The sequence below is a fragment of the Pinus tabuliformis genome, chromosome X, assembly GCF_031772625.1.
Source record: "Pinus tabuliformis cultivar Carrire ecotype Pingquan chromosome X, CPIR1, whole genome shotgun sequence".
Classification (NCBI taxonomy): Eukaryota; Viridiplantae; Streptophyta; class Pinopsida; order Pinales; family Pinaceae; genus Pinus; species Pinus tabuliformis.
The window spans coordinates 239,958,458-240,030,546 of NC_142308.1; the positions used below are offsets into that span (position 1 = coordinate 239,958,458).

A 72,089-nucleotide genomic window follows, 5' to 3' on the forward strand; every position below is an offset into this window, starting at 1 on the left:
ATATATATATATATATATATATATATTCAAACACAACATTTTAAATTTGAGTAAGATGGTTTCAATTATATTTAATAATTTTATATACTTATCAGTGTTTAATTATGTAACATTTTCCCATCGGTTTAATTTCACCCGTCACTCTAGCATTGCCGCAACAGTCTGCAGTGCTCACTATTGCCAACAGCAAGCCCTATTTCCACCTCTATAGACCCATCAATACACCCTCTAAGGACATCGGTACACGAGAAGACTCTGACATCTATTTACCAGTCAATCCATATACATAATTTTCAGGCGAACACCTTTTGGTTAATAGTGATGAAGTTGTTCATGATATGATCATCCATCTCACTATTTGTATTGATGGTCATTGAAACGCGGAGACATGCGTAAGATAGGCCCATCCATTCTTCTGATATTGATGGCCATTAAATGTCTTCATAAGAAACACAAGACGCGAGCTCAATTGATGATAAATACTGTATACAAAATGATGTATCAAGTGGAATTAGTACTGTATGCATTAATACCATTTATTTATATTCAAATTCAAATTTGAAATTTGAACTTTGAACTTTGAACTTGTAAACCCACCCCGCCCAAATTCGAAATTTGAACTTGTAAACCAGTAGCGACGACAAAGATGGGTTAGAGGCATTCATGCCTTTCTGGGACCTTCAACGCACCCCCCGGTTTCCTTTTCTATAAGGGGGAGCATGAGGGGGGAAAGGTTTAGTAGCTTTATCTTTTACAAAAAAGGGCGTTGCACAGGTTGTGATTCTCCTTCTAGTTGAGCTTTTGGGATGTTCCTTTTTCCACTACATTTAGTCTCACTGTCCTCAATGTCCTCTCGACGTCGAAGCCTCTCAAGATGACTTCAATTGAGTCGATTTACAGCGGGTATGCAATTTTGGTATTGTTTTTCTGTTTCAGTATTGGTTCTCTGTTATTGGGTAGGATCAAGAATGGTGAATAAGGATTGAGCAGTCAGACTTTATGCAGAGGAATTGGCTGGGACTGGTTTTATATTTTTCAATCGCTACCATTGTATTTTTTTAGGTGGTTATTGTATTTTTAGTAGGCACATGTATATGGGATTTGAGCTTTGAATTTCTTTTCACATAACAAATTATTTTTATAGCCATGAGATTTGAACTCTTCTCACACATAACGTATTATTTTTATAGCTATAGAGATTTGATCAAAATTTGAACTTTAAACTTTTAGCCATAGAAATTTGAATCTTGAATCTCCTCTTACATATCATATCATTTTTATAGCCATAATCAATTAAGCTACCCAAAGACTACCGTGAAACTGCTATTAATTCAAGTACTGTAAATAATTTTAATGGCGGATTTGTGGGTTTGAAGCGAACGGGAAGATTCCATGGAATCTTGCTTTGGCACGGCTGAAGTAGGTATTTGATTGCCTGGAATCTTGCTATGACACGGTTGAGGTAGGGATTTGATTGTATTGTTTGAGAATATTGGAATGCCTGGCAGAGCTGCAGAATGGGTTTTACAGACTAGCCTCGTTTCAGTATCTACCCTGCGATTTTTGCGTGCGTTTTACTGTATGGATTGCAGAGCTGGTTCTGCTCACTTGAAGGCTTGGCGCATTTAAGAAAGTACAGTTTTCGATGTATTTTTTGGGGTTAATTTAATTGAGAGTTACCAATGCCCCGCTTCTATTTTTTGGTGAAGGGTTCGGATTGGGAAATTTAGAAACGGATGGATCTCAGTTACTTTTTCTGGAAAGATAAATTGATTATGCCTTATTGGCTCTTGGTACCAAATTGTGTGAACGTCTGGTAATTTTCGTTTAAAAAAATGTGTAGATTTAAATAATTGGTTTTTTTTTTATTTTTGAATAATTATTACTGAAATTTGGTATAATTATCGATCAAAGTGTAATTTTTTATACGAATAGCTGATCGTCTAACTATTTTTCACATTTTGGAAATTTTTGGCATATTTTCTAAGCCATTGTATTTGAAATCTAGAAAATATTTTTTTAATTACAAGTTTGAGTCATAATTTTTATGATACAGGTGTTCCAAAAAAATATTAAATCTATTTAGGTAATGAAAAATATATTTTAAATGATAAAAAATCACAATCCACTCATAATTATAAATAAAATTTAAATTTAAATCAGGCAAAAAATAATTTAATTATATAATTTTAATAATTACTATTTACCATTTTTTAATTTAAAAATATTATATCTCTCTCTCTCTCTATATATATATATTTTAATAAATATTTTCTATTAAAAAATATTTTATTTTACATTATATTTTTGTATTAAGTTTCTAATTCATAATGAATTAAGTAAAGTGTTTTGGTAGAAATTACATAAGAGAAATTTTTGGCGCGTTTCGAACTAATAAGTGTGGTTTATCAATGATGAACCACCACACTTGTTAGTTGGAAACGCGTTAGCCAAAAATTTCTCTTATGTGATTTTTACCGAAAAACATTACTTAATTTATTACATTACATTTTTAAACAAAACAATTAAATCTTTATGAACTAGATTGCAAATTCCTATCTATATCATCTTTAATTCCATTAAATTTCTTTTACAAAATAAATATGCAACTATGTCTCACCTGAAACAATCTTGTAAAATAGCACTCCTTAATAATTGTGTGCTAAAAAATGGAACTGTTTTGTTATTTCAGTATATACTAACACAATATACTTTACCTAGATTATGTATTTTTACTTTGATTATGTATTTTGTTCATGATAAGTATTGTTCTTGAAATCAAAATAAGTAGGACAAAATGAAGGGTATTCCAAAAAAAATTTCCTCCATGTGAAACTCTCATAAATTGTTAAATTGTTATTATTATATTTGAAATCCAATGATCAATTGGTATCTAGTATTTATAATGAGAATTTATATGGAATTTCTTAAAAGATTCAATATTCTCTTACTTTAGGGGTTAATAAAAAGAACCCAATTATTTATTTCTTTATTTTCAAACCCACTTTTCGTGAGAAATTAGGGTATTCAATATGAGGCATTTTGCAAGGTGCTCACCACAAATACTCTTTTGGAAAATTTCATAGACTAGATTTACAAATAGAAAATTTCAAAGGCTAGATTTACAACTAATCCCTTCTTTATGTGGATAAAGAAATGCAAATAAGTATCTTTAACAAAGTTTATATGTAATTTCGAGAGATGAGTAATGGATAAGAACTCATCATTTTCAACTTCAATATTAACTAAACTTGAAATATTTGTTTTCAAGCATGTTTTAGATTTTATGAAGGATAAGTGTTTATGAGTATATGATGATCATAGGAATGTTTTAAATTTTATGAAAGTTTAATGATTGTAAGTATGAAATTTAGGTTTAATAAAAAATTATTAAAAATATGTATTATGATTTGTTTTTAAAATAATAGTGTAAAATTATTTTACCTCTATTTTTCTCTTAACAAGGTAAAGAAAAGCAAAAGAAATACAAATCTCTCTTTATGTGAAAGATCAATTTTAACATTTTATGTGAAGGAAATTATCAAAGAATTAAAGATGTGTAAGTGGATATATATTTAAAATCTCAAGGAAATTATATATATATATATATATATATATATATATATATATATATATATATATATATATATATATATATATATATATATATATATATATATATATATATATATATATATATATGGGGTTTTATAAAATACGATAGTCGTGTATTAATATTCAAGTGGTTTCATCAAATATGTTGTTCATGTACCAAAAGTGTACTATGAAACATTGCAACCATAAATTAAAATCCATAAAAGATCACAGTTTTGTTATTATTTCTCCTAACAAAGTATTAAGATTCAAGAAATGGTTGGACTTCAAATGTGGAATATCATGTGTATACTAGTGGTCTCCACGGAGACCATGAGTTGGTCAGACTGACCCCAGATGGATTCTAGACAAGTGGCTCTTGTGGTGGGCAAGTAGCTTTGCCAATAGACAATAGCCACAAATAAAAATTACTCTTTTAACACAATGAAACAAAATTAGCAAGCTAATAAACATAGATAGTGCCTTAGTGACCTTAATGAATGGAGGTACTCATTTACATACTCTAGATTTATTTTTTATCACATATCATAGTTCACAATGCACTTGGTTTCACTGGAAATATTTTGTTATTCATTCTTAGTATTTTCAGTTTTTTTGAAGATCCCTTTCCAACAGAGCCCTTTATTCTGCTATGATATCAACAAAAAAATGAACTACCACAAAGATTATGTCAAGCTAAAGCCTAAAACTAAAAAAAATATGAAAACTAACATAATTTATGAAGGCAAACATACTGATTCAATGATTAGAAAAGAAAAATGAACATGACAAACTCTCACAAATTAAATTGTGAGACTAAAAAGTGGAAGATGAAAAACCCCCAAGGCATAGTGAGTAAATATAACATGTAAAATATATGCAACCTGAACAAGGCAAAGGATGGCCAATTTGTAATCCTAATGTGCCCTTTTTGGAACAATACCTTTTACAATTTCCAAATGCACATCAATAATGATCCATCAATTAATATTACTTAGGTTTGAATTAAACTGGACAGTTGAACAATATGGATGATGATATCCTGGTTAGTCTCAACTTCACTAGAAATTTGAACTATAGCATAACTGAAACCAACTCACTCAAACCAAATCATGATACTAAAATTTTAATTACCTCCAAGGCCTAGTGAAGTAATAGAATGTGTAGAATGTGCAACAAAAACAATACTAAGGGTGGTCAACATGAAATTCTAATGTATCCTCTCTAAAATGATGCTTGTGACAATTTCCAAATGCACATTAATACCTATACAAGAACTACTATTGAGTGATATTGGATCATCTTGACCACATTGGATGATTCAAGTTGGTGCCTCAACTATACTTGATGTGAATGTGAGGAGAATATGACTAACAGACCATTTAAAAATATATATTACACAATTTTGTTCACTGATGATGGAGATATGCATATATATATATATATATATATATATATATATATATATATATATATATATATATGTATGTATGTATGTATGTATGTATATATATATATATATGTATGTATGTATGTATGTATGTATGTATGTATGTATGTATGTATGTATGTATGTATATACACACACACACACAAGCCCCAACGGCTAGCTCAGTTGGTCAAAATTAGGGCCTTGCTAGTGGGCTGCGGGGCTAGATTCGCTTCGGGGTCGATCAACCCATATTTTTCCATGGACGTAGCACCACCCAATGACCAGGGTGTCTGTGAACCACAACAATATATATATATATATATACACAATACTTTTTTGAAGACTATAAGAATGCCATCACACATAGCATCCTTTATTGTTGATCACCCAAAGTTGAAGCTAGAGGATATTGTGGCTTATAGAGTTATGGTTATCAACAATAATCAGAAGAGAGAGTATTTTGTGTGATGGACCTATAGGGGTGGAAATAAGGCTCGCTGATGGGGACGCCTGAAGTAAGGCCAATGCGACATGGCGACGACAAGCCTTATTTCCACCCCTATAGGATATTTATTACAGCTTAAGAGTATGAGAGACAGTACCCTGACAGTGGGTTTTGGCCTCCTCGATATGGGGACTCCCATCTCCTCGGTTTCTTGGCAACAAATAATGCGATTATTTCCAGCGACTGCTCCATGACCATACAATATCGACGAGAATGCGCTTCATGGACATAGCATACATGATAGTACGTAATCCAATCCGTCAACATTAATACTCATCTACCCATTTGATTTGAATTCAAATTTGAATTTCAAAGCATGTTATTTTATTTATTTCAATGCAGTTAAATGGATTTCAGTGATTCACCAGGTTCCATTGACAAACCTCACCATGTGTTGCCTCTTCGTTACTCCTTCAGGCCTGTCGTTCTGGTATGGAAGGCAAGTCGAGGATGACAACCAACTAGCATACTTTGGAGACTGCATAAGGCTCACCCACAAAGCTTGAATCTGTGCCATTGTTGGTTTGGAATTTGAAATTGAATCGATGATCCTCAACTAAACATGGTTGTGAACTAGTGCGCAGTGACTCATTTACTAACAATGAAACCAGAAGCCTATATTTCATAGCTAATCTCCCCTGGGCCTTACCACTACTAGAATATGGAGAAAGATATTGACTCTCCTTGTGCAGAGCTTTCACAGGTGAAGAGGTAAAAGATAAAGTTCGCGACCACATTCTCGCATAACCTGTACCAAGTTCGTTTTGCTCTCACAATTTTGGTGATTATTCTCAAAACTTCACTCTAATGATGGTTCGTAGATTTATCCTTCCTTTTACAATCATTAATCCTCGGATCCTCCTCTTCTATATCAATACACAGCTTAGACTCTAAAACAAAGGTTTTTGTGTGGCTTATTGCATGCGTATCATGCACTATATTATTAAATTGGAGAATCAGATCCTGCTGTGTGTGCTGAAGGGAGTTTTTGACTACATGATAGAGACAAGAGACACTCAAATCTTTCCATTCAATCATCTATTGTTAGATATGTGCCAAGAGGTTTCTCCTTTCCCATGTGACATTTTGTGCGTTGTTATAGCTAAGCATGAGCTTAATATATTGATTTATGAAAGGGCAAATGAGGTGCATCCTCTGGGCTGCATCCATACATCCCTTTCTAAAGCACTGCTGATGCAATCTGGTAATGAAAGCCAACAAAGGTGAATGGGAATACCATCGAATGAGTTTAATGACATCCTCGACAAGTTTGTTATATGATCTAGCATTGTCTCTCCATTGTTCGAGGATTGGGGATGTTATTGCAAATATGTAACGACGCCATTCAACAATAGCTTTTTATTTACAAGAGAGCCCCAAATGGTGATTCACTAACAACGACTCTATCTTTCTTTTCCTCTCGAATTTTGTCTCTGTTAATGATTATAAATATGGAATTTTTTCCTTTTCTTCCCTAAGTTAAGGCCTTGGTTGTCCTCTCCAAAAACAGTATGTGGTAATTTTTTAAATGTGACAATTAACAATCTTTAGTTCAATGAAACATTTTCTGTATTTTAACAATAAATTCGATGGTCTACATTATATATCTATCAAACTTTATCATAATGAAATTTCCACTGAAATTTCAATGGTCTACATTATATATCTATCCGAGGAGTCTTTTCCAATTTATTTTTATTTATATTTTGAAAATCTTCTAATTAGCTTTTTAACTTACATAGTGCTAAGTTTTTGAGAAGAAAATTACTTCTTTTTTTTTAATATCAAAATTATATATTTTGAAACGAATATTGCATATAAAATATTTCAAAAATTTAAAGTTTGAGTAAAAATGTTTTCAAAACTTTGAAAAAAAAAAACATTTCTAATAAACATTAGAAATTTAATGGCATTTTTATAAATAGCTTACATGTTTTAATTTAACAGTTTAATTGTGGTTTTTTTCATGTTAATAACTTAATCATTAATGAATACTTTTAAAAAATTATTAAAATTTTCTGTTTTAAAAGAAAATATTTCAAAAATTCAAAGTGTGGTTAAAAATGTTTTCAAAATTCAAAATTTGGTTTAAAATATTTTTAAAAATTTTCATAAAAAATAAACATTTTTGATAATATATTCAACATTTAGTGTTATTTTTATTTATAATATATATTTGTTAATTTATCATGTTAGTTTTTCTTTTAATGAACATTTTTATTAGTGTTAATGAATATATAGATTTTTAAATATTTTTTAATTAATATAATTAAATTAGTTTTTAAATTTGTGATATATAATTTTAAAATAAAAACTAACTATTTTATAACTATTATTCTTATTTTATATATTTAAATTATAAATATATTAAATAATTAATTTAAATTCTCTGACAAATAAGGAAAGAAAAGAAAAGATTATTCAAACCAGCTTTGTATGGCATTCTATTTTTCATGGTCTCAAAGGACTTGTTGAATTTTTTTTTTAATAGTTTATTATTTTACTCAAGGACAAGTAACAAATATCCAATTTCAAATTATTCATGACAATGTATATATTATTTATACAATAAAATGGAGATATATATAATTTAATGTATATGTACAAATATTGATGGCCCACATATTATTATAGACATTGAAAAAATGTTTATTACCATTTTGTTTAATGGAAAATAATAAAATATGAGTGAAATATATATGTGTGTGTACAAATACATAGTAGTATATAGTTTTTGTCCTTCTAATTATAATTTTACTATGATCAACAAAAATTACATATATGAGATTTAATATTTATAAAAGAGTCTCAATGACACTATAATTTTTTATTTTTTTATTTTTTAATGAATACTTCATTCTAGTTTAATAGAACATGAAAAACTACAACCATTATATTCCTTATACAAACATATAGCTAATATATTATCTTATTATCCCAAACAAAAACACTTATAGCCTTGACATAAACACTATCTAGATGCACATATACATAAATTACATATACTAAAGTTGCACATACATGGAGGTTATGCGTATATACAAAACTTGCACATATACCTGGAAGATATGTGCATCTAGAGAAGTATCTCATATACGGAAGATATGCGCATATCTTCCATATATGTACAATTTCCATATATGGAAATTGTGCATATACGGTAGATGCAAGATGTGCATATACGGAAGATATGCACATATAAGAAAGTGTTGCATATCTTCAACTCTCAGACTCGATGGGTTGAATGTGTTAGTCATGTAGGCATGTCAATTGCATGTGTATCTCTTACACTTATATACTTGTTGCATTCAATTGATGATGTATTAGGGTTGTAGTATGGTTATCATGGAGAATTTGATGTTGATGTCATGAAGAGTATTTTTCATGAGCATGTGACAGGTTACATATGGTTACATGTCACTTACATGTTGCTTTTATGTCGCCTACTTATATCCTTGTATGCTAGTTTACCTTTGAATATTTTGATTACATGTATTAGTCTTGTAGGTTGATTGCAAGAACTGATCGACTATGTTCAGCTACATGCGTTTATGAATATTTGTAGTTGGTTAGGCATTGCTTATGCATATTGTCAATTGCATGTAGTAATGTGTACAATGGAGTAATGGTTGTTGTCATGCATGAGGTCATAGCATATTGTTGATATGGCCTTGCATTAAAGTTTCACATACATGGAGGTTATGTGTATATACGGAAGTTGCACATATACCTAGAAGATATGTGCATATAGAAAAGTTTCGCATATACAGAAGATATGTGCATATCTTCCGTATATGCACAATTTCCGTATATGCAAAATTTCCATATATGGAAGTTGCACATGTACGATAGATGCACATACATAAAAGACATACATATATGGAAGATATGCACATATAAGAAAGTTACGCATATATGGAAGATATGCGCATATCTTTCGTATATGCACATTTTTTGTATATGGAAGTTGCGCATATACAGTAGATGCACATATATAAAAGACATGCATATATGGAAAATATGCACATATAAGAAATTTATGCATATACAAAATATATGCGCATATATGGAAGTTTCGTATATACGATATATGCACATATACAAAAGATGCACATATACAAAAAATATGTGCATATATTGCATATATGCACAATTTCCGTATATGCGCAATTTCTGTATATGGAATTTACATATATACAAGAGATGCACATACATAAAAGACGTGGATATATGAAAGGTATGCACATATAAGAAAGTTATATATATACAGAAGATATGCACATATCTTCCGTATATGCACATATCTTCCGTATATGCACAATTTCCGTATATGTGAAATTTCTATATATGGAATTTGCGCATATACAATGAACATACATAAACGACATGCATATATAGAAGATATGCACATATAAGAAAGTTAGGGATATACCGAAGATATGCACATATCTTCCGTATATGCACAATTTCCGTATATGGAAATTGCGCATATATGGAAATTGTACATATATGGAAATTGTGCATATACGGAAGATATGTGCATATCTTCCGTATATACATAATTTTCTTATATGTGCACATTTCCGTATACGTGCAATTTCTGTATATGGAAGTTGCGCATATACTGTAGATTCACATATATAAAAGACATGCATATACGGAAGATATACACATATAAGTAAGTTACGCATATACAGAAGTTGCGCATATACGGTTGATGCACATATACAAAAGATGCACATATATGGAAGTTATATATATTAAAGTTTGACATACATGGAGGTTATGTGTATATACAGAAGTTGTACATATACCTAGAAGATATGTGCATATCTTCCGTATATGCATAATTTCTGTGTATGCAAAATTTCCATATATGGAAGTTGTACATGTACGGTAGATGCACATACATAAAAGACGTACATATATGGAAGATATTCACATATAAGAAAGTTACGCATATATATGCACAATTTTTATATATGGAAGTTGCACATATAAAAGACGTGCATATACGGAAGATATGGACATATCATAAATTTACGCATATATGGAATATATGCGCATAAATGGAAGTTGCACATATAGGGTAGATACACATATACAAAAGATGGGCATATATGAAAAATATGCGCATATATTGCGTATACACACAATTTCCGCATATGGAATTTGCGTATATATGGTAGATGCACATACATAAAAGACGTGAATATACAGAAGATATGCATAAATAAGAAAGTTATGTATATACGGAAGATATGCACATATCTTCCGTATATGCACAATTTTCATATATGCACAATTTCTGTATATGGAATTTGTGCATATACGAAATTTATGTATATACGGAAGATATGCACATATCTTTCGTATATGCACAATTTCCATATATGTGCAATTTCCGTATATGGAATTTGCATATATACCTGGAAAATATGTGCATATAGAAAAATTTCGCATATATAAAATATATGCGCATATTTTCCGTATATGCACAATTTCCGTATATGCACAATTTCCGTATATGAAAAATTTCCATATATGGAAGTTGCACATGTACGGTAGATGCACATACATAAAATATGTACATATATGGAAGATATGCATATATAAGAAAGTTATGCATATACAGAAGATATGCACATATCTTCCGTATATGCACAATTTCCATATATGCGCAATTTTTGTATATGGAAGTTGTGCATATACAGTAGATGCACATATATAAAAGACGTGCATACACAAAAGATATGCACATATAAGAAATTTACGCATATACGGAAGATATGTGCATATACGGAAGTTGTGCATATACGGTAGATGCACATATATGAAAGATATGCACATATATTGCGTATATGCACAATTTCCATATATGCGCAATTTCTATATATGGAATTTGCGCATATACGAAATTTATGTATATACGGAAGAGATGCACATATCTTCCGTATATGCACAATTTCCATATATGCACAATTTTTGTATATGGAATTTGTGCATATATGATGCAGATACATAAACGACATGCATATACGGAAGATATGCACATATAAGAAAGTTATGGATATACCGAAGATATGCGCATATCTTCCGTATATGCACAATTTCTATATATGGAATTTGCACATATATGATGCAGATACATAAAAGATGTGTATATACAAAAGATATGCACATATAAGAAAGTCACAGATATATAGAAGATATGCGCATATCTTCCATATATGCACAATTTCCATATATGCACAAAAATGCAGTCTCTATATAGGCGCAACCTTTGTATATACACATCTTCTATATATACGCAACTTCCGTACCCAAAGGCATTATCTGCTAATTTTAATAATATTTCAAGCCCACTAAGTCGAGTTTTACGAAGTTTTACTCTGTTAAAATATGTTTGTAATATTAAATGAAAATCAACCCCCTAACTGCCACGGCCTCTCCTACGCCGATACGATTGCGATTTGGTCTCGATTCCTTTGCGATCCTTTTCTAAATTCAAAGCTCATGTAATCCCTGTATATCCGATATGAAGCTCTGTCCTCCCTATTCGGTCTCCCCACACCTGATCACTCCTACGTTCCTTTAATCCTCTGCTCTGTCTCCAATTTTCAAATTTTTCCCCTGTTCATTCTGTAGCATAAATACAACAGCAAGACATGGATGTGACAACAAGTCAGAAAACGACGCAACAGGAAGGAAACAAAATACTTATGGCTAGCTCAAACTTTTCCAGAATAACATGCAAGGCTTTAATCTCTCAAATTTTCAATTCTCCAAAGAGCATATTATTGTCCACAAATTGCTGGTGTGTCACCGAGAGATCAGTTTTAGGGATCTTTTTCCTTTTATGTGACCCTCTCACTTTGCCTCTTGAAGAAAAAGGACCAAGTCTTCTATTGTGATAATAAGTAAGAATGGGGATAAGGAAGCACCTTACCTCAAGCCTTGGATGGAGTGGAATTTCCTTGAGGAAGATCTGTTGAGAATAATAAAAAAAAGGGGTTATTACCATGGATCTAGTCCATCATATCTACCCTTAAGAAAATACAATGATTGCGAGCATCTGAAAGAGGAATTGCTAATTTAAGTGATCATATGTTTTAGATAAGTCCAATTTCATCAACATCCCTAGCCTTCGTCAAGATTTCAAAGAGTGAGGTATTTCATGAGCCGAGATTATGCCATCAAGGATTTGTTGCCCCACAATAAAGTTTGTTTGTTTAGACCTAATTATGATGGATGGATCTACAAAGTGGTTGGTTCCAGATGGATCTACAAAGTGAATGTAACAACCTTGGTGAAAATTCCATGTAATAAATGCTAAAAACAATAGCCACGGATGAATGGAACACTTATTCCAAGATGAATGTTGGGAAAGACATCCTATGGGTGTTCATTTCGTTGTTGATAGCTAGGGAAATTGTTAAAGGAAGTGACATGAGAAAACAATGGTTCATGGCGATTCTCAGATAAGTAAGATATCCCTACACTTAACTTTGTTGTTTACACCTGTAGGTTACATGTCGATGATATGTTTTATGAAATTCCTGTCATGGTTAGTAGGGGTATGGTTAAGGCATTGATCAAATATTTACTTTTACATCATTGTTTCCCTATACTTTACCTAATTATGAGCTTTCATTCCATTCTGGGAAGTGGCATGGGCTTTGGGCCTAAAAAAGTGGTTCAAATCTCGGAGTTGCTAGCACATAATTGGTCAGTTTCATCCATGGTTGCTGGCATGCAGGCCTATGAGAGTGACTGTAGGTCTCTAGCCGCTCCCTTGCCCATAGCATGAGAGCGACTGAACCTTAAATTATCAAGAACAACAGTGGGACCTTGGAACAAGTTGTCTGAGTGGTTGACTTGTCTCTCGAGGGTTCTGTTGATGGTGTTGGATGGCTATGTGTGATATTCTGTTGATTCCACTTCCTTAAGGTCACCTAGGAGATTGAATCTAATCATAGTAGCCTCTCATCTCATGTTTACCCTGGATGGCACAATAACTTGGGTGGATGTGGGAGGAGGGTTTTACAGTGAAGCATGCAGCTCATGGGAGCATCAAAAAGTACAAGGCTAGATTTGTGGCCAAAGGATTCTCTCAGTTAGAGGGAGTGGACTATGAAGAAAAATTTTCTCCAATTGCAAGATATTCCTCCATCAAAACCATTCTAACATTGGATGCGCAAATGAGCTACAAGATCCATTATATGGATGTGAAAACCACCTTTCTCAATGGTGTTGTTGAGGAAGAAATTTAGATATAGTAGCCAAAGGGATTTGAGACATATGACCAGGAGACACATGTGTAGACTCAGGAGAGCCTTGTATGGTATCAAACGGGCACCTCGAGCATGGTACACTCAGATCGACACACATCCCAATGGATTGGGCTTCACCAAAAGTATGTCAAACATCAATTACAAAGACCTCTTATTGGAACTTCTGACCCACAAATAGCAAAGTATTTCATTCAGATCAGAGATTTGAATCTGAAAACTATATAAAGCTAAACATTCAGAAATCCAATTATTAATTATGCTTATAACTATAAAAAAAAATTGGTGAATAATTGGTTGTTGTGAATAGGATGAAGTGGCTTAGAATTGTAGAAAAATATCTTTTAATGCCAATATTTGAAGAGGGAAAGTTCTTCACTGGATTTTTTGATATTATTGGGGATGATCTCATTAAAGTAGTTAAGGGATATATACAATTCAATAAGATGTATAATGCATTTAAATCCATCTTTATAGCTTTGGTTCCCAAGATTTATTCCCCCCACTCTTTTGATGAACTAAAGTCAATTTCTTTATGTAATAGTATATTAAAAAAAATTACAAAACACATTCCTAATAGACAGAAGTTGGTTCTATCCCAACATATTTCAAAGGTGAAATTTTCTTTCTTGGAAGGAAGGCAGGTCCATGAGGCCATAGGGGTAGTGCATGAGGGCCTCCATATTCTTAAAAATAAGAAGCTAAAAGGAATGGTCCTCAAAATCGACTTATATAAGGCATATGATAGGGTTAGTTGGGTTTACATCAGAATGCTTCTAATACATATGGGTTTTGAGGTAAGGTTCATCAATTGGATCATGTGTTGTATAACCTCAAATTCCTTTATGGTGCTTATCAATATATTCACCTTTGATTTTTTTTCATGCTGAAAGAGGTCTCTGTCGAGGTTGTCAGTTGTCTCCTTAATTATTTCTTCTGGTTGTGGAAGGACTAAGTAGATTATTAGTTGAGGTGAAGAGGAGTGGATAGCTAAAATGTGTTTTAGTAACAGAGATCTGACCATTACGCATTTATTTTTTGTTGACAACATTCTATTGTTCAACAATGGATCAAGGAGGGATCTAGCCTTGATAAAATCAGCTATATCTCTGTATGAAAAAGCAACATGTATATTGGTAAATTTGCAGAAATCATCCTTCTCTACAGTGGGTCTATCCATAGATGAGCTTTCCAATTCCCAAAATCTCTTCCCTTTTTAATCAAATATCATTGAAGGAGGGCTCAAATATTTGGGTTTTTATCTAAAAACCAACAGCTATAGAAAGGTCTATTAGCATTGTTTGTTAGCAAATATTGGAAAAAGGCTCAAGGTGTGGAGCTTCATGTGGTTGTCTAAAGCAGAAAGTTTGGTGCTTATCAAATCTGTCTTAGAAGCGATATCGGTTTTCTAGATATCTTTAGCATGGATTCCAAAATTAATCCTAATTTATATTTGCAAAGCTTGTTGTAGGTTTCTATGGTTGGGTTCAAAATATAGCAAAGTTGTCCAATGGGTTAAATGGGAGAAAAAATAAATTCCAAAGAAACGAGGCCACTGGGATCTAAAAAATATGGTGTCTTTTTCCAAAGAATTAGACGCCAAGGTAGGATGGATATTGATATCCAAGGAAATTTTATGGACTGATGTGGTCTAAGGAAAGTAAACATTCCCTTTTTCCATCTAAGATTGGATCAAATCCATAAACAAACACAAGCCAAATGTTTCACTTGTGTGGAAAGTTTTTATTGAGTCTTTTGGTGTGATTGAACATGGTTTAACATGGAAGGTTAGCTTGGGTGAACAAGTTAGAATTGGTCAAGATGCTTGGGTCAGTTGTGGGAGAATTTCATGCTACCACAATAGTTAGTAGCTTTCCTAAATAAAAATGGACATATAACTATAAATCAAGGGCGGACTCGAACATAATGTCTATTTGAGCATAGGCTTGGATGGACACAAATCAATTAAATTTTCCACTTGTTTGGATTAGGTTGTGGTAAAATTACGCTACTTCTTTGAATGCATCCCATGTTAAATTAAGCGCTAGGGAAGATATTTTTCATTGGGTCCATTCTTTCCAAGGGGAATATACAACCAACAAAGATTATCTTTATATTATGGAAGACAAAGAGCTTGATGAGTTAGCTTGGCAGTGGAAGAAGTTATGGAGGCTCACTTTTATGGTGAAATCATGACTCTTTCAATGATGTATTCTTGAAAAGAAACTCCCCACAGGTGAATAAGAATAAATTAATTATCCCACCAATATGAATTCATTCTTGGTTCTAAACTCAAGCCAAGACCCGCTAGTGAAAGACACTAATAATGTCCCATAATGCTTAAATATATGATGGCAACACAACATTTGTTATGGTAAGAACATATTTATATACAATATAGCAATTCCTTGATCTAGGTGGATAGAGATTTTTGTAGTCACTGCGGAGTGTGAAGGAGGTGATTGATAGTTTACATGGAAACCCCTTTATCTTTCCCTAATTTCATCCATGTCATTCTTGCACCACTGGAACATTATAATCCTTAGCTTATATATGGTATCGATAAACATCTATATGAGAACACATTACCACTAACTCTAAGGAAGCAATATGATTAAGAAAAAATGATTATTTATAGAAACTTGGACAAACCTAGGAAATTCGAGGAAGAGGGCTTCCTTGGGGAATCTTATCATGATACATGGTTGTGTCGGCCAGGAAAATGAAGAGTACAAGCAAAGTGTTAATGGTGGATATATTGAATCACCATTGCCAACTGGGGTCCTCACTAGGTCTTCTACTTCTTGGTCATTTCCACTATTCACCTTACTAAGTTTGATTTTATTTCTAAGAGGCCTTCAAGAAATTTCTAATGAAGTTTACATATTCATGGCATATCTTACACTTGAATGGGAATTAGTCATAGTCTACCTCTTAAATACAACTCCAATTGTTAAGACTGGGTTGGATTGTCTTTGATAAAAAAAATTCAAGGTCCACTTCTTCACATAGTCTTACACAAGAAAGCATCCCTTCTTTCAATTCTTACTTATCAATGCATTTCCTTAAGGTATTTACAATTTTTAAAGTTTCATCATTCAAACAATGAAGAAGGAGATGTAGGAGATTAACCCATACAGGAACAACAAAAGAAATACCGTTTTCTAGGCTAAAATTAGGGATTCATTTATTCAAATAGAGCATCAAAAGTATACAACATGGGTAATCCTTGGATGAAGAATTAAATTATGCATCCAATGAGTGATCCTACTCAAAATTTGAGTAAAATCATAGGGAGATAAGTTTAAAATACAAGTTGAAAAAGTAGCTTTTTTATTTTTCCCTCTAAAATTTTGATGATGTAATCTAATCTTATTTTATTATTTCCATTATTATTTTATAACATTTCTTAGGAGGTCTATTTTAAGCCTCAAAATTTCTCTAATGAACTCATCAAGTATAACACCTCCATATTCAATACTTTTATTTCTATGGGGGAACATATTTAACATATCTCTCCTTCATATATGTTTGATACGAACAAAGTTCATTATCACACATATTCAAAATATCTAAAATACGAGAATATCCATCATAGGATAAGTAATATTTATAAATCAATGCTTTGAGTACAAAAGTGATATGGTTGAATAAAATGATGGACCTCATATAAATATTAGATGGAAGTGCCCTTTCATAAAGAGTTTTATCTTTTGAGACATGCCCTTTCATAGTTATGAATTATTATTATTATTATTATTTATATTATTTATTATTTGAATTATTCCATATTCATGTTCATAACATTTCCTTCCCCTTGAGAAATGCTTTGTCTTCAAACCTTACAGATGGAAAGGTGTGTTATCTTTTTCTTTGTCTTGTAACATATTTGCATATTTCCGAATTCTTAGAGATTTCATCTTCGATGATACAAGATAATATGAAATTCTAATCATGGTACATAATTTTCATACTATGAAATGGTATAACCATCCAAAATCAATCTTTTGTGCAACGTTGCACTTATAGGCTTCCAAAGATGGATTGTCATCATAACACTTAATTGTGTTGACATTGCTATTCTTAGAAATGTAACTCAATTGTTTTTGTCTTGAGTGTTATGGATTTGTTGAATGGTTGAGATATTTTCTCTTTTTTTTGGGTGTCAATAAGGATTTCTTGTGTCCTGATTTTATTTTATTGTACTTGTGGAATTTTCCTTACTTTTTTGGCATATGATCTTCTTTGTATATTTATGTTGCTAGTTTGATTACTAGATCTTCTCTTAGAATTTATGTAGTTTGAACTACAACATCCAAGTATGAATTGACTACAATTGGATTCAAATTTAATTGAGATATGAAATTAATAACATCTATATTTGTTCCCTTTTCTTCAACTTGAATTTCCACATCTGAATATTTTGATACTTCCTTCTTGATAAATTGTTGTCCTTTGTTTTCCAACAACTTAATTTTCATAAGTAATTTTTCACTGTGATCCTTGAAGCAAGAAATTTCTTTATTTTTCTCCATGATAATTTTTTCAACCTATTTTTGCACATTTTGCATTGATCTTTCATTTCTTAAAGAATTACTTTCGAGATATTTTTTGTGTCTTCTATTGTTACTAAATCTAGCTCTAATGTAATGTCATGTAGTATTGTCCATGGGGGCTTAGATAGACGATGATAGAGTGCACTGTTAAGGCACTCCTAGATGTTAAATCATTGGTTCAATTCCCCGCCCTATTTGGGTGTTATTCTTGGACATGTCTATGATGTAGGCTCACCAATGCCAAACTTACAAAAAAAAATTGTCGTGTAGTGTTATTTTTTTCTTTTTGTAGAAAAATGTCAAAAAATTCTTCTTCATATTTAAGATGAAGGACTTTAGTAATTCCATCCAGGGTGAACAAAGAATAATGTCACCTTGATCACTTCATAGGGATCTAATAGTGATTTGCAATATAAATTTATATCCCCAATGTTTAATTATAAATAAATTATGTTTTCCTAGTGATCTAATTTTTCAATTATATTTGACTCTGGAATCACCAATTGTTTAGCGAATATGGGGCTTCTATAATTATTATTTTTAGCCAGATCCATAGAAATAATAATATATTTTCTTGCAAGAGTCACCTTAATTCTAAATAGCATTGAAGCATAGCAATATGAAGTTTTTGAAAATCTTCCTTATAGACTCCAATTCAAATGGTGCTCTAGATATGAAGTTTATGTATTCTTTCGTAATGAATGAATGTAAAAAGTGTGAAAGACTTTCTTCTCCAATATTCCTTTTAATTTAAACTTAATTTATTCCAATATCACAATACAATGGTCTGATAATTTCACAGAAGGGTCTTATTCAATTGGCATCTGATATTTCACAAAAAATTATAGTGATTTTCTGAAACAATGATCATATTTATTGTGATGTTGGCAGGGCTAAATGCATTTCTTACAGTCTTAAGGGGATATCTCCAATATGAGGTCCCAATTATTCTTCACATCATTTGGGATGAGTCTCGTAAGGTTTCTTGGCCTGCCTGCCATCTTATGCTTTTGTGAATGTTCAATTTTGGACAGATGAGATACGAAAGGGAAACACAAACTAATTTCCTTGATGGAATGTAATAAAAATAAACTTTAATGATTATACTTTAAATGAATTTGTACAAATAATTCTACAACAAATTTATAATAAGCGTGAATTTTGAAGAAAGAGTGATGGAAACCTCTTATTAAGACACATGACAGCTAAAATATACTAAATATTAATTTTGAAACAATTTACAATCAACAACCATCATAAACAAATACAAAAATCAACAAGAAGTTCTTGGAATATTAAGAGCTTACAACTAACGAAATAGTTCATGAACCAACCACAAATATACAACAATCATATATTATCAAACATAAATGAAGAAAAGTCTTATAGCAATACATAACACAAGATAGAAAATCATTGCCATGCCCCTTCAAGCTTCTAATTATTAGAGATGAACTTTCAATGCCATGTCACAAACTATCTTCAAGAATCCCAATAGTGGGAGTGCATAAAGTTGAAACTAGTCCTCAAGGTTATTACAAGCTTCTCCCTTTAAAAAAAAATTACACAAAGAGCCTCAAAAACTAAGAACCCCATCTCCTTACTAGAGGTTTATATTTATATAAAATGAGGTGATTGTTCACGTTCCATGACTTCTCACCTTTCCTCTTGTCTAATTTCTAATTTACTTTATGTTCTAATTTTGTTTCATTAAAATTCCAAAATAATCTTTTGAATGAAATAAACACCTAACATGAGATCGACCCCGAAATTAGCAAGGCTTATAATCCTTGGGTCATATGAGTGTGCCAAGCCTTATAATCTACTGCAATATATAAAAAAAATCTTGAAATTAAACCTTGATTGATGACTTTGTAGTCACACGTATTAGGCACCATTGTCTTTAGGTCAGCTTAGATTCTATGAAAGAATGAAGTGAGAATTGTGTGCAGCTTAATGGGCTCCACCAGGTGTTGTTCAAATGCCTCTTTGGTCAGCTTTGTAAATGTTTCGATGAGTGTTGATCGTTGTGTGATAATCATTTCATATATTTCTTGTTCTATATCTTGCTCAAACCTCACCTCTCCTTAGGATCTGATGGATACTAACTTGTGATATTTTATTAGCTTTCTCATCATGATGTGATATTGTTGGTAGTATTCATAGTTTTCATCACATCTTTTTCAAGCTTCTCTTGAGCTAGGATGGAAAGCCTGAGTTTAGCTTAATCTCTTTCCCAACTTAGTTCATCTTTTCTTGACATTGCCTCTAGTGAATTAGGGTTTTTTTAATCCATGCATGCATTATATAAATGGCTAAAAAAATTTCCTTGAGCTGCACACATTTTGAATCAAGATGAGTATGACAGCCATATTTTGGAGTTTCCCAAGCTCCTCATATAGTTTCTTCACTATGTCTTCTAATGATTGTGCTCTTACAATATTTGTTGTAAGAGATTGAGGTAGATAAAGCTTGATTTTCTTTCCATAACTTTTTGATTTCATGATGTTCTTTATTCAAGGTCTTATCTTGTTATTTTACCTTTTCCATTAAATATTCAATATTTCTTTTTGTTGTTGAGGAAAAGGTTGTCCTAGCTGAGACTATGGCCAAGGAATTTTCTAAAATGTTAGACACTATGTTTCTCTCCATGGTTATTGAGATGGGTTTTGTTAGCTCTCAAGCTAAATACTTCTCCTTTCATGGAAAATCCGATTGGTTTTCATGTCAAAGCATAAAATTACCAAGTTCATAACCTGATTATCATCACTTATAGTGATTTCCATCTCCCTAATCAAAAAATGGCCTCTTATTAATGGTGTGTCATTTGAGGTTGTCAGATCAATATTCATTCTAGGTAAACCAATAGTTCTTGTGTTTTGAGCCTATTATTCTTGTTGCTCTTTTAACCTTGCCTCATTTAGGCTTTTTTTTCCATTATTTCACTTTAAAGACACTCTTATTGCTTTTGTTTCTTTTCTTTTTCCTCCTTTTGTAATCTTTCTCTTTTTTCCCTTACCTTTTGTTTTTCCTCCTCCTCCTCTTTTTTTATCTCTTTATTTATTTAACTTTAGATCTTCTTTTAATGTTTTTCCTTTTCTTTCTTAACAAATTCTTTTTTTCTACCCTTTTTATGTATCTTTCTTATCCTCCACATCCTTTCCTTTAGAAGATTCTCCTGTTGTAGGATTGGATCCATTCATGTTTCTCAGGGATTCTACAACATTGTAGTAGTTTTTTATTCGTTCTTTGTCTTTCTTGGTTTTTGACTAGTAATACCATTCACATTTACATTTGGAACAATGTGTTAATACCATTCCCCTTGGGTCATATCTATGGAAGTCCAGTCTCCAAACTTGAATAAATCTAGGTTAGTAGCTTATGCCTGTGTTTCCTTATAGTTTTTATACTGTACATCCCTACCTAAAAGGGATATGTAGGCCATGGTTCCTTTTTCAATCATGTCAGCATACCATTGACACCTATAGCCATTTGACATGCAATTTCTTGTAAAATTATCTTGTCGATCATGAATAATGGGAGATGGTGTGGAGGTTTCCATAACCCAAAAACTCTAATATGCATCGACTCTAGTGGGGTGAACAATTCATCAACTTCATGTAATACTTCCTTAGCATAATCTCACATACATGGTGAATCATAATCAAATAGGATATGGATAGTGAGAATTTCAAGGATGGAAATTTAACTTGAAGTTTAAAAACTTTGGAAAATCTTACTAGTCCTTGATATATAAACTATAAAATGTTTGGCGATATTTTTGTAAAATAATTGAATTTCTAATGATTTTATATAGTCTCTAAAAAAACATTCCAATTTTTACTGTAGATTCCTATTTTATAATATAAGATTTGGGCAAAATAATATTTAAAAAAAATGGACATTGGTGAATCTTTTTTTTTTTTAATAAACATGGAAAATTAGCCCACGTGCCAATATTAGCCCCTAAAATTTTCCTAGATATGTAACAATGGTGAATGAAGCCCTCCACCATATTTGTATATGATGTTGTATGCTAGCTATCCCATAACTCCTTGTAGTAAATATGCACAAGTCGAATGTCTGAAGTGAGAGCCCATCCCCACCCTATCACCTCAAACTCACAACTAACACATATGCCATCAAGTAGGTAGGAAGCTACGTGGAATTTTGGTTGCTTCCCTTCTACTATATTTTGAACATTTATTACATTGGATTAGATGGATGTGGAAATAATCTCATCCTAATTGAAGTTGGCCCCATCATCTGAGCATGTATACACAAGTGGAACCAAGCTCTCCTCGAAGAAATTTGTTGTTGCCACACCATTTAGTCTACAACACATAACCATGATCATCTGATATGCTCTTCTAAGTGACTTTGTTTTACATATCATGTTTTGTCTACTTCTAAACTTGTTGGGGTATTACCACCAAATCCTTCAGATATCTTTGTTGTTTACATTAAACTTGTTGTAACTAGCTACTAAGAATGTGATTGGGTGTTTTGGCAACTTGTAGTATTCATCTATCCAAGGATAAGTAAGTGCAACAAATTCATTTCCATGACTACCTATGATGGTCATCTATTTAATATCAATGCACTTGCCTATCCACTCTATAGTCTCACCACATGGAAACGTTGTTGGGTGAGAAGCCACTTTATATAAACATGATTTTATGACATTTTGAGACACATTGATGTCCTCCTCCCCATTGGGATATTATCTCCTAGTAAACAGTTTATAGAATTCATACCATTCTAGAGAAATGGATTTATCAATATAGCACTTTTGTATCAGCATAAGTGGGCACTAATGTGATGGGACTTTCTTCGAAATCTACCTGAATAGGTTCTTTTATAGGTCTTCTCTTGGGAGTAGTCATCTCTTCAGATGATGATATAATGAAGAACTACAAATCAATTGAACCTAGAAGATCAAAGATATTCATTAGAACAGATGAACTAGAAAGCTCTGTTTTCTACGTTTGCTGCAGCTCCGTGCTATGGCCCAAGAGTCGCCCTGCACTTCACCCAATTTCAGACTTTGTGTGCAATGTAAAAAAGAAGTATAGTCTGAGGCTAAGAGATGTGTTTTTGCACTAATCAATATTGCGATTTGATATGACTTAGTAATGTGCCATAGTGTCGATGTATGGCAACTCAACTATGAAATACATCACAAAATAATATCACATGCAAAGCGAAACAATTGTGTCATAGAGAAACACTTAAGCCTAGACTAACAAACCAATATGTTATGTGATGCAGGGATGGATTATGGTGTGATTGTGTATCACATTGCAAAATTTCATGGCATGATGAGTAAAGGGTTTTCACTGTAGCGCAATATTAAAAATTAGATTGATAAACAAAATTGTGATGCGACATGCAAAGAGGTGTGACACTTCAATATGAAACGTGATGTGTGCTACACAAAATGGTAATGCAACGATGTGATGTGAAATCACAATGCGCCAACAAGGGGAAATAAAAAGTGGCTACATGTTGGAGATTGTAATAATATTGATTTATATATGTATATATGTGGAAGGTGAAGGTTGGACATACGAATGATCACATGAAAATAGGGTAACACTTATGGTTTACTAACAAAACATATGCAAGAGAAGCATGTGCAATACCTACTTGCAACATGGCATGGGTGGGTATGATTGTTAAAACTCCAAGTGATGCAACACAAGATGGAACGGCAAGGATATGCTACCAATCGACATGGTGCAAGAGAGAAAGGAAGGATTAAAATGACATAACATGGTGAAAATGAAATGGAAGGGGGTGATATACGTTGTTATTCCACTATGGAAAGTGCATGGAAGGGGGTGGTATACAAAATGAATTGCAACAAAAAATTGTGATGCATGATTGTGATGTGATGGAATGCACGATTGCGATGTGCCATTCAATTTTTCAAATTTTCTATGTTAACACCTTCCCATTTATTATAGCTCAAGGGTATGAAGAATGGTATTAGGGTCTAGGTTACATAAATTTCTTATATTTTTGGATGAGGCGACCCTAAATTTGGCTCTTGTAAAAAAAAATATAGCCTGGTTGTTATAGCTACTACAACACCTTCTTGATGAATTTTTGTCCTTTGTTTCCAACAACTTATTTTCATTATTAATTTACATGAGTAATTTTTCACTGTGGTCCCTGAAGTAAGAAATATCTTTATTTTTGTCTGCGATAGTTTTTCCAACTTCTTTTTGCATATTTTGCATTAATTTTTTGTTTTCTTGAAGAGTTACTTTTGAGATATTTTTTATGTCCTCTAGTGTTATTGAATGTAGCTCTAATGTAATGTCCATGGGGGCTTCACTATGGGAGAAATACCATACCACATGCATACATATTGGGGATATATATTGAGGAAAAAATGACATAATATATTGGGGGATATATAAAGGTAAAGGATTTTTATATTAGCAAGCATAAAAAAGGGAGCTCAAAGTTAAGGAAAAATTATAAAGGGGTATAAAAAATGTTAACGAAAAAATGCATACCTACAATATCTAGTGAAAATAGTGGTTTTTTTAGTTTGGGAAGGTGTATTGGTTTTGTATTGGTAGGGGGTTAAATAATGTGATTTTTAGAGGTATTTTCCAATATGTAGTCAAATTAAGGGTATTTCTTAGTATGCCACGAACGCACGTGATCTGTCAAAGGCTCATTCAATGAAGCCCCCGTGGTAATGTGTTGTAGTTTTATTTTATTTTTCTTTTTGTAGAAAAATCTAAAAAACTTCTTCATATTTAAGATGGACTCTAGTGATTCCATTGAGGGTGAACCCAAAATAATGTCTCCCTGATTGTTTATAGGGATCTAATAGAAATTTTTGATAAAAATGTATAATGCCTAATGTTTAATTGCAAATCAATTATCTCATATTGTTTTGTGTCCTAGTGATCTATTTTTTCAATTATATTTGACTTGGGAATCACCAATTATTTAGTGAATTCAAGGCTTATATAATTATTATTTTAACTTGGAACCAGAGAAATAATCATAGCTTTTCTGCGAGAATCACCTTAATTCTAAATAGCACAAAGGCATAACAATATGAAGTTTTTGAAATTCTTCCTTTCTCCCCAATTATAGACTCCATTTTGTTTTTTGTTAATAATTTAGATCAAAAGATGCTCTAGATATGAATTTTATGTATTCTTTCGTAGTGAGTGAATATACAAAGTGTGAAAGACTCACTTCTTCAAGATTCATTTTAATTTAAACTTAATGTATTCCAATATCTAATGTTTGACAAAAAATGATAATGATTTTCTAAAATTTGTTGTGATGTTGACAACTATCATATTTTATAAAACCTCTTATGTTTGACAAAAAATAATAATGATTTTCTAAAATTTGTTGTGATGTTGACAACTATCGTATTTTATAAAACCCCATATATATATATATAATTTCCTTGAGATTTTAAATATATATCCACTTACACATCTTTAATTCTTTGATAATTTCCTTCACATAAAATGTTAAAATTGATCTTTCACATAAAGAGAGATTTGTATATCTTTTGCTTTTCTTTACCTTGTTAAGAGAAAAATAGAGGTAAAATAATTTTACACTATTATTTTAAAAACAAATCATAATACATATTTTTTATTATTTTTTATTAAACCTAAATTTCATACTTACAATCATTAAACTTTCATAAAATTTAAAACATTCCTATGATCATCATATACTCATGAACACTTATCCTTCATAAAATCTAAAACATGCTCGAAAACAAATATGTCAAGTTTAGTTAATATTGAAGTTGAAAATGATGAGTTCTTATCCATTACTCATCTCTCGAAATTACATATAAACTTTGTTAAATATACTTATTTGCATTTCTTTATCCACATAAAGAAGCGATTAGTTGTAAATCTAGCCTTTGAAATTTTTTATTTGTAAATCTAGTCTATAAAATTTTCCAAAAGAGTATTTGTGGTGAGCACCTTGCAGAATGCCTCATATTCAATACCCTAATTTCTCACGAAAAGTGGGTTTGAAAATAAAGAAATGAATAATTGGGTTCTTTTTATTAACCCCTAAAGTAAGAGAATATTGAATCTTTTAAGAAATTCCATATAAGTTCTCATTATAAATACTAGATACCAATTGATCATTGGATTTCAAATATAATCATAACAATTATCGGATTTCAAATATAATAATAACAATTTAACAATTTATGAGAGTTTCACATGGAGGAAATCTTTTTTGGAATACCCTTCATTTTGTCCTACTTATTTTGATTTCAAGAACCATACTTATCGTGAACAAAATACATAATCAAGGTAAAGTATATTGTGTTAGTATACACTGAAATAACAAAACAGTTCCATTTTTTAGCACACAATTATTGAGTGCTATTTTACAAGATTGTTTCAGGTGAGACATAGTTGCATATTTATTTTGTAAAAGAAATTTAATGGAATTAAAGATGATATAGATAGGAATTTGCAATTTAGTTCATAAAGATTTAATTGTTTTGTTTAAAAGTGTAATGTAATAAATTAAGTAATGTTTTTCGGTAAAAATCACATAAGAGAAATTTTTGGATAACGCGTTTCTAACTAACAAGTGTGGTGGTTCATCACTTAACAAGTGTGATTCGAAACGTGTCAAAAATTTCTCTTATGTAATTTCTACCAAAACACGTTACTTAATTCATTATGAATCACAGAAACTTGAATACAAAAATATAATATAAATTAAGATATTTTTTAATAACAAATATTTATTAAAAATATATATATATATATATATATATATATATATATATATATATAATTTTTAAATTAAAAAATGATAAATAATAATTATTAAAATTATATAATTAAATTATTTTTTGCCTGTTTTAAATATAAATTTTATTTATAATTATGAGTGGATTGTGATTTTTTATCATTTAAAATATATTTTTCATAACATAAATAGATCTAATATTTTTTTTAAGAACACTTGTATCATAAAAATTATGACTCAAACTTATAATTAAAAAAATATTTCCTAGATTTCAAATACAATGGCTTAGAAAATATGCCAAAAATTTCCAGATCAGCCAATACAATGGCTTAGAAAATATGCCAAAAATTTCCAGATCAGCCATTTGTATAAAGAATTACACTTTGATCGATAATTATACCAAATTTCAGTAATAATTATTCAAAAATCCAAAAAAAAAACCAATTATTTAAATCTACACATTTTTTTTAAACAAAAATTACCAGACGTTCACACAATTTGGTACCAAGAGCCAATAAGGCATAATCAATTTATCTTTCCAGGAAAAGTAACTGAGATCCATCCATTTCTAAATTTCCCAATCCGAACCCTTCACCAAAAAATAGAAGCGGGGCATTGGTAATAGTGGCGCTCTGCTCTGTTTCGTGCCGTTTCTATGGATGTTTTCGATGGTCTTTTTCTGCAGGCAGATGTGGATGATTGAGGCAGTGTTTCTTCTTCTGTTTCTCGTCTAATTCGGGTGGAGAGTTTTGAGGGGGCAGGGAAGGAGTGGCTACTTTTGCTGCTCTCTTCCTCATTTCGTGCCTCTCTCTTCGTTTTGGGCGGACAGATCTAGCGCTGGTTGCTCTCATTTTCTATCCTCATATGCTTGTCTACTTGGTGCATTGGTGTCTCTTCTGCACCTTATAGATGGGTTGCTTTGTTTTTTCTGGGGCAAATACTGGCCTTTTGGGGCTCTATTTGGGATCTGTTAAACAGATTTTATGGGGTTTATTCCTTTATCTGCTGCCCTGTCAAAGGGCATTTCTGGATACTTCTTTTAGAGTATTTTTTGTAAGTGGCTCGGTCCACATTTCTGCATATGCTTCTTGCATTTGCAATATGTAATCTTCTTTTATGAATATATCATGTTTTTTCTTCCTGAAAAAAAACTCTCAATTAAATTAACCCCAACAAATACATCGAAAACTGTACTTTAAATTAACCCCAACAAATACATCGAAAACTGTACTTTCTTAAATGCGCCGAGCCTTCAAGTGAGCAGAACCGGCTCTGCAATCCATACAGTAAAACGAATGCAAAAATCGCAGGGCAGATACTAAAATGAGGCCGGTCTGTAAAACCCATTCTGCAGCTCTGCCGAGCATTCCAATATTCTCAAACAATACAATCAAATCCCTACCTCAGCCGTGCCATAGCAAGATTCCAGGCAATCAAATCCCTACCTCAGCCGTGGCAGAGCAAGATTCCATGCAATCTTCCCGTTCGCTTCAAACCCACAAATCCGCCATTAAAATTATTTATAGTACTTGAATTAGTAGCAGTTTCACGGTAGTCTTTCGGTAGCTTAATTGATTATGGCTATAAAAATGATATGATATGTAAGAGGAGATTCAAGATTCAAATTTCTATGGCTAAAAGTTTAAAGTTCAAATCTGATCAAATCTCTATAGCTATAAAAATAATACGTTATGTGCGAGAAGAGTTCAAATCTCATGGCTATAAAAATAATTTGTTATGTGCAAAGAAATTCAAAGCTCAAATCCCATATACATGTGCCTACTAAAAATACAATAACCACCTAAAGAAATACAATGGTAGCGATTGAAAAATATAAAACCAGCCCCAGCCAATTCCTCTGCATAAAGTCTGACTGCTCAAACCTTATTCACCGTTCTTGATCCTGCCCAATAACAGAGAACCAATACTGAAACAGAAAAACAATACAAAAATTGCAAACCCGCTGTAAATCGACTCAACTGAAGTCATCTTGAGAGGCTTCGACGTCGAGAGGACATTGAGGACAGTGAGACTGAATGCAGTGGCAAAAGGAGCATCCCAAAAACTCAACCAGAAGGAGAATCACAACCTGTGCAACGCCCATTTCTGTAAAAGATAAAGCTACAGAGCCTTTCCCCCCTCCTCGTCCCCCTTATAGAAAAGGAAACGAGGGGGTGCCTTGAAGGTCCGTTGAAGGTTCCAGAAAGGCTTAAATGCCTCTGACCCATCTTTGTCGTCGCTACTGGTTTACAAGTTCAAATTTCAAATTTTGGCAGGGCGGGTTTACAAGTTCAAAGTTCAAATTCGTAAACCAAATTTCAAATTTTGGCAGGGCGGGTTTACAAGTTGAAAGTTCAAATTTCGAATTTGAATGTGAATATAAATAAATGGTATTAATGCATACAATACTGATTCCACCTGATACATCATTTCGTATACAGTATTTATCATCAATCGAGCTCGCGTCTTGTGTTTCGTATGAAGACATTTCATGGCCATCAATATCAGAAGAATTTATGGGCCTATGTTACCCATGCCTCCGCGTTTCAATGACCATCAATACAAACAGCGAGATGGATGATCATGAACAGCTCCATCACTATTAACCAGAAAGTGTTCTCCTGGAAATTACGTATACAGATTGACGGGTAAATAGATGTTAGAGTCTTCCCGTGTACCGATGTCCTTAGAGGGTGTATTAATAATGAGTCTATAGAGGTGGAAATACGGCTTGCCATTGCCGACGGTAGCCATATCTCTTCAGCGGCCATCACATCGGCCCACCTCGGCAGCGGCTCCATTTACCGGTACGTTCCGTCCATCATCCAACACCCTTCCCAATCATTCTCCTACAGCACCCGCCGCCGGCTCCTTTCGGATCCCCATTGCGCGGACTTCAGTGCGAGCACCGCCTCCATCCAAGGTCTAAGTGAAATTAAAAACTGATGACGTTTGAAAATCTGGGAGTTGCCGTTGGTTTTTTCATTTCTGCATTTCAGATTGAAGAGGATCTCAATTTAGGTAAGGATCTTGCACTTTTGAAGAAACATGGCATTTTTTTTAATACAAATAAAAAAAATAGAAAATATGACATAGTATTAGGGCACTTTTCAACACAAGCTTGTTGCTTTATAAATCCCTCTATAAATCCCTCTAAGTGGTTTTATATATATATTTTTGGAAGAATATCTAATTCTTCGGGTTATATAAAACAAAATCAAATTTTCTGCTGCTTTTTCTGGTTAATTATTTTAGGTTTTATTAGTTTATATTTTGGATTTATTATTTTAGGTTTTTTACAGTTAAAGTAATTAGGTTTTATTTTTTTTGGTAGTTTTAATTTTGGATTATTTTGAGATTTAAAAAATATTATATTTTATTATCTTAGGTTTATTAAAAATTAGGTTCAACCAAATTAATATATTAAATATATTGAGTTAATTTGTATGACTCATTTGTGTTAATATTTTTTTAAAGAAAATTTTAAAATAAAATCTAAATTTAGACCAAACTGTGTCATTATAAATTCAAATAAACTGTATATTAACCACATTTATAAATGTTATTGTGCTAGTTATAAAATCAATCATCTTATAAATCATGAAAATTATTTTTCACATATTATTTTCAAGCTATAAATCTTCTTTAGTAAGTTTTCTATCATCTAAAAATTAATCTCAAACATAATTCAATTGTCAACATTGCCCTTTACATCTTAAAAGTTGTTATGGAAATACATCTTATAATTATTCATAGTTGTCCACATTCCCCTTGCAATTTTAAGACATCCCATGCAAAATACCTCTTAAATTTAAAAAATTATTATAGAACCAATTGTCTTTAGTCAAGATGATTATCACCACTCATTAATCGTTAATATGATAGGAGTTTCCATTAAAACGATGTTGGAAATTTAACATAAAAAAATTGATTATATAATCAATATTGTTCTAAGTGAAAAAACATTATTTTTAAACATTATTTCTAAGTTAAGAATTTTATGCTATTATTTGAAATTTAATGTTAATTATTATTATTCATAATTGTCCCGTATAATATGAGTTGCAAAGTAATATAAAGTGGTAAGAAGGGAGGGTTACTCTATGGTTTAGAGGAGGACAATGTGTTCAACAATTCATGAGGTCTTTGCTCATATGACAAATAATCAAGTAGAGATATATGATCTCTACCGGGGACTTTTGTAAACCAAAGAAGATCAAGTGGATACACGAGTTTTGTTAACCAAAGAAGATCAAGTGGATATAATTAAGTAATGGGAGATTCACTCCTAATATTACAAAGGCTCCTTCCCAAAAGAGAAATTTATGGAAAACATCATGAAAAGAATCCTAAAAATTTCTGAAGATATCCCATCCAAAGCATATTTCCAGGTAATAAGAGACTTCAATATAGAAATAAACAAGTATGCTAACTAGGGTTGTAAACTGAAGATAGTTTGCTAACTAGGAGTGTAAATTGAAAATAGGTGAATTAAAATTTAACGGCCAAACCAGACTTGCTATAATACATTAATAATGGATGAAGTCTACTAAAACATTCCCTAATAATATTATGTGTTGCAAATTTAGTGTTTTGTTGAAACTGTTTTGTAAAATATACACTTAAAAAATCTGTCATTTTATTAGTCATATAAAAAATCATATATTCTTATTAGAAAAAAAAAAGAACAATTAAATTTTTTTAATAAATTAACTCCAATTCTTAATATATTTAATATAAGCAAATAAAATTATATAATACAAATAAAATTTTCCCATTAAAAGAACTAAAAATTTCCAGAATCGTATCGTTCTAATTGTAACAAATACCATGCAAATCCATAGTAAATTTTGAAACATAAAAACATGCTAAATTTTAAACATATATCCCGAAAAAACATAACGATTATTTAAAGATTATTATAAATACGTGACCATGTCAAAATCATTCACTATCAACTAACTCACCTTCAACATGAACAATTATTTTTTTACAACACATACAATCCCCTAAATCTTAGTTTATAATAAGCCTGATATCATTTAAAATTGTATCTCAACTGATTTGTTCATAGTTGTCTCTAAATTCAAACCAACACCGCTACCGTCCTAATTTCGAGACATCAAATACAAAACATGCAAAATAATTTTAAGACATCTATACAAAACATAATTAACATAAAACTACAGTTATTCTTATTCCTGGATAAGATCACGAGACATGGAGATTATTATGAATACAAAACGACATTCACTGTCAACTAACCCACCATGAGAATGAACAACAATCCCTTGGTTTGTTCATAGTTGTCTCTTAATTTAAACAAACATCGCCACCGTGCTAATTTTGAGACATCCAATACAAAACATGCAAAATAAACTCAAGACATCTATACAAAACATAATTAACATAAAACTACAGTTATTCTTATTCCTGGATAAGATCACGAGACATGGAGATTATTATGAATACAAAACGACATTAACTGTCAACAAACCCACCATGAGAATGAACAACAATCCCAACCATCCCTTGGTTTGGCCTCAGTGGAATGGAAAGTGCTCAAGTGTGTAAAAGCTATACAAGTACGCCTTGACAATCCAATTCCCACAAGCGACTCTACACCAGAGCCTCGATCGCACATACGAAGCATTTACACAATCTCCTTTCTTCTATCAATTTCCAACATCACTTCCTCTTCACTCGGTTCCTTTTTCTTCCTCCTCTTTGCCTCCGGCCATCTCATATCACAATATCGACAACCTCTGTTGGCGTTCAGATCCCTCATCAGTGTCGTTCATCCCGAGTCCATGGCAGATTGGGATGTAGCTGCGTCCTTGTGAAGCTGAAGTGGCGTGACCTCTAGAATCCCTTATCCAGTGGACAGAGTGTCTAGGCTTTAAAGTCGCATCAACGAATCTGCAGGGCTATAGATCGAGAGGAGGAAACTACACAGTAAAATAATTATTTGATATGGTCGGTTGTTCGTTAAATTGCATTGATTCTATTGCTATTTCTCGAAGTTATATGATTAAATTCACTCAAAAGCGCCGAGAAAAGATATGCTAATCTCAAACATGAATGACTTACAATTCCTAAATTATAATTAACATGAATGACTTACAATTCCTAAATTATAATTCTAACCTGACTGACAATTCCTTCTTAGATTTAACTTGTATATAAGCTACCTAAAACTAAAAAATTGTATATAAACTACCTAAAACTAAAAACTTTTGACTGTAAGTTGGTGTAATTATTTCCAACATCTTTCTTCCTCTGCTGCAAGATCCTGGGGTTTCGCCAAATGACAGTCATACTCCAATCTCCATGGACTCAGAAGGAACAACGATGATGAGGGAACCGGAATCCAACAGTGATTGTTGAATATCGTGATATGAGTGAACGAGGGACAAAGAAGAGGAAGAGAACAATCTACAGAGAGTATCTGATTGCTGATATATATATAGAGATGAGAAAAACCTCGTCATTTTTCCTCCGGGTGGATCACTTTCGTCCGGCATTTCATACGTACCGATGACAAGCACCGCCTCACTAACCGCCTATGCTTAACTTTTCAATGAATAAATACTCTCCAGTAAGAGGCGGCCACGGCGATATTCAATTAATATCAACAAATAATGTTCATTAAGAGGCGGCCAGAGCGATATGCCATTAAATTCAATATAATGTTTAGTCAGAAGGCGGCCTCATGCGCATCCTCTGGAAATCAAATATTAGCTCCAAATTTTTTCGTGGCATTGAACGAATAAACTCTGTTTAGGAGGAAGGCGGTCGGAGCGGTATAAAATATTGGCCGTAGATTGAAGCATATTCTCGAAATAAATTCAAGAATTTTACTGATCAAACTTCTTGTGATGCTCAAGATAAGAGTGATATGACCTAACAGGAGAAAAGGATAGGAGTGAGAAAATAATATCACAAAGAGAGCGGCCACTGAGTTCGGTTCTCCGCATTTTGGAGGGAAGATAGGGTGGCAAGCAGACAATAATATCACGAAACGAAAGGATCCCGAGTAGGCGATTGTTTATTGGTAAGACAGAGAGTTGTTACAGCAAGCAAGGTTGGGGTAAGTTGTCCAAAGGCGGTTGAAGTTGGACACGTAAGTTGACATGACCGTATGCCGATGGGAACCACAGGGTTCCAATGTCAACCATTGTTGCCCAGGTAATCCTAAACGACAATGACTTTGTGGCAGTTCCCATAATCAGTTTCTATATGTTAAATTTTAAACATTATTATGTAGATTATAACTAATTTAACTTAATTTAGTATGCTTTTATTTTCTTTTAATTTAGTATTTTTTATTTTGTTTGTTGAAAGAAAATGAAATATGATATTCAATAGATAATATGTTAAATGTCATTTGTTGAAATTTCTATAAATTAATATAGATGTATTTTAATCCAGGAAATATAGATGTATTTTAAATAAAGATTTACCAAGTATAGAAAGGTATGAAATTTTTTTATATCTAAATTTTTTAGAGTGTAAAATTGTGTAAATAAGTTTGCATTTTAAGAGATTCAATTCCTCTAAAAGTTTGATAAATGTATATTTAAAATAAATCTACACAAGTTTTATCTATTTATTTATCTATATACAGAACACTATTTTATATATATATATATATATATATATATATATATATATATATATATATATATATATATACCCTGTTTAATCTTTTATTGTGTAAATTGCTTTTTGATTGCGTAAATGGATATACATTGTTTTAAAAGCCCTCCTAGGAACATGGATTGAGTAGCCTACTCAACTTAAATTTTAGATTTACTATTTCAACAAATCTTTGGTATATTTTAGACAAAATTGTACTAAAAATATATTGAAAAAAGGTCAAAATGTAAAATAGTGAGTATTTGAAATGTTTTAAATTTTTTTATCATAATATTCTCTTTATATATAAAATTAATATTGAAATATTTTACATATTATGAGCATTGAAATATGTTATTTATGACCCACATCAAATATTATTATATTAATAATATTTTTAAACATGACATGTCAATTTTGTATTAACAATTAGTGAGTTACACATCTCCCTTTTATTATTAAGTAATTGAATTATTTAATTTTTAATTATTTCGTTTTTAGATATTGAAATAACTTATTATATTCAGTACACATATATGAAATTCATATTAAAATATATGAATTAATATTCAAAAGGTTTATTTAATTCCTATGATGAAATATTTATAAGACAAATATAAGTTTCTTTTTTTCTTAATTATTTTATCTCTCTAATGTTAATACAAAATTAAGTTACTTAACATATTTATTTGTGACTCTCAAACTGAAAATAAATATTTTACAACATCTTTTTAAAATTGGGTTGTAATATTAACGATTAATTGAGCTATCATGGAAGATGAGATTATTGATGTTTTATAGTACTTAATTGGTTGTGAATATTAGTCAACATTGTTTATTTATATATATATATATATATATATATAATACTTAATGAGTTGTAAATATTAGTGAACATTGTTTATATATATATATATATATATATATAAACAATGTTCACTAATATTTACAACTCATTAAGTATTATATATATCTATATATATATATATAAACAATGTTGACTAATATTCACAACCAATTAAGTACTATAAAACATCAATAATCTCATTTTCGCCATGATAGCTCAATTAATCGTATATATAACTAATGGACGAAATGACTCTCTTTTGAACATTAACTTTGGTCAATATTTTTTCAAAATCCAATAAGAATTTTGAAAAATCATAAGTTTAAGTTGTTTAATTTGCAAGAATCAGTTTTTTAGGGGTTTTTCAGGGTGTTGAGTTCATTTATGCATTCAAAAGCGTGTTTTAAACTAATATTTAAACAAAGTGTATTGAAATACTTATAAGACAAATATAATTTTTTTTAACTTACTTTATCTCTCTAAAATTAATATAAAATTAAGTTACTTAAAATAGGGAAAAACATTTTATTTATGACACCAAACTTGAAAATTAAATATCATTACAACATCTTTTTCATATTGGATTGTAATATTAATAGTTAATTTAGCTATCACAATGAGAATGGGTTATTGTTGTTTTAGGGTACTTATTGGGTTGTATATATTAGTTAGTATTGTTTGTTATATCGATATCAATATATATATATATATATATATATATATATATATATATATGAAATGACCCTAAATCCGATACACATGTTCAAAAATCATATGTCTAAGTTGGACTACTTATGCATTCAAAAGTGTACTTTGAAGAACAAGAGATCGCAATCTTGCTAGAAATTGTATTATTCTACCAAAAAACTATTTCATCTATTAATTATATTATGCCTATATATATTATTGTCAACTTCAAATTGAACATTATATATTTTAAAAAGATGCTTGTCAGCTTACTTAAAATTGAAAAATGCACTCAAAAATTGTATTCACGTGAAAATAATAATACAATATAATTACAACAGGTTATCTCAAGATAGCTAATCTATCGTTGACATAAAATCTCTTGGTTGAGTGAATATCTCAACCAACCGTGTATAATTTTCTTGTAGACTCAAAATGCAGATTGTAATATGCTAAAACAATTGAGTTGAATCTACTCTACTCATCAACAGAAACAAAAATTGATCGATGAAATCACGAAGCAGAAAAGGAAAAATTTCAATCACACATAACATAATAATTTTATAAGGAAATCCTCAGCTAAAAACCCCCGCTATCTGGATTAACTAGAAGATCTGAGAAGAAAATACAATGCTTGTTCAACACGAACAATCTTTGCCCAAGTACAATCTATCTCACTGCTTCACAACCCAGCTCAATCCAAGACTTAGCAAAATCTACTGCCTTCCAAGTCATTGATTTGTTGCGTTGTTCCCTTGGGAAATAAGCCCATATTTAATTGGGAAGTTCCTCACTTATAACTGCGCAATCCATCCATATGCATTCCTATGATTGCATGCACCATCGATTTAATTTAAATGATTTTATAACTGATAGTACATTGTCCGTGAACTCTAATATCAACTGGGTCTTCCTCTAAACTAGCATGCATTGTTCATTTTTACATGAATTATTAGTTATCTTATTGATCACCACATGTGAATTAAATCCAATTTAATTCACTTGACATCTCACTAGTTACTCCATCAGTTAGAACTAGTTTAACTAAATTTAACTCAATTAAACTGAATTGAATAATTACAACTCAATAATTACTCAACTTGGGCCCCTAAAATTTATGAACTACTCTACATGACTCGAGATAGACTCCCAGCTTGAATTAACTAAGCTGATTAAGTCAACTTAACTTAGTTAACTATTACAAGTTGCTATGAGAGTTAGAATTAAAAGTTAATTCCTAATTTAATTCAAGGATAAAATTAAATTAGGATTTTTCTTCTTGATTATATTTTTAACATTTCTTCTTGTTATTTTCAACACTCCCTCTCAACAAGAAATGGATTCACATCTATCCCAATCTAGTACCTTTGGAATGTTCCTCATGCAACTCTTGTCATTTTTGTTGTTGCTACTGCAACATCTACAACTAAAAAGCATCCAAACAAAATGAACTGAATCAATTGTGTCTGCAACTATCTACTAGGAAAAATGTGTTGTTGTTGACTCTACTATTGAGCCTTCTGCTCTAATGTCAACAATGCTCTGCACTCCTCATTACCTGACTGACACTGATCCTCCTACTACTGAATATTGTGGGCCCCCATAGCTAGATAATGATCCATGAGACAAAAAAACACCTCAATGGATCCTGCACAAATTTATGCACTCTTGGGACTATTGATTCACATCACGCCACCTCTCACCTAGAGGTATGGCTACATTTTCCCCCTCTTCCCACTTGGCTTGAAATTGCTCCCTACTAGAGGTCTCTGGTTGAGTGGATGACTCCACTCGGTCTTCTCTCTGCTTCTCCAATTGTGGTTTCCTGAGGCTACTTCTAAGACCCAATTCATGCTCCCTCACAACCACCAAATATCTAGTCTCTTCCTTGCTCCTCAAGCTTTTTCATGCATGAGCTAAATTTGATCTACCCATACTATTGTTGCTACTACTCTGTTGCTACAACTTCTGAAATAATGAGTATGGTCTCCCTAGATCCTGAAGCACTAGCTTCCATAGGGCTACTCCCTTTGAAAGTAGACTCCCTTTGAGTCTTGATATCCTTGTGGAAAATCTCTCTACTCCTCAATCTACAAATGTCAATGATCACAACTCCTTTTTGTGTCACTAAACCTTGGCTCATTGATCTGCCCACTAGCATCCTTCTAGCTCCGGTAGGAAGTGTGCACATAACGTCTTTTGGATCTTCCCTGAACTAGAGCTCCATCAATCTGCAAGGACAACTTCGAATTCTTCTCTTCTATTGTGATTTTAGCTCCAATACCATGTAGAAATTTCTACAAATCTAGCTTTGATACCATGTAGAAATTTCTACAAATCTATCTCTGATACCATGTATAAATTCCTTGTAGATTCAAACTATAGATTGTAATATGTTAAAACAATTAACTTGAATCTACTCTACTTATTGGTGGAACTAAAGCTATATGCATATTGCATTAACAATAAGATCTGAGAAGAAAATGCAATGCTTGTTCAACCTGAACAATCTCTTCACAAGTAAAATCTTCTCACTGCTTCATAAACCAACTCAAGCTAAGACTTAGAGAAATATGTTACCTGCCAATCTGATACTTCCTTGTGTTGTTCCCTTGGGGATTAACCCATATTTAATTGGGAATTCCTCACTCATAACTATGCAATCCATCCATAGCCCTTCATATGATTTCATGCACCATTGGTTTAATTTAGATGATTTTACAACTAGTAGTACATTGTCCTTGAACTCTAATCTCAACTAGGTCTTCCTTTGAGCTAACATACATGAGTTATTTTTGAGTGAAATATCAGTTATTTAATTGATCACTCCATGTGAATTAAATTCAATTAAATTCACATGACCTCTCACTAGCTCCTCCATCAGCTAGAACTAGTTTAACTAAATTTAACTCAATTAAAATGAATTAAATAATTACAACTCAATAAGAACTCAACCTACCCCCCTAAAATTTAGGAACTACTATATATGACACTAGATAGACTCCCAACTCGAATTAACCAAGCCAATGAAGTCAAATTAACTTAGTTAACTATTACAATTTGCTATGAGAATTAGAATTAGAATTTAATTCCTAACTTAATTCAAGGACAAAATTAAATTAGGATTTTTATTCCTCATGATATTTTTAACATTTTTTGTTGTTATTTTCAAAAAACCATTGCAACACCAGTCAACTAGGATGTCCTTCATGTAATGCTTCAGTCAACTAATATATCTGCATACATGTACTAGTATCTGCATGCCTGTGCCAATACCTGCAAATCCCCCATCCATCATTGTTGCCATCGGTTTTCTTGGATTACCCATAACCATGCCCAAGGTTTTGTCGGCTAACTCTAAACCATGCCCATGGATTTGTCAGCTCACCCTAAACCATGCCCACACTTTTGTTGACTCACCCGAAACCATCCCTACATGAATCCCTATCTGCTTCACTCTCACATGTGGTTTCTTGCTTACCAAAAACCTACAGTGAAAAGTGGTTTCCAACTTGCCACAAACCTACACTTTCATAAACCCTCACAATTAGTGTCTAGCTTACCACAAACCTGCACTTCAAAAGTGGGTTTTGGCTGACCACAAACCTGCACTTCCAAAGTGATTTTTGGCTAACCACAACCCTGTAATTACAAAGTGGTTTTAAGAATACCATGAACATCTTGGGCCTACATATGCCTCATAAGGGTCACATCAAACATGACTTAGGTACAATACACACTCCAACTTATAGAGTTACCATGTACATACTTTCCAAGGCACACTTCAAAACATTACATTTTCTTTGCTTACTAATACATGTATGTGACACAAAATAGACTTTAATTGTGAGTCTATTACATAAAATCACACAAAATTTCACTTGGTTATCCATCATCCTTTAATCATTTTTGTTGCTCCTTTACCTCATCTTTTGACATTGTTCACATCTTGGGCATCTTTGTATTTGTCAATTACGTCTTGGAACTCGATGATTAACCTGTTATTTGTAAGAGTAGCTAATTTTACCAAAATAACTTCATATTGATGTGGCTAATCTCAATATGTATAATTATTTCAAAAATACAAAAAAATTCATTTACCCAAACATGCACAAACAACCATGTTTTTAAACAGACAACCGAGTTTCTATCTGCTCATTATAAGGACTAAGATGAAGAAGAGCGTATTATAATCCAAGCAACCCAATGTTCATATTTCCATAGGAAACAACACAGCCCCAGAAACAAAATATTGAAGGCATTCATTGTCTTTTTATCTTTGCATCAAAAATCCATTCACTGCTAGACTACCTCCAGAGGCGTGATCAACCACACTGACATCTTATACAAGATCTCTGCCAATGCCTTCAAAACTATGCGCTAGCATTATACAAAACAATCAACCAGAGTTTTGGAAGAATATGTTAGCCAATAGGGTTTTTAGATATAATGCACCTTTTTTGACACTTTGTTATTTCAATTGGGTGGTTCACTCTTCACTATCATCACAGATCTTCATAAATTGGTGTATCCAGTATTTACTCATACAACAAACCTCAGGGATTCATTGGTCTTATAAATTCTTTATTACAATCCAAATAGTCCACTAATTTTCATACCTCCAATAGAAATCCCATTGAAGATGCAAAAGTAACCGGGAGGCGGAAACTCCTTGGTATGTAGCAGATGAATAATGTGGTGCAGCTAGCCCTGAATATCACCTACCAATACATGCTACAATTTTTTTGAATGTCAATTTACAGGTGGTTGGGCTCAACTTTCAACACCAAAAGCATTAGCAATGCCTATCCACTCCTCTATCACAAGCCCAACAATACCTTCTTAGAGTGCACTCATGCAACTGGCTTCCATAGGTAGGCAATTTTAAATTTGACGCAGTCTTCTCCAAATCGAACTTTCAAATGATGACCCTTAATAAATGCAGAACTCATGAACAATGATTGAGAAATTTCAAAAGTGGAGAAGTACTTTCAGAGAACAGAGGTGCAAACAGTGAAGTGAGAAGGAGATCTACTCGACATAATCGACTACCTAGAAGGTATAAAGACTATGCCCTCATGACTAGTGTTTTAATTGTCGTAGAACCCATGAGTTTTAATGAAGCTCTGATCCCAACTTAAAATTGAACAATGAGCTTAAAAATTGTATTCACATGAAAATAATAATACAATATAAATACATCAGGCTATGTCTCGAGATAGCTAATCTATCTAGGACATACAATCTCTTGGTTGAGTTGAAGAGAAACTCTCAACCAACTAGGCCTCAACAAACTCTTAACTAATAGGAACATACTCATTCTAGAATTGATGAGTGCACCAAAGACAAGTAGGAATTATATTTTTCAAGTAACCTAAAGTTGAACATGAAATGGATTATACATTGGTTGTACAATACACCTTTGGGGTCAGCAAGTATATTTACTAAACTGCAAAAAATAGATTAAACACGTTAATAAATGTGATGGTATTGTATATCGTTCAACAGAATGCTTCATTCTTGGTTACATCTGTTGGAATTAGTCAGATACAAAATATTCCATTTCGATTCATTTGTTTAGGTCTGTTTAAAAACTAGGAAAACTGTTTAGATGATATTTCTTTTTGAGTACACTGGAATTTCAAGACTCTTAGCATTCCAACTGTTCAAATTGAACTAATTTATACCTCTGAAAACTCAAGACTCTCAAAATTCAAAAGATAAGGAAATTTTATTGTCGGTTACCCTAACCCAATGGATTGGAATAGTAAAATGCAACATGCTTCCTCAAATTGTCAGTAACGTTGTAATGGTGACCGACTAAAAAAGTTGATAATACAAATAATGCAACCATACATTTTCATAGACATATGGAAGGGAGGAAATTTCTATTTCACAAACTAGCACAACCATATTAATAAATGTGGTTGATAAACACGCATAAGCATATATCGACAACATTTATTAATAAAAATTACTATTAATAATTGCTAATAATAAATAATAACTATTAATAAATGCTAATAAATATTAATAATTAATTGTTATAATTGTTAATAATTAATCATTGTTAGAAAATGTTAATAATAGTACTGATAATTATTATTATTATAAATATAATTAAAATTTATTAATTAATAATAACTATTTAGTAATAATTATCTATTAATAATTATTATAATTATTGTTCATATAGGGATAAATATTATAAATGAAATTGGTTGATGCTATAAATCATGGTGATATTAATAATAATCAAATGAAATAATTAATTATTATTATTAATTAATTTATAATGATATTTATTTGAATATATTTATTGTTAAATATTATTATTATATATTTATACAAACGAAAATTTGGGCCAAGTGAACAATAAATCCAAAGTATAGAAACCCTAAAATAAATAATTTAAACGCTAAAATAAATATTGTTGGCCATGGTTGAGCATGATTGATTTCTATATTGAGACAATCCCTATCACAATGTGATGTTGGACCATTGTTGACCATGCTTGACTAGGATTGATTTTCATATCAAGACAATCGTTCTGACAATGTGTTGTTGGACCATGGATGACCATGGTTGTTTTTCATATTGAGACAATAATGCAACATTTGACCATGGTTGACCATGGTTTGCTATGATTGACCATAGTTTACCATGATTAATATTATAAACCCAAGGGATTGATATTATAAACCGAAGGGAATAATAACCCGAAGGTATTAATACTAAAACCCCAAGAGATTATGAACCCAAGGGAATGATATTAAACCTAAGGGACTAATATTATTAATACATGGTATATAAACCTTCAGATAAATATCATAAACACTAAAATAAACATGGTTGACCATGGTTTTTTTTCATGTTGAGACAATCCTTTTCACAATGTGACATTGGACCATCGTTGACCATGCTTAACCATTATTCATTTCCATATCAAGACAATATTTGTCACAATGTGATGTTCGACCATGGTTGACCATGATTGACCATGTTGGATTTTATAAAACATGGTTGACAAAGGTTGATCATGATTGACCATGTTGGATTTTATAAAACATGGTTGAAAAAGGTTGATCATGATTGACCATATTGGACTTTATAAAACACGGTTGACAAAGGTTGATCATGGCTGACCATTGTTGACCATGGTTGACCATGATTATCATATTGAGACAATCTTTGCCATAATATGACATTGCACCATTTTTGAGAAAATTATTGATTTTCATATTGAGAGAATCTTTGTGACAATGCGACGTTCAACCATGGTTGACCATGAACCTAAGGGAATAATATTAAACCCTAGGAATATGAACCCTTCCATTAATAAACCCAAGGTATTGATATTATAAACCCAAGGGAATAATAAACCCAAGCAATAAAAATTATATACCGAATGTACATAAACCCTAAGATAAATATTAAAAACCCTAAAATAAACATGCTTGATTGTGGTTGATGATGATTGATGTCCATATTTAGATAATCATTCTCAAAATGTGACATTGGACCTCAGTTGACTATGTTTGACCAAGATCTATTTTCGATCAAGAAAATCTTTGTCACAATACAACATTGGACCATTATTGGCCATGGTTGATTTCAATATTGAGACAATATTTGTCACAATGCAACAATTGACGATGGTTGACAATGGTTGGCTATGATTGACCATTGTTGACCATGATTGATATTATAAACCCAAGGGAATAATAAAAAAAGGGGAGTGATATTATAAACCCAAGGGATTAATACTAAAACCCCAAGTGATTATTAACCCAAGGGAAATATAGTAAACCCAAGGGACTAATATTATAAACCCAACGTATATAAAACATAAGATAAATATTATAAACACTAAAATAAAAATGTTTGGTGATGGTTTATTTTTATATTAAGACAATCCTTGTCACAATGGGACATTGGACCATCGGTGACCATGCTTAACCATGGTTGATTTTCCTATCAAGACAATATTTGTAAGAATGCAACGTTTGACCATGGTTAACCATGATTGACCATGATTGATTTTCATATTACACAATCTTTGTCACAATGTGATGTTAGATTGTGGTTGACGATGGTTGATTTTCATATTGAGACAATGTTTGGCACAATGCGGCATTAGACAATGGTTGTCCATGTTTGACCATGTTTGATTTTTCATATTGCGACAATATTTGTCACAATGCGACATTGGACCATGGTTGTCACAATGTGATGTTCAACCAGCAGACAATGTTTGTCATAATGTGACCATGGTTGACCATGGTTGATTTTCATATTGAGACAATATTTGATACAATGCAATGTTGGAACATGGTTGACCATGGTTTATTTTCATATTGAGACAATCCTTGTCACAATGCGACATTGATTGGTTTTCATATTAAGAGAATGTTTGTTACAAACTGACGTTGGATCATGGTTGACCATGATTATAATCCAAATGGAATTATATTAAACCCAAATATTAACATTATGAACCATATGAATAATATTATACTCTAGAAATATGAACCATTAGGTTAATAAACCCAAGGGATTAAGAATAAAATCCCAAGGGAACAATATTAAGCCTAAGGGATAAATATTATAAACCTAAGGTATATAAACCCTAAGAAAAATATTATAACCCTAAAATAATCACGGTTGACCATGGTTTACCATTTTTTTATTTTCATAGTGAGACGATCTTTGTCACAATGTGATGCTGGACCATGATTGATCATGGTTGATCATAGTTGATTTTCATATTGATATCATATTTGGCACAATGTGAAATTGGACCATCATTGACCATGGTTGACCATTATTCTACACCCGAGGGATTTATATTAAAACACTAGATTAATAGTACAAAACCTACGAGTAATATTATACCCTAGGAATATGAACCCTTAGATTGATAAACACAAGGGATTAATATTATAAATGCAAGGTATATGAACCACAAGATAAGTATTGTAAACACTAAAATAAAAATGGCTAGGAGTGGTTGAACAAACCCTAACATTAATATTATAAACCCCAAGATTAATATTGTAAAGCCAAAGGATTAATATTAAAACCCCAAGGGATTATAAACCAAAGGGAATAACATTGAACCATGGTTGACCATGATTGGCCATGGTTGACGATGGTTGACAGTGGTGTTTTTCATATTAAGACAATCTTTGTCACAAGGTGAACTTGGACCATGGTTGACCATGATCATCATAATGCAATGTTGGACCATGGTTCACCATGGTTCGCCATGATTTTAAACCTGAGGGGTTTATATTAAATCCAAAGATTAATATCATAGAGCCTATGAATAATATTATACCTTATGAATATGAACCCTTGAATTAATAAACCTAAGGGATTGATATTGCAAACCCAAAGGGAATAATAAACCGAACGGATTAATACTAGAAACCCACAGGAATAATAGTAAACCCTAAAATAAACATGGTTGATACTGGATGACCGTGGTTGATTTTCATATTGAGACAATCATTGTCATAATGAAATGTTGGACCATGGTTGACCATGATTGATTTTCATATCGAGAAAATCCTATGGTAAACAATAAGATAATATTATAAAACAAGTTATATAAATGTTATGATGAATAGTATAAACACTAAATAAACACAGTTGACCATGGTTGATCATGGTTGATTTACATATTGAGACAATATTTGTCGCAATACGACGTGGGACCATGGTTTAGCATATTTGATTTTCATATTGAGACAATCTTTGTCACAATGCGATGTTGGACCAAGGTTAACCATGGTTGACCATGATTAAACATGGTTGATCGTAGTTGATTTTCATATTGAGACAATATTTGTCACAATGTGATCATTAAGGGAATTTTGAGGTCTAAAATGGACCACTTAAGAAAAATGTAAAACCAAAATAATCTTTATAAGAACCAATATCATTCAAGATGATGATGTCAACCATGGGAGATGATTCGCCATTTTTGGAGTAAAAAGGTAAAATATTAAAAGATAATAAAATAATAAAACTACTTTCTCAACATGTATTTTCAACTTATCTCCTTAAGGTTTTACTCAAATTTTAAGCAGGACTACTCTTTGGATGAAAATTTTAATTCCACATCGAAGGAGTACCCATATTGCATATGATCAATTGAGCCTGCTACATGAAAAATAAAAATACATGAAAAAACGTGATTGCAATCATGTTTTCCATGTATCTATCATTTTTCATCTAGCAGGGTCTGTTTGGTCCCTATACTACTAGTGTAACCCTTTATTGTTATTAGTACAACCCCCTTATTATATTGTTGTGCCCATGTGGTCCCCATATTGTTATTATTGTGCCCCATAGAAGCCCACTATTGTTATTAGTGTGCCCTTGGATTATTATTGGTATGTCGGCTCTGATTATATTATGACCCCTTAGACTCCTATATATAGAAAGGAGGTATTGTCATTTGTATCATCCAAGAATTGTTCATTTGTGTAATGTAAAGGAGGTTCCCCCTCGAAGAGGCTTGTTTCTCTGGCGTTGACCTATCTTTTCTATCTTTTTGTGAGCTAGTTTCATAACATTTGGTATCAGAGCTTTGGATTGTAGGGTTTTGCTACTCCAAATCGGCCATCATGGCATTTTCACTATAGCCTTTTTTATGCAACATTTTAGAAGCTAAAACAAAAATGCATTTGAGAAAAAATCGTGCGGAACCTCGGGTCCGAATTTTAAATTTTGTATTGCTATATGTTCGGAGCTATGATCTGAGGAAGCTAGGGTTTTTGCAAGCTCTACAATTTCATCTAAAACAGGTCATCGTGAAATTTTCGCTATAACACTTTCGCTACGAAGTTTAAGAAGCTGAAAAGAACCCATTCAAGAGGGAATCAGTCTGAGTATCATCTCCGAATTTTAGATCATGTCTCGCTATATTTTCAGAGATATAATCTGAGGAAGTTACGGTTTTTGCAGACCCCCAAATTACATTCCAAACAGGTCAACTTGGGAAAATCGTCATAACTTTTGTTCTGAGCATCAGATTAAAATTTCATAAGAAATTTCAGAAGGAGGATTGCCTGTAATTTTCTGTATAGCAATTTCAGGTACTAAGTTCGAAACAGTGAGACGTGGCACATTGTACAATTTCGCTCTATTGAACTAGTCTACAATCAGGTCACCGTGGGAGATTTGGTGTAACTCTTTCTTGGATAATAAAATTTTGATCAGACTTGCTGGGTTAGAAAGAGAAATCAAAGAGCTACTACAAGAAGAAATTTCAGAACTTGGAGATTTGAAATTACAGAGTTATAGTCGTTTTGAGATTGAGCTACTAAAATCAAGAAAAATCAAGATGCTAAAGTTTGATGGCAAGGATCTGGTAAATTGGATACTATAGATGGAGAAATATTTTGATCTATATGGTGTACCATTATTACAAAAGGTATGTATTGCATCTACATATTTAGAACAATATGAATTTTTATGGTATAAAGGGCTTTGTTCTCGTAAACCACTTGTTACGTGATCAATTTTAATAGAGGAAATTATAGCACATTATGAAGATACAAAGAACAAAACCTTCTTTAGAGAAACACCATAAAAATTGGAAGAAAAAAGAGAAAAAGGGCTTTGTTACAAAGTGGAAAGAAAAATTATGGCAAGAAGGAATTCTACCACTCACAACTATAAAGATGGAAGTGTTGTTTCTCCTAGCTTTCCACAACCTACAAGGGTTACACCACAACAATTGGAAGAAAAGGGGAAGAAAAGGATAAAAAAATGTCAAAACAAGAGTATATACACCAGCAACCAACCCCCGGAGAAAGAAGAAATGAATCTGACCACATCTTGTAAAGCATTGGAAATAATTACTGCTCCTCAAACTCTTAAGATAGAAGGACATATCAAGAAGAAAAAGGTTCAAGAAGTGAAAGATCACATCAAGAAAGAAGAAATGAATCCAACCATATCTTGTAATGCTATGGTTGGAATTACCACTCCTCAAACTATCAAGATAGAAGGACATATCAAGAAGAAAAATGTTCAAGAAGTGAAAGATCACATAGAGCATCAAGAAATGAATCCAACCATATCTTGTAATGCACTGGAAGAAATTACCACTCCTCAAACTCTAAATATAGAAGGACATATCAAGAAGAAAAAGATTCAAGCAGTGAAAGATCACATCGAGCATCAACAACAAGTTCTCCAACTTTTAAAAGATAATGCCACTTTGGTGCAGAATTCAATGAAACAATCGGAAGATCAACATCGCATTGAAAGAATTTTTGATGTAGGCGATTGGGTATTTTTATGGTTACATAGATACAAACAAATGTTTCTCAAGAAATCTATTTATGAGAAGGAAATGTTGGCAATACTACACGCACTTAAGAAATGGTGACCTTACCTAATGGGAAGACACTTCAAGGTAAAAATGGATCATGATAGTATTAAAAACATTTTAGAACAAAGATTATCCTCTGAAGAACAACAAAAAGGGGTCACAAAGATGTTGGGTTCTGGCTTTGAAATCATCTACAAAAAAGAGAAGCAAAATGTTGTGGCAGATGCACTCTCAAGAAAGGATGAGGATGTGGAAGCATTGTTGTGTGCCATTTCTATTATCCAACTAGATTGGTTAAGCAAAGCAAGGGACGAATGGAAGAGGGATGAAGAAGTGTCGCCACTCATTCAAAAGTTACAGAAGATCCCAGTTCAAACAATATTGCCAGAAGTTGATGAGGAAGGAAAAACCATATTGGAACCTGCAGCAGTCACAGAAACAAGAACCCACCAGCTAAAAAATCGATCAATTTCAGACTATATCATCAAGTGGAAGAACTTACTCGCTGAAGATTCCACATGGGAGGACAAGAATTTTATATAAAAGCATCAAGAACTACTCAAGCGTTGAGGACAACACTTTTTGAAGGAGAGGGGCATGTTAGGTCCCTATACTACTAGTGTAACCCCTTATTGTTATTAGTACAACCCCCTTTTTCTCTTTTTTCTTCCAATTGTTGTGGTGTTTCTCTAAAGAAAGTGTTGCTCTTTGTATCCTCATAATGTGTTATAATCTCCTCCCTGAAAATTGACCACGTAACAAATGGCTTACGAGAACAAAGCCCTTTATACCATAAAAATTGATCTTGTTCTAAATATGAAGATGTAATACATACCTTTTGTAACAATGGTACGCCATGTAGATCAAAATATTTCTCCATCTGTAGTATCCAATTTACCAGATCCTTTTCATCAAACTTCCTCATCTCGATTTTTCTTGATTTTAGGAGCTCGATCTTGAAACAACTTTAACTCTGTAATTTTAGATCTCCAATTTCTGAAATTTCTTCCTATGGTATCTCTTTGAGTTCTCTTTCTAATCCCACGAGTTTGATCAGAATTTGATTGTCCAAGAAAGAGTTATTCCAAATCTCCCATGATGACCTGATTATAGACTAGTTCAATAGAGCGCACTTGTACGACGTGCCTCGTCTCACTGTTTCTACTTTAGTACCTGAAACTAATACACAGAAAACTACAGGAAGTCCTCTTTCTGAAACTTCTTACAAAATTTCAATCTGATGCTCAGAACAAAAGTTATGACGATTTTCCTAAGGTGACATGTTTGGAATATAATTTGGGGTTCTACCAGAATCCTAACTTTCTCAGACTATATCTCCGAAACTATAGCGAGACAGGATCTGAAATTTGGAGCCAAGGTTCAGACTGATTTCTTCTCAAGTGGGTTTTTGGTTTAGCTTTTGAAACTTTGTAGTGAAACAATTATAGCAAAAATTCCATGATGACATGTTTTAGTTGAAATTTTGGAGCTTTGCAAAAAGCCTAACTTCCTCAGATCATATATCTGAAAATATAGAGGGACAAGCTCTGAAATTCAGAGCCAAGGTGTAGGGCGCTTTTGTCTCAAATGGGTTTTTTTTTGCTTTTGAAATGTTGCAGAAAAAAAGTTATAGCGAAAATTCTACGATGACCTGTTTGGAGCAGTGAAACCCTAGAATCCGAAGCTTTGTAATTTCGGCTCTTCCAGTTTTGAAATTGTGACCTGCAGTAGCCCTCTTTCTATCTTTTTGTGAGCCGGCTTCATAACAGGGTCCACCAAAAGTATGAAACATGGGTACTCCTAGGATGAAGAATCAAATTTTGCATCCAATGAGTGTTTCCGCTCAAAATTTGAGTAAACCCATAGGGAGATAAGTTGAAAAAATAGTTCTTTCTCTTTTCCCTCTAAAATTTAATGATGTAATCTATTCTTATTTTATTATTTCCACTATTATTTTATAATTTCCTTAAGAGGCCCATTTTAGACCTCAAAATTCCCCTAATGTGTTGGACCATGGTTGACGATGGTTCACAATCGTTGACCATAGTCGATTTTCACATGCAGACAATCTTTGTCACAATGTGACTTTGGATCATTGTTGACCATGTTTGAGCCTTTGTATAAAATAAATCTTGATCATGCATAATATTTAAGTTCAATTAAACTTAAACCTAAACTTTGACTATCGTCAACTATAGCTAAACACGATTCACTATAACTGACCATGGTTTGAATATGGTTTAACTGTGCTTGACCATATTTTGACATTGGTGTCCTAATAGTTGACCATGCTTTCATTATGGTTACCATTGATATGGTGGTTGTTGATGCTCTACCATGGTTTGACTATGGCTGACTACGACCATCCACTATAGGCGTCCATGGTCAACAACGACCATCCACCATAGTTCAATATAGTTCACTATGGTTGAAAATGGGTAACCTACTGATAGGCCATGATGTCCATGCTAACTATGGTTCACCATGGTAGTCGTGTTAACTAGTATTGCCTATGATACCCATGTTGACTATAGTTGACCATATTAGTTTATATAAGCACAAAATAATTATATGAAAGAATGAGAGATTATTATAATATAATAAACCTAAATCTAATAGAAACCAACTAATATATTTCATATACCTTGTTTTATCAATTACTTTTCAAACTAGATATTTAGAAAACGGAAACAATACAAAACACATTCACTAGTAGCGATATCATATCATGATGATTCAGAAACTTTTTCTCCCAACATGATTTTGTCTCTCTATTATTTGGAAAGGGACCAGTAAGATTTAGGGAGAGTGATTTGAAGAATTGACAATATATAGTACGAACTATAGAAAACAATTAATATTGAAAAGTTTAAGTTGGGGCACAGATTTTGGAAGCTTAGCTTGTAATAAATCAAGGGAATGAAAAGCTCGGTAGTGCAGATTGGACGAGTAAAGCGATTTTGTCTGCCAAATGAGAGAGTCGCTCCAAATGAATGAACATTCTTCGATCATCAGAAGCCCAATCGAAAAACACAAAGAGCTACATAACCCCATGGGATCACTAAATAAGCTTTCAATTAAAAATTCAGTTCGATAGAATAGCCTGGACTGATGATCATAAGCTGGAATTCGACATGAAATCTCCTTCTCTGCTAAATGTTCACGCGTTTCTCTCCCTTTCTCCTATGCATATGCTGGGAGGGCGTAACAGTGCATTTAATAATTGTGGGGAAGAAATAAAGTTTAGCATAACGATAAATCAATGAGCGATAAATATAAGATAAAGAAGCCTACATTAAATGATACCACTGTGCTCCCCGCCAACATATAATTAGTAAGCCATTCCATGTAACATTATGGCTCCAAACATTTCGATCCTCGATGCTCCAATAAACAACACTCGGGTTTTTTACCATTACACTCTTCACGCCATCTTCTTCATCTGAACCAAATACATACATGACCTTCGCTGTATGTACCAGTTGATTCCAGCCACAAGTCATAGATTCTTTCAGCTCAACCTCTATAATAAATTTCTTTATTAGATTTTTCTGGTGGCAATTGATTTTGATTTAACAAATTGGATGATGTATTATATTAAAATTAAATATAAACGATGATTTTGTGCTCATTTCCCCTCTCTCCTCCCAGCAACGCTTCCATTATTCAAGAATCGATGATCCTCCCAGCGTTGCTTCCAATCTTCAACAATCGGCCCTCCGTTGAACTGGAATTTCCAATTAACGACACAATGCACATTGCTTGTGTGTTAAAATTTATATTCAATGCACTCAATTCACAATACTACTGCAAGTGGATTGTTCTTACCTCGCTTCGTTTGCCAGCGAAAATCTTCCATGAAATTAAACTTTGTCCAAATCACCAGCAATATGCGGGGTTCTTTCAAAAATGCGTTCTCAATATGCGGCGTTCCTTCAAAAATGCGTTCTCTGAAACATAGTTACCAAGTTAGTTTGAATTCGGCTACTTAAAATTCAATACTGAAAATTAGGCCGTATACTTCTTATTCCAATATTTTAAATCATTTAAATGTACAATTATAACATTAAAAACAAAAAAACTCTTTTAAAATAAACAACAAAAACTCTTAAAATTGTTCCAATTATAAATATTGCAAATAAAATTATATATTGGATCAATTAAGCTAGTTTTATATTTAGAATAGCAAGTAAAATAGTAAGTTTCAAGAATTTTTGTATTGATTCATTCACGGACTTGCACCATAAATTATAATACTTAATATAGAGTGAATTTCCAAAAAATATATATATATTACAATCAACCACATAAATTTCAAATTATTAAATATTTTATGTTCATAATAAAATGGTATATTAGGTGTGTACAAACATTCTTTAAAAATATACACTTATATTATCAATTGTTAATTATTTATTTTTCAAACCAAACTCACCTCTATTTTTTTTTTTTTTTTTTCTTTCAGAGAGAAAAATCTGTATAGTATTATATTGAGACAATATAAAGAGTACATATGAGATACAGCAAGAGCTAAACAACTAGCATCCTTGCGATCATATGGAACCAAAATCTTACAGATATAGGGCCATCATCATGAAGAATAGAAACATGGATATAGCAAATAGTCTGACAAAATGCAAGGAACTAATTCAGATGTAGAAAATACTAAAAGCCAAAAAGAGAAAACTGTGAAACATATCTGGATAGGGAAGAAAGCAAAAATGATCAGATCATATTCCCGGGATGAAGAAATCCTGAATGAAGCATGTACGGTCGTCCACAGATATCATCAAGGACCAAGCACCAGGCTCAAGAGACAGAGCATCCTTAGACAGACGGTCCGCCTGATCATTAAGGGAGCGGGGAATGTGCTTGATAGATGGCTGAACTAAATTATTCCAAAAATACATAATCCGATTCATCCATCCAGAAAGATGTGGATAATTGATATGGCAGGCACCCCTAACATGGTCAATCATGACTTTCGAGTCCCCAAAAATAGAAATGTTCTGAATCTCCATAAACACGCAGAAAGCAAGCAATCCAGCTAAAGCCCTTGCCTCAGCCAGGCTGTTAGTACCTCTCCCCCCGTTCCAAGATAAAAAATATTGCAACTTCTCATCCATGATTATATGAACCCCGCATCCACATATATTGAACTGTTCGGCCCCATCAAAGAAGGCCGCGGGCAAAGTATTGAGAGGGACTGTCTCGTCAATTTTTCGTTGCACATCCTTCTTGGGTTCCTTGATAGGCAGCATACCGTGAGTGGCTAAAATATGTTGCAAAGAAGACATCAGAGGCTCTTTAGACTCCTGGAAGATCTTGGCATTCCTCCATTTCCATAAGCACCATAAGACGATGATAAACAGAGAACGCCAAGATACTTTTTGCGCACTCCACCATTGGAAAGCATCCTGTACTGTAACAAAAACATTGTGAGAAAAACCAAAGAGCAGAGACAATTCGTACCAGATCTGTAGGGAGGAACCACATTGAAAAAACAAATGAAGGTTGGTTGAATACCAGACACGAGAACAATATCATTTTAAGAGGGCAACCCAATTTCCAGAATTTAATGGGAAATAAAGAGCATGAGATTTCGACCTTTGAAAGAATCATATCCGCATATATGTCTCTTACTCTAACAGGGAATTTTTTATTTGGAACACTCCATATAAGCATATCCGCAGTACCAGATCGGTGGATGCCCAAACTGCATAGAAAGTTTAATACTGAATTCCAATCTGAATGAAGCGTGACAGGCATGTGAAGTTCATGAGCGTCTTTCCAAATAGGGATAGGGCCGCACCAAGATGAAATAATTTTATCCCACGTGAATATACCATTTCTGTAAAGAAAAGGTAACAAACGTTTAGGGATGCATGAGTGCCCATGATCACCAGCAATGGAATCAATGCCGATGAAGACACGGTCGCCAGAGAAAAGGTTCCAACTTAGGCGTTGCAGGAAGTAATGTTGGACTTTCCTAAGACTGAGCCATATAGCAGAGCCGTGGCTAATTCCGATAGATCCCCTCCGATACCAAAAGACAAGATCTTTATCTTGCAGGTATTTTTTCCTAATGGATGAACTCCATAGACCTTCTCCGAAAATGGCCCTCGTCAGCGATTTGCATAAAAGTGCTCTACCGAAAGAACGCATGTCGAGTAGGCCCCAACCACCATACTTCTTTGGCATAGAGATCATTTCCAGTTTCGTTAGGTGGATTTTGATTTGATTGGAACTTCCACCCCAGATAAAATTAGCCAGCAATCGATTTATCTTGAGGATAATGCTAGCCGGAAGAGAGTAAATATGAGCCCAATACACCGCTAACTGCGTCAAGACCGACTGAGACAGAATGAATCTCCCGGCCAGAGAGAGTGTCCTGTGTTCCCAGGCCGAGATTTTTCTAAAGAACCTTTCCAGGATCCAGTGCCAGTCCACACTAGAGTAACCTTTGGCTTTTAATTGAAAGCCCAGATATTTCATGCCATCTTTAATCGATTTTAAACCAATACCGAGCAGATCAGCAATCCATATAACCATTTCCAAGTTTGTATCATTATGGTGAAGAGAAGATTTACCTTTGTTAATATATAACCCAGTGGCCCTCTGGAACCTATTTAGAATCTCGTTGAGGCATATCCATGTCGACCTACACAGCATGGCGAAGATGAGCACATCATCTACAAATAGATTATGTGAAACATAGATACCCCTGCAGATCCTAACCGGCTTGCACCTTTTATCTGCCACGGCTCTGTTTATCTGAAGACTGAGAGTGTTCATAGCTAGAATAAATAAGAGAGGCGAAAGGGGGCATCCCTGGCGAAGTCCCCTTTCCGCAGGAAAAAATGGAGAAGGAATTCCATTAATAAGCACCGAATAATGGACATTTTCTACACAAGACATGATCCAATCAATGGATTGAGAGTTTAGTCCGATTTTAGCCAGCAAACACCTCAAGAATCCCCAATCCAAACAATCGTAGGCTTTCTGCAAATCAACTTTAAGAATGGCCGCATCCATAGATTTTGTTATCATTGAAAACATACATTCCTGTGTGATGGCAACAACATCCAATATATTGCGGCCTTTTAAGAAGGCATGTTGATCCATTGTGAGGAAGGAAGCCAGCGTCGGTTTCAATCTTTCCGCAATAATCTTGGATATGATTTTGAATGATATATTGCATAAAGATATCGGCCGGAAGTCATGAAAAGATTCCGCTTCGTCTTTCTTAGGAATAAGAGCAATCAGAGTGGATGAAGTGTTATGATGAATACTTCCAGATAATCGGGAAGCCTCTACCATCCGCAACAAGTCATCTTTGAGAAGGTCAAAAAAGTGAATATAGAACTCAATGGTCCAGCCGTCCGGGCCTGGACTTTTATCCTTACAAAATGCTTTTAGAATGCCAAGAAGTTCCCCCTCAGTAATGGGCTGGAGAAGACTCGCGATACCATCAGCGTCGAACATAGTAGGTGCCAATTCGATCCCCCAGAGAACATCCTGAATGTCGCAGCGTTCCTTCCTTTTATATTGTGATTTAAAATGCCGCAATGCTTCATTTGTGATATCTTGATGGGATACGTAGTATCCACCATTTCCATCAGAAATTTTCCAGATTGAGTTTTTGACCCGCCTAGCATTTGCAACTTTATGAAAATAACTAGTGTTCCGGTCCCCTTCCTTGAGCCATAAAGCCCTGCTTTTGAGCCTCCATGTGGCCTCCTCCTGAAGAAGAAATTTTTGCTTTCTGATCTCCAATTCCCTTATGCGACATTTAATACTAAGAGGAAGATCATTTGTACAGGTGGAGCCAATGAGTTGGTCCAACTCCAATTGTAAATCGAGAAGCAACTGCCTGTCCCTTTTTTTCCTGTCTTGTTGCCAGTCCTTTGTCACCTGTCTCATTACCACCATTTTTTCCCTCAAAAACATCATTGGAGGGGATGAATCTCCGGCCGATAGCTCCTTCCATGCTTTCAAAATAAGCGAATTGAATTCAGGGACCTCCAACCAAGTCCGATTAAATTTGAAAGGGTAACCCACTCTGATACCCTTCACCCTCCAGCTTAGTACAATAGGCCTGTGATCAGAAGAAAAAGCCGCCCCAATATAAGAGAAGGGCATGCCCATTTTGTCGATGATGCTCGCATGAATAATGAAGCGATCAATCCTTTTTGCAATATAAGCATCGCCCAATCTGTCGTTGTCCCATGTAGGCATCATTTTAGTAGGTGCAATATCCACAAGATTTCTCTATACCACCCCCTCACAATCGCGAGCGAGAGCGACAGAAACTCCAAGCGCGTGAAGTAAGCCAACATTACCTTCCGAGGAGAAACTGAGAGAGCACTTGTTCCAAAAGTGAGTAGGTTAAACAAAACGGAGAACAGATGAGCCACTCCACAGAGATGAGGGGAGTGAAAGGCCAAAAGGCCGAGTGACCAAGAAAATCGCAAACGCAGTGGATGAAATGGTTAAATAGATGGAGATGAAAGGTGCGCGTCCCGGGCCAGGTGTAATGGAAGAAAGATAAACAAGCATGCATGAGCTACCACGAGAAAACGTGTATGGAGCATGTAAGGTAAGGCCGGATTGTGGAGCAGGAACGTGGCAAAATGTCAATGAAAAGGGAGGAGGCCTAGAAATATGTAGCTCTGGATAGGATCATAGAGGTGGCAAGCTCCATTGGCAGACTTTCAGCGGACCGAAAACCTGGTTGGCTCCCTGCGTCAACAGTCGCTCCCGCTCCGGCATCTCCCTCCACACTCACAACATCTTTATTTTATATAATACAAAATGTTAATTTAATACTTAATACTTACTCAAAATAATACAAAATGTTAATATATATAGTTTAATATTTACTCAAAATCTTAATCAAGAAAAGTGGTAGTTTAATATTTACTCAAAATCTTAATCAAAAAAATCTACCTTAAAAAAATTCTATTTACTAATATAATTCATATAATATTTCTATTTTTAAAATATATTTGTTTAAATATGCTAAACCTACGGAATTAAAAATTTACAAATTACATATATCATATATATTTTTTACTTTAGTCTACAAACACAGAAATCATAAATCTTTACATATTTCATTAAAAACTTGCTAAAAACTTTACGGTAAATTTCTTATTACATAAACTGACAAACAGCCTTAAAATTTAGTAGCCATAATATTATGCCATTTTCTAAATCAAAAAGAGATTTTGAACAATAAATTGGAATCTAGAATCTCGATTAGAAATCTGCAAGTTTTAATATATTAACCCTTGAACCAGGGGTTAAATTTGACGGGTGACCCTACCCGTCAAGGAATTTTTTTATGACGTTTTTATTTTTAAACTGCCCATCATATGACTTTTAAAATTTATTTGTACAAGTTTTATCTAATTTCAAATTGTACTCATAATTGTTCAAATTTTTCATTTTTTGTTGTACAATTCGGCTCAAGTCTCATTGCTACACTTTGTTTTGAGACCTGCTGATCATGAATCCCTGCCAATTGTATGCGGCTTTTTCACAGAGGATGACAACTTCAGGAGGGGCATTTACTCGGCGGTTATGGTAGTACCAAGGATGCTTCAATCTCTCTTCCAAATTTAAAAAATTATTTTATTTAGTTTAAATATTATTAATTTTAAATTAATTAAATTTATTATTTTTTAATTTATAAATAAAAATCATTAAATTGCTTCTCCTGGGCTAGGAGGGGCATTTACTCGGCGGTTATGGTAGTACCAAGGATGCTTCAATCTCTCTTCCAAATTTAAAAAATTATTTTATTTAGTTTAAATATTATTAATTTTAAATTAATTAAGTTTATTATTTTTTAATTTATAAATAAAAATCATTAAATTGCTTCTCCTGGGCCAGATTAACTGCTCAAATCTGATAGGTTTCCCACCGTTTAAGAAAACGAAAACAAGAAATCATTATCATATAAATTTAATTGAAATCTCTTCTTATTATTGTAAATTGGATAAATAGAGAATGACCACACGGTCATTCTCTAGACATTTACATGCCCAAAAAAACTGCAGAGCGCATTATTTATTGGTGGAATAGCACTAACAACATATACACAGCTCTCTACGACACCACGACTCTCTTTTAATCAAAACGCAGATTGATCGCCTGACAGAGTCACATAATATTGCAGGGAATTAGAACCAGGTTCTATTCCTGGACAGTTTTGGAAAATTAGGTGACTATGGGGTGTGCCTCTGTTTGGAGTTATCTTAACCCTACTTAATCCTATATTTTATAATGCCTGTCATTTTATGGAGATGTTGTTTACTTAAGGTTATTATGAGTTAAGTGTATCAGTATTCATAATATATTAATTTAAGATAAGTTCTGATAATTTGGTGTAATTGTTTATAAATTTTTCCATAGTCTACCTAGGTCTCATTGTTCTACTACTGGGTGGTTTTCTAGTATAAATTTGTTGACATTCCAAATTTGATTTCTGAATTTTGTATGTATTATATGCTTTAGGTTTTTCAAAAACTAAATTCATTTTTATATGAAAAATAAATCTTAAACAACCAAGAAAAACATAACTTTAATTGGTGAGTACTGCTTTTAAAGTTTTATGGCATCGTTTTCTCTCTTTGGTAGGCTCACTAGGCTGAGTTGGGGCAGGGGCTAGCCTCATAAATTTGCTGTATATTAATTGAAGCTAATAACTATTTTAAATTTAGGAATATTTCAAAAAAATGATAAAGCTAACTGAAATAAGTTATTGAGACCCACCAAAAAAATGATAAAGCTAACAGAAGTCGTCCCCTGTACAATAACCCAAAATTTTAGATACTGGAGGTCGTCATTTTGATTACAGCTCTATTTTATTATAAAAAATATTAACCAATAAATTTATCTAAGCCCAAATCAGGAGATTAAGTTAATCTTGAAGATTAATATATTTATTTGAATAAAAAATTAATAGACATATACAGAGTTTCATCAAAATCCAGCTTTTCTACATAATGAAACAATATCCAACGCATGCTGCAGACTCAATAGTCAAAATCTTTTTAAATTCCACCAAAATTCCCATAAATAATTAAAAATAGGTATGTAGTTATACAATGAAAGAAACTCTAAACTAAATACTTTCCTATGAAATTTAAATTTAAGTGAGTGTGTGTTAAGTTTCCTTATCATGGGATTTTGTTTTTTTTGTTTTTGGTGGTCAAAATTTTTTCAAAATGTAAAAAATTGTAGAATACATTTCTAAAATATAAAAATGATGAAACGCTCTTTACTGTAAAAATTTCTTTCCAGACTTTTGGAAAAAGCGAAATTGTAGCTTCTTACGACAACGTGTGTAAAAGATTGGCAGAGCACGCTTTATCCATGAGAAAATTGTCTGTTGATAAAAAAATGCGAGGTTTTAAGATGGCTTACCAACTCGGCCTACGCAGATCTGGTCTGTGCCGAGGTAGACGAAATCGCTGCCATGCTCCATGCTGGCGATAACTCCATTTCCATTAAAGTGCTTGCGCACAGAAGCGCTCAAACCCTCGAAATAGGCTTTATTTAGATCAACCCGACCGCCCAGCTCTTGGCACAGTAGCTCCAGGACCTGTGAATAAAATAAGATAGCGGGTTAATTACATACAATTGACTTTAATGTCAAATAGATTATGAAAAAAAGGTAAAATAAAATTGATAAAATGAGGCACGAACATGAATAACGTCGACTTTAACGCCATCAATCCCCGCCAATTTCCGATTCACCTTGTAAGAGGCTTGTAACTTGTTAATTAAGTTTCCTGTTTCCATATGATATCTTTCCATATCTTGAGACTTGAACACGCGGGCGGCGGAACAGTCACCAGTGGTAAATGCTCCAGGCTCAGAATTTATTTCCATTCGTGAAAGTTGGTGGACGCGTGACGCGTCACGCATTTGTAGTCTCTAGACTCTGGGTAACGGCAGTTGCAACTTGCCCCCGCCGCCCGCGGGCCGCCAACTTACAGCCTACTAGTACAGCCAGTGAGCCAACTTACAGTCTACAGTCACTTCAAAGTTCAGTCTTCACTATTTATACCTATTACCGATCCCGACTTGGATGTTATATATATATATATATATATATCAAAAAATTATTAAAAAAAACTTAAAACTTTTCATTTACAAACATGCCCGTCAAATTGACGGTTTTAAAAATTAATAGCAAGTTACCGCTGACGTGGATATTTGAAATGAGAACGTATTTTACGGATAAAAGACCTAAAAACGGGCAGACGGGCGTCAAATTTAACCCCTGCCTTGAACCGTGAATCTAATATTCAGTGCACCGTACCGAACCCGAATTGTCGTATTAATTGGCAAATCGAATCCAACCGGCGAATTTTCGAATGTTTTTCGGCAGTACGGCCGAATTTGGTAAATATGCTATGAAGACTCTGCATTCTGCGACCTCTTGGCAAATCTTTCGATCACTGTAAACACGAAATGGGACATTAATTAAACTAACGAGCAACAGAATAACATAAAACTCCACGTTATAAACCAGATTATAAGCATTAAAGTTATAAACCAGATTGAAAACTCCACGTTTATCCAAAATATATTATTTGTTTAGGATTTATGGTACCGTCACTAATGTTCCGTTGAACGATTGCAACGTCAGGAAATCTTCCTTTGGAAGAAATGAATGGTGGTCCACACAAAACGAAAGAAGAAATGAATGGTGGTCCACACAAAACGAAAGAGTGCAATTATTGAATGGTAACGAAGTTGTAAATTGAAACGAATCTGGTCATTTGAGACTCCACTCTCTACACATAACTTTTCCACAATCGTCCATGTTTGTACAGATTGTTTTTCAGAGAGATGTTTGTACAGATTGTTATCGAAACAAAAAGACACAAGGACATCATGCCACATTATATTAATTTATTTAATCTAATTATAATATGCAATATTTAATTTAATCTAATCTAATTATAATATGCAATATTATTCCATGCATTAATTTAATTTAATCTAATTATAATATGTAATATTTTATATCGAAAATTGATTTTGACTTAAAAAATTTATCAATCAAATTATTAAAATTTTAAAGACACCAATTTTATAAAATCCAATAGCAATATTTTCTACGTACTAAAATCCAATACCAACTTTATTAAAAAACAATTCCAATATAGTCTCCATATCAAAAATCCAATGGCATGGCCCACGATTGGGTATACTCGAGAGGCAGCAAGGACAAGGACAAGGACAAGGAAGTAAAACGCAATAGTAGAGATGAGCACGTTGCGGTCTTATCAACGAAAACTTAGTAGAATATTAATAATGCATGGCCCACGATTGGGGGCGATTCCTATTTTCAATCCCATAGGAAATTTATTGCGCCCTGACACGCGCCCGAGATAGCCATATATAACACGCCGGTGGTGATGGGTACAGAGAAAAAAAATACTGGCGTGTTATATATGGCTATCTCGGGCGCATGTCAGGCGCAATAAATTTCCTATGAGATTGGAAATAGGAATCGCCCACGATTGGGTATACTCGAGAGGCAGCAAGGACAAGGACAAGGACAAGGAAGTAAAACGCAATAGTAGAGATGACCACGTTGCGGTCTTATCAACGAAAACTGAGTAAAATATTAATAATAGTATAGGTCTCAATAATGAAAGACTCTCCTATTAAGGCCAAAAAGGATATTATGAATACAAGGATGCGTATATTACAATCATACAAATTATAAGTTTCAATATCCGTCGATATACAATTAAATATATGTAATGTATGTACATTACGGGCTTGCAAGATAATGTATTAGTTAATAGAGTAGAGTGGTTTGTTGGAATATGTAATTTTTACTTGTATCAGTTGTGATTATTTTTATTTGGAGTAGTTTGTTCTTAGTTATGTTCCTAGATTTGTATATGGTTGAAATATTTTCTCAACCAATAAATTGTATGTCCAAGATAGTTTTCCTATCTCGATACAATACTCATATATATATGTAATATCATATTTGATTAATGAAAGTAAGATATTGTGTGCACTATCAAAAGTTAAACTGGTATGAGAGCCTGTGAGGGCCTGAGCCATGGCCCCTGGCGCGCTGAGAATGGCCCCTTGCGCGCTGAGAAAATAACAGAGTATATTTGTATTGTTTTTAATTTTTGTTTGTCCATCTATATATGCGTTGAGAGTTGCGACGGTGGTGTGGTTGTGTCCATCTGAAAGAAAGTCGAGGTCGCTTGGAAGTTGTGGGCATCCGGTTTGACAATTCAATGGCTTGATGTTGAGCAGGGGCATCGGTCGCTGAGGAAAGAAGCCAACAACTACATTCTTCATTCAAGGAGGAGAGTAACTGTGTGTCCGATTTGAAAGGAGTTGGAGAAAAAAGGTTATGCATGAGTTGAGGGTTCGAGTCGAGAAAGCTCTCAAAAATAATGAATTCGTTGAACCTCCTCTTGCTCGGCCCAAGTCCGAAGAGTGTCGCAAGAGCACTGAAGGTGATAAGACCAAGGGCGTAAAGGGACTCAAGGTTTCGTTCATGAACTAGTTGTCGAATGAGGATCTAGACGCTCTGGTTTCGGTTACAAATGATGAGATGTGGATGGCCTCAAGCATTTACCATTATGGAAAATCCACTGAATATTCTAACTAGCTTTAAGAAAAGGGCTATTTTAATGGAGGAAATTGGGCATGCTGCTGGTGACCGATCAACAGATCTTGATTGGTATGCCAAGCGTACTCTTCTAGGAGGAATTTATGCATTCACAGAACTTAACATGCTAATAGATTACTCACCATAGTTTAGGAACACGACATTTCTAGATCGTCGTATCAGTGATGGCGTGAGGAGATTGTTGAGTGTCAAATTTATGCATGCTGAGCAAGTCACAATTGAAGTTGAGACCATTGGTGATCTGTGTAAAGGCATCGGTGGAGACCAGAAATGAAGGTTGATTGTGCTTGTGGTGAGGAGTGCGCCTGTGATACTACGTAAGTCTGGAGACTTGTTGAAGGCAACGGAAAGAGAGGACTATTGATTCACATTTGATTACCAGGTCATTTGAGAATCCCAAATCTCTCAAGAATCGCACGACAATTTAAATGTTCTTCACCAGATTCAAATATGTTGACTTCAATTTACATTTTCTCAAGACCTGATGCATGTCTGGAATCAACTCGGGTTGTGGAGCATGGAAGTAATATCGTGGATCTCCCAACAACCTTTTTGGATCAGAAAGAGTTGTTCGGATCAGAGGAGGCATGCCAGGAAGCTGTCTATGCCAGAGTGAAAAGTCATAGTCGCATTGGATGGAGACATGCTTATGCAATTGAGAATGTGGAGAAAGTGTTTATGGAGGAAGATCCTACATATAGGGAAAAGCCAGTTTATTCATATTATGTGCTCATGCTTTTGCATTAATGCATAAAATCATAGTCATTCTTAGATCATGTCCTGTGCTTTTATTTCATATTGCTTTGAAGGAGAATATGTCTTGGAAATTTGTATACATATTAAGATTGGCGAACTCAATATGAAGTTATTTTGTTAGAATTTTTTACTCTAAGTGATGACAGGTAAAGTTTAGAGATCCAAGACCAGTATATCCAAGACTCAAAAGTACAAAGTCTATGATGGAAATATTCAAATGAGATAGCAGTGGTCTGTTCTAGCATATGAATGGTGTGGGATATCCAACATGAGTGGCAAAGGATCCGAGGACATCACAATGAATTTTTGTGTGAGTGAGTGTGAGTTTGTGGAATAGGCTCATGATCATGGTTTATTATGTGTCACACATATTAATTATAAGAAATTCTATGTAATGTTTTGTAGTGGTCTTTATAATGTATGTACCTAGTAACTCCAAGAGTTGGAGTGTGAAATGTAAGCTTGATTTACCTATAGAGCCTTCGTGCTTACACTGCTGTAGTGGCAACAGAGGAGCCTCAGTGCTCACAGTTTAAAGAGCCATCGTGGCTACAGTGGCCCAATGGCAACATAGGAGCCTCAGTGCTCACAGTTTCAGAGTCTAGGTGGTCAGGTGAGACATACCTTACTCAGAGGAGAAATTTATTTTCTCATAGGTCTCAGCGTATCTCCAATTGAGCACAATGTATGGTTGAAGGTGAGCCGATAAAACACATGATGATGGTATCAGGTAATGGCATTTAGTTTGGCCAACTATTGTCACACATTTGTGCCTGTGTTGGAACTGGTCATTCCAACAATAGACAAATTTATTTATAGGTACAGGTACATTTATGTAGTTATAATGGTTGACAATACCATGTATGTGAATGACATCCTACAAGACTGGCGGTTGCAGTGGTTAACACCCATGCATTCTGGTGGATGGTTGCTCCTTTATATGCACATCAACATATTCTTTTGTTATGTTTGACCACAACTAGACTTTGCAGATTGATATTGAGACAAGTACTCATTAAGGGGGTGTATTGGAATATGTAATTCCTACTTGTCTCGGTTGTGATTATTTCTATATGGAGGAGTCTGTTCCCAACTATGTTCCTAAATTTGTGTGTGGTTGAGATATTCTCTCAAACAATAGATTGTGTGTCCAAGATATGTTTCTATTTTAAGACAATACTCATGTATATATGTAATATCATATTTGATTAATGAATGTAAGATATTGTGTGCACTATCAAAAGTTAAGTTGGTTAATGTTTAACACTCTCAAAGAGCATGGGATAAGAGGCCCTAAACTAATCTTAGTTTAAATCCACTTGAAATTATGTAGAAAGCTAGAATTCTACTTTGTATGGAACTTTGCTCGCAAGTTTTAACTAAAGTAAACTTGATTGTTAGTTATTGATGAGGTTAATTTTGGTAATTAAATTTAACCAAAAAAAAATTGGAAAATGCATTGTCACTGGAAATGGTGAAAAAAATTTGCTACCGAGTTTTTGACCAACATAGACCAGATCATTTGATTTTAAAAAATCACAAAATATTTAGAAAAAAATTCATTTTTATTGAAAATTTATAATTCAATTTTTATTTTTATTTTTTTTTCTCTATCAATTTTATTTAAAATTCCTGATTATGAAAATTATATGTTTGAGTGGTGGAATTTATATAATATAATTTTTCTAAGGATTTTTAGCAAAATTAATTTATATATTCAAAAATCCATTTTAAGAAAAAGACAAAAACGACCATCCTATCAAAATCTAGACTCTATCAAAAATCAATTATGTGAACTTCTATCATAAACCAAAATGTAAAAGAATTAGATTGCATCCACTAGAAATATTGAGCACAAGTTGCCAAAGCTCAACCAATGTATACAAAACGGTTATGGCATCTCCAACAACTTTCGAGAGATAGGTGAGACGCAGGTCCGTTAGTAACATGCACATTTTAAAATGGTCAGTATTTGTTAAGTTATGCTAGAGAAATTTATTTAAATTTTCACAGTTAGAAATCACATCATCATTAAGATAAACGACAGATAGAACATAAATATAAAATGTAGAAGACAAGCCAAGACAAGAGGACACAAGATATGGCGTGAGCCAGGGACAAACCCCACAATGTGTGGGGAAACCCTTTGATCAAATATTTTTTATCTTCAAATTTTAGCAAAGAAAGAGAGAGAGAGAGAGAGTACATTTACAACAGAAGTCAACACTTTGGCTTGTTTAGATCTATCATAAATCATTTCGTATAATGTTGAGATCAGTTGAAGACATTCTGCTTCAACTGATTCTGAAGGTGACTCCTTCACCTATCATTGTGCTGCATCTCGTCCATTTGCTGCACCTTACTGTGTAGCACCATCATGCTGCTCACGATCACACTTATCATGATGCTGCCCGTTGCATCATTCATCACAGTTGCACCATTGCTATACCTTTACTGAGATCGTGCTGGCTGTACCTTTTGAAGTTGTTATAGTAGCATCTTTCCAATGATGAGATCTATTTATATCTTCACTGTGCTCTTTGTTAGATAACTTCATTTAAGGCTTCATTATTATAATGACAGTTTCATCATGTTACATAAACACTATATATAAACTGTAGTGATAATTTAGAGATCACTGTTGTGACAACGATTGAGAAGATCATCCTTAAATTGATGTTGAGACATTACTGCTGAGCTAGCAAGAGCACATATATATACTGATATCCTTTTTCATCCATCATAGCCTGCATAATTTTCAGCATGTATGGTTTCTTTGCCATGCATATAAAAGATTGAGAGCATTACGTTGACTGTGTAGACTGTGGCTACATTTGACTGCGTGTATATATATTTCCATGAACAGCGTGTTAATTTCTTTATGAACAGTGTGAGAGAACAACGTGTTAATTTCTTTGGACAGCGTATTAATTTCTCCATGAACAGCATGAGAGAATAGCATGTTAATTTCTTTGGACAGCGTATTAATTTCTCCATGAACAGCGTGTTAATTTCTTTGGACAACGTATTAATTTCTCCATGAACAACGTTCCATGACAGCGTTGAACTGCGTGTAACTATGACTATGACTTGCATTCCATGAGTAGCATATGTATCTCTGATTGAACAACGTATGACCAGCAAGTAAATATCTTGTTGCCATCGCCTGCAGATATATATATGCCTTGCTACATTTTTGCCTGCATATATAAATATATTGCTGCGGATAGGTCACAGCATATCACTATCCATTGACCAGCATATACATACATCGTATCACCCCAGCATATATATGAACTCACGTATTGCGTATAAGTGTTGTGCTGCCAGATCCACTATAGATTAGGGCCTGCGTGCCTCGTATCTGACTCTGTCTGCTGCTCATCCTCATATGCCTGCGGCTTCCTGCGGTTAGGGCATCACCCTTGGGCCAGCGTATCTTTTGGTTCTCTCCTTCCAAAAACCCAGACGTGGAGAGGAGATCACCTCAAGAATACATGTCCAAATGACTTCAAATCCTCACCAATTTATACTAAAATGTATATGATGAATAGACATGACGTTTGGGCTTCTAGAGCCTACATAAGAGCTGGTCGGCTTGATAATAATTACATAAACAAAATAAATTCATATCTTCATAAATACTTATCGGAATCAGATGATGTTTGGATCAATCCTACACCTCTTGACAAGAGGGTTCCAATAAAAATATCAGCTGCCAGAAATAAGCCAACCCACATGGAGTTTAGCCCTAGTTGCCAATTTAACAGTATTTGATAGATAAATATGGAAAATAATAGTAAGTAACCCATTAAAAGTAGTTATGCCGTTTTTTCTTTTAATTGAATTGACTAATTAAAAAAATGTTATATCAACACGTGTGGTACATCCATGAGTTATGGTTTTTTGAGCATGTAGTACTAGTAACCATTGTTACAAGTTAAGAGTCTGCATGATAAAATAGAAGTGAATCTCCATAATTAAGAATCTTATTACATATTTACCCATATTAGCTATTTTTATAATTAGTAATAATAATAATAATTTAAAATAAAATTAAAATTTAATTAAATTTTATGATTTTTTGTAATTTTTGACTATATAATAAAACATAAATTAAAAATAAAGTATTTTAATGTCTATCTTTATTTACCAACTATTTAATTTATATCATACTTTAATATACTCTAAATTAAATAGAAATAGAATGAAAAAAATAAAGAATAAAAATCAATTCCCTGTGAATAATTTACGATATTTCAGAACCTGAATATTCGAGACATCATTAGTTCTTCATCCTGTATCTTACCTTTTTCTATTCATTTATCTTATGTTATCCTCTAAATGAACATGCACATGTGTTTTCACATCATTCTCTTGAATGAACAATAATGTTGTGGTGGCCACGGTCAAGCTGAAATCTCCAATCACCATGAGAATATGGTGTGGCAAGCCTTGAGGGCATCCACACATTTTCTCATCAACTGATTTGATTCCTCGCACAAAGGTGGAGGCCACCTTTAATCCAAATAGGCTCGCCCATTGCATGGAACCTATTTTTGATACAAATAAAATAGGGGAATATGTGCAACAAGCTGCCGCATTTTTAAAGAAGTTTCAAGACGATTGTTAGAACAACTAGAAAGAAAATAAATAATTTAATTAACTGGCAGCTTATAGGTGAGAAAGTTGCACCTGGAGGCTACAAAAACTGGAGCATACACGCTCATGTTCAACTAATCAAAGATGAGACAATAAATACATCTCAAAAGAATAGGGAGGTGAGAACAAACTCCTACAACCTAGGAACTAATCCTAACTTAAGGAGTTACATTACAACCATGTAACCATTTCTCCTTTAATAAAATATAATATTAATTATTTTCAACTCTACCCCTTAATGGAGAAAGGATTATCCTGAAGTCCTAACATCCCCATAAACAATTCAAACTTCACTTTCCCAAGAGGCTTTTTAAAAATATCAGCCATATTGTCACATGTTTTAAAGTATTCAATAAAAATTTCTTTTGACTGGACCTTTTCTCTTACAAAGTGAAACTAGGTATCTATGTGTTTCGTGTTCTTATGAAACACTAGATTGCTTTCCAGCTTAATGGAACTCTAGTTGTCACAATTGATGACGATTGCTTCTTTCTGATCTTCTCGTGCATCATGGAGAAGCCTCCTCAACCAGATAACTTCACATGTTGTTGCACATAATGCATGGTACTCGGCTTCAACTGAAGATAAAGACAAAGTGCTCTGTTTTTTACTGCTCCATGGTATGACCCCAGTTCCAACACTAAATGCATAACCCATGATATATCGTCGATCATCTAGGTTACCTGCCCAATCAGAGTCTGAAAAACCTACTAAAATAACATCAGATGAATCAATGTATAAAATACCATAATCACAAGTACTATGAAGATAACTCAGTACACTTTTTGTCACTACCCAATGACTTTCAAGATATTTGGACATAAATTGTCTCAGCACACTAACAGAGTATGCTACGTTTGGTCTATTTGTAGTAAGATATATCAAACTACCAATTAGCTGCCTATACAAAGTGGCATCCACCTCCTTAGAGCCATCGTCTCTGCACAATTTCAAGTTCTACTGCAAAGGTACTGATGTTGTCTTACACTGTTCCATTCTGAACTTTTTGACGAGTCCTCTAACATACTTCCCTTGAGTAAGGAAAGTCTGCCCAGAGTCTGTCCACACTTCTAGACCTAGACAGTAATGTAAACTTCTGAGGTATTTCATTTCAAAAACTTTTGACATATGCAATTTGATTTCTTTCATTAATGCATTTTCTTTACCTATTATAATCATGTCATCCACATACAAAGAAATCAAAAGCGTTTGTCCCTGTTCATCATACATGGCATATAGATTTGGGTCATTCTTACTCCTATGAAAACCATGTTGTAAGAAAAATGAATCAATCTTAATGTACCAATACTTGGGTGCCTGTTTTAAACCATAAAGGGCCTTTTTCAATCTACAAACTAAATGCTCCTACCTTTGTTTAACAAACCCTTCAGGCTACATTAAATAAAACTCTTCCTTTAAATCACCATTTAAAAATGCAGACTTAACATCTAACTGGTGTAGCTTCCACTAATGTTTTGTAGCTACAACAATTAACATTCTAGTAGTATTCAGTTTGGCTACTAGAGAAAAAGTTTCTTCATAGTCAATTCCCCCTTTCTGTGAATAACCCTTTGCTACCAATCTAGCTTTAAATGTTTATATACTCCTATTTGCATTAAATTTAGGTTTGTAAAGCCACTTTCAACCTATGGGTATTTTTCCTTAGGGAAATTCAACTAGTTCCCAAGTATTAATTTTTATTATAGATTCAAATTCTTCATTCATTGCGGCCCTCCACTTACGATATTGACTGACTTCTTTATAATTTGTGGGCTCTATAAAATTTCAAATGTTTGACATTAAAGCATAGTCTTTCAATCTCGCTGGTAGTTGAGTCTGCCTACCTAAGCTTCTCAGTAAGGGACTCACCTCAAATCTGTCTTCTTTAGACCTCAACAAGCTTGACTTACTGATTACATCACCTGCCTCTTCCTCTTTCTGTTGCTATTGTTACTGTTGCTGCATGTCCTCATTGCTTTCTTTTATCAACAATGGAATGTTCCACTCTTCAAGGTTGTTCTCCTTATTTCCTTCCTCCGCATGCTCATGAAATAGCACATATCAACTTCCAAAAACTTTATGAGTCAAAGGATTAAACAACCAATAAGCTTTAGATGGAGTGCAATATCCTACAAAGATGCATTTCGTGGCCTTGGGATATAAATCCTTCCTATCATCCTTGGGAATATGGGAAAAGGATTTGACCCAAAAATCCTTAAATGATTCACTGCAGGCTTATATCTATAAAATTCTTCAAAAGGAGTTTTAAAATCGAGACATTTAGTTGGACTCCTATTTTTCAAGTATATTGCAGTGTTAATGGCTTCAATCCAAAAACCATTAGATAGACACTTACCTTGAAGCATAGGTCATGCGCACTTTGTAAGGGTTCTATTGTTGCATTCTGCAACTCCATTCTGCTACGAAGTGTGAGATATTGTGAACTGTTGAATAATCCCATGATTCCTGCAAAATTTCATGAACTCTCCCAATTTGTATTCTCCCCATTGATCAGAGCAAAGAATATTAATGAATTTCCCTATCCGCTTCTCCACCATATTCTTGAATTCTTTATAGCGTTTAAATGTCTGGCTCTTCTTTCTAATAAAATATACCCAAGAGAATCTAGTGCAATCACCAGTAAAGAGTAGAAAATAATATTCATCACCTAGGGACCTAGTCTGCATAGGTCCGCATATATCTGTATGCACAAGCTTGAGAATATCTATTTTCTTCCTATCATCATTCAAAGGAAACCCTTCCCTATTCATTTTCCCTAATGCACATCCATCACAATCTAAATGAACATTCTAAAAAGCATGCAGTCCATCAACCATACCTTTTCTTTTCAACAACATGAGATCTTATAGTTTAAGATGATTGAATCTCTCATGCCAAATATTCTCAGTTGTCAATCATGTTTAATCGAGAGCTTGGTGTGGCATGCTCTTGACGTTCAACCTATACCATCCTCCCATACACAATCCTGGTGCAATTGGTTCCTTCTTGCTATCTTTTATGACATAGTATGATCTGAAGAATTCGACTTGCAGGTCTTGATCTGCCATCATTGAAACAGAGATCAAGTTCTTCTTGTTCCCGGCTATATACATCACATTTTTAATATATTTGATATTACCATCAGGCAACATCATCAAAATATCACCATACTCCTTGATCTGATAACCTCTGTCATAACCTAGATATATGTTAGCTCCACAAGTATTTTCTTCAAAATTCTCAAACCAATGTCTATTACCTATCATATGTGATGACGTGCCTGAATCTACGAACCATATTTCCAC

At 33.3% G+C, this 72,089-nt stretch overlaps 1 long non-coding RNA gene and 1 pseudogene across 1 annotated transcript; both read right to left on the bottom strand.

Moving 5' to 3' along the window:
• Window positions 1–32,657: 32,657 nt before the first annotated feature.
• Window positions 32,658–33,668, bottom strand: LOC149139250 (uncharacterized). Its single transcript, XR_016264904.1, has 2 exons — window positions 33,377–33,668; window positions 32,658–33,083 (listed from the first exon to the last, which is right to left on the bottom strand). It is a non-coding gene; the product is annotated as an uncharacterized LOC149139250 (long non-coding RNA).
• Window positions 33,669–59,974: 26,306 nt separating this feature from the next.
• Window positions 59,975–60,614, bottom strand: LOC149139251 (putative galactinol--sucrose galactosyltransferase 5 pseudogene; annotated as a pseudogene).
• Window positions 60,615–72,089: the final 11,475 nt, after the last annotated feature.